Raw genomic sequence first — 71735 nt, 5'->3', positions numbered from 1 at the left:
GTGTATATTGGAAATGTCTTACATTATGTGTTTTGAGAAGCCTTATTTTAATTAGGTCTTATCTGTGTGTGTGAGTGTGTGTGTGTGTGTGTGTGTGTGTGTGTGTGTGTGTGTACTAAGACTTTAGCTCAGGGCCTGTGTGCTCATTAGCTTTTTTTTCAAGGCTAGCAATCTATCTCTAGAGCTGCAGCTCCATTTCTCTCTTTCTGCTGATTTATTGGAGATGATACTCTCACAAACTTTCCTGCCCAGACTAGCTTAGACTCATGATCCTCAGCTCTTGGCCTTCTAAGTAGCTAGTACTGCAATTCTGTATCACTAGCACCTAATATGTCTGAATATTTTGTCAGTTGGCACTAGGGCTATCCCTTCCCTTTTTCACTCAAAGCTGATCGGTACTCTACCTACCACATGAGCCACAGCTCTGCTTTTGTCTTTTTGCTGATTAATTGGAGATTAGATTCTCATGGGCTTTCTTGACTTGCCTGGTATTGAATGATGATCCTCAGATCTCAGTCTCCTGAGTAGCTAGGATTACACTTTAGCCACCAACACCTAGCTCAAGCCTGACTTTTATAATCAAAATTCAAAGAGAAATGTGAACACTGTTCATGAAGGTCTCATTGGCAGATATACAGACACTAATTGCTGAAGCTTAGTCTTTAGTTTCAAGACTATGCTTTAGTCACTAAATGACATTAAGACTTCTAGTCTTGCTACTTTCATGGTAAAATATGATTTGAATACAATTTTTATTTAGCTAAACATATGAGCTATTTTGGTCAGTATTGGGATTTAAACACAAAGCCTTGTCTATGGTTTGTTTGCTTGACTTCCAGCCAAGCTTTGTGCTGGTTATTGTAGAGAAAGAGTGCTGTGGACTTTTTGAGGTGGCTTGGAACTTCGATCCTCCAGCTTTCAGCCTCATGAGTAGTTACAATTATAGGCCATGAGGCAGCAGCACCTGGCTTCACTGTAACCTATTTTTTTTTTTTATTTTTGCTGGTCCTGGGACTTAATATCTGGGCCTGGACAGTATCCCTGAGCCTCTGTGTTCAAGGCTAGAGCTCTGCCACTTTTGCCACAGCAACACTTCTGGTTTTTTACTAGTGGTTTATTGGAAGATAAGAGTCTCACAGACTTTCCTGCCCATTCTGGCTTCCACCTACAGTCCTCAGATCTCAGCCTCCTGAGTAGCTAGGATTACAGGCGTGAGCTACCAGCGCCCAGCTCATTGCAACCTTTGATGGAGACTCAGCTGCCGCCTTGGTCACCACCGCCGCCCAGGCTCTCCTCCCAATGTGGGGGACACAGACAGGAGACCCGGGGAGTCGCGGTCTGAGCAGCCGGGACGGCGGCCCCCGTATCGCACACAAGAGGACCAGCGGAGGTTACTCTGAAGTATGACCAGAAGTGGGCCACTGAGGCCGGTTGGGGGCCAGTGGGTTCCACTGGGGGGAGGGCATCACTTCCGGTTCTGCGCAGTGGCGTGCAACCCTGCCCACGCAGCCAGAGAGAAACCAGGGGATCTCCTTTATGTCTCATTTGAAAGACTTCATCTCTGACCCCAGAAGTAGTCATCTGACACGGGTGAGCATGCGGGCGTCCACGGAGCAGTCTGCTAGCGCATAGCTTTCTTGGCCTCATCAGAAAGGGGAGGAGAGAGTCCATTCCCCAGGTGGCGCCTGTCATCCTAGTACTCAGGAGGCTGAGATCTGAGGATCTCTGCTCAAAGCCAGCCTGAGAGGGAAAGTCCGTGAGACTCTTCTCTCCAGTGAACTACTGGAGAACCGGAAGTGGCGCTGTGGCTCAAGTGGTAGAGCGCTGGCCTTGAGCTGAAGAGCTGAGGGACAGTGCCCAGGCCCAGAGTTCAAGCCCCACGACCGACAGCAACAACAAAAAAATCTCAGCAACAGTGCCCGGGCCCAGAGTGCAAGTCCCAGGAGTGGCAAAAAAAATTACTTAAAGGAAGAAATGCTGCTGCTTCTGCTTTAAGTGTGGCAGGAGGACAGCTGAATACCCCTAACCAGAGTTTTGGACAGTATGGAATTTCGGCAGGAATTTTGGTGTGCACATGTGTGATCAATAACATTTACACAGGCATTTCCTTTCACATCTGCTTTCATTGCCTGAGAACTTCCTTAAATTCAGTGTTTCTGTGTATTACCCTGAACCAGAGTGATGTTTTGACAAACACAGCCATCCCTAGCCTTTGGTTATAGATACAGTATTATATGCCATGAAATAGATAAGAAAATATAAGGGCACTAGGAAAATGAAGGATTAGGGCTACTATTTTTCTCAACTCAAGCTGATTTAAAAAAAATAAACTCTTTTTTTTTTTTTTTTGGGTCTGGTGTAGGTGCCTGAACTCTGGGCCTGGCCACTGTCCCTCAGCTCTTCAGCTCAAGGCTAACGCTCTACCACTTGAGCCACAGTGCCACTTCCGGCTTTTTTCTTTTTGCTTATGTGGTGCTGGGGAATCGAACCCAGGGCCTCAGGCATGCAAAGCAAGCACTCTACCACTGAGCCACCTTCCCAGCCCGAAAAAAATAAACTCTTATAAGTGGATGGTGTGTATTTCAGAAACTGGGATTCAGAAATCAGTTCTTTAGGAAAAATTGTAACAGTGTTTCTGAGTTTTTCCCCCTCCACCATTTGAGTTAATGCATTCTGGAAAGAGTGAGCTACAAACTAGGATTCATCAGCAAACTCAATCCCTCACCTCCAGTTCCACAAGAACCATAAGTAGATGCACAGCTATGCAGTAAGATGCTAGCCTTGTCACATCCCACATCACCTGCTAGCGCAGCAAGAGGTTAAAACCCCTAAAGAGTCAAAGACAGCTTCATCCCAATCTATCTTTACTATTCCCAACTGCATTTAATATTAAGAGGGCATTGGCTTTGGAATCCCTTGCTGGAAATATTGGTTGGCACATTGGTTTTTCCCATCTGTCCTTAATTTCTGTATTAGCTAGTATAGATTGTACGATCTTTCTGGAGTTTTTATAAAGATTAAGCCAGCAAAGATATGAAATACTCATTGTACAAAACCTGCTCAGGAGATGGTGATTCTGTGTTTTATTTATGTACTTCTTGCAGTCTGCTCCTACATCCTACTTTAGTTTTCCTCACACTGTCTAGTTCCTTTATACTCTATTTTTCCTGGCCTTTTTGCTTTTCTTTTCTTTTTAATTTTTTTTCTTTTATTTTTTTATTGTGAGAATACCGTACAGAGGGGTTACAATTACATGGGCAAGATAACAAGTACATTTCTTATCAAGCATTGTTGCCTCCTCTTTGTTTCCCCTTCCCATCCCTTCCCATACTTCCTCCGTCCCCCCACTTGATTCTCCCTCCACCCCCCACCAAAATTGTAAAGTTCGTTTTTTGACATAACCACTTGTACATCTCATTGTTGCAATGGGTCCACCTGTATCCCTAGTTAAACGATTTGTTTTTCCCCTTCCCATCTACAAATTATAGCAACATCAAATACAATGAAAGCAGAGGTTATACTGTGGGGGAGGGGCATATAAAGCAACATAGAAATCATCTTATAAATATGTTAGAAACAATTGCATGAAAAGAAAAAAAAAAAAAGGATTCTTCTCCTTCCTCTCAATGTGTAGCCCCTAGAGGGCGATATAATAAAGCGCAGGACAACTCGGCCAAAATAGGAGCCAAGGACCAAAGTACCTGTGTGAAATCAGTCATTCAAAGTTGAAGAGACCTCAGACAGCTCCTCATATTAAAGGCTGGGATACTGGACATTTCAATACATTTGGGCAGAAATTACCCTGGCATTTTGACTTGAGACCCTTTTTTACAAGAATAATTAAAATACAGTTTTTTAAAGAAGGTAATAATGTTTATCAAATCACTAGTTCCTCACTACAAATCTATACTTAAAAATACATTTTGTTTTCTCACCTATGACCCATTTCTTTAAATAAGACATGGAAGGGCAAATGAATCTCTTTTACACACAAGCTCATTTGTAGACCATTCTTTTTAATTTACTGTAAATAACATAAAATAAATCCACATATTCCTTAAAAATTTATAATCTCTAACAGCATATCAGAGGTTCATTCTAATTTTTTTTTACCTTGCAAAAAATTGAAATTTGTACTTAGATGTCTGACCTACTTCACATATCCAAACAATGACTTAATTTTAAACAACCACACATTCTAAAATATATATAGCCGGACACTGGTAGCTCATGCCTGTAATCCTAACTACTCAGGAGGCTGAGATTTGAAGATCAATGTTCAAAGCCAGACCAGGCAGGAAAGTCTGTGAAACACTTATCTCCAACTAACCACCAAAACAAACCAGAAATGGCGCTATGGCTCAAAGTGGCAGACTGCTAACCTTGAGCAAAAAAGCTCAGGGACAGCACCCAGGACCTGAGTTCCAGCCCCAGAACTGAAAAATAAAATAAAATACATACAAGTTATACAAACATGTTTATACATACTTAGGAATAAGTAGAAACAATGTAATAGTAAATATTTTCTTCTATTAAAAATACAGATTCTGAATGAAAACAAATAAAGGAAAAAAATCTCTGTGAAAAACCAAATTCAGAAAGAACATTCCATATGTATCCCTCTCCTTTCCACAGAGAGGCCTGCTGCACCTGAGCTTGAGGCCAGCCTTGTCTATTTTTTATAGTGAAACTATGTCTCAGAAAAGAAGCAAAGCCAAACAGAACACAAAAACAGATTGGGGTGGGAGAGAAACAAAAACACCTTTCATCTATTATAAGGAAAACTTGGTTAGAAACAAACCTCAGATTTCTCTGAGAAAGAAATTTCCCCGAAAAGAGGGAAAAAAGCAGGCAAGGGTGGTCACACCTGTAATACTAGCTACTCAGAAGGCTGAGATAGGAGGATCATGCTTGAAAAGCCAGCCCAGGCCAGAAAATCAATGAGACTTTTTGTCACCCGTTAACCACCAAAAAGCCAGAAGTGGAGCTGTGGCCAAAGTGGCAGAGCACTAGCCTTAAGCACAAAAGCCCAGGGACAGCATCCAGGCCCTCAGTTCAAGCCCCAGGACCAGCACCAAGACAAAAGGGAGGGAGAGAAGGCTGCAGACAACATGAAGGTCTAAATCTCAAGAGGCCCTGCTTTTCTCTCCTCTCTCAGCAGACCTTCCTTTGCTGGTGCCACCAAGGTACCTGGTACCATTGTTCCATCCTCTCAAATCCCATCCTCCTTTGTGTGTCCTCATTCCTTGTGCACGTTTTGTGGAAGCCATAGTCATGAAGTAGACCTCAGCAGCTCTAGACAGCATTTGGACCGAGAGCCATTAGGACCTATTCTAAAGACAGCAAGGCCACCATTTTATCATCTAGCATTTCTAGTCATTGAGGACACTTCCCTTGGGCAGGAATGAGATGGTGGTGTCCATTCCTGGGTGATGACATCATCACCCCTCCTGCTGTCCTGTCCCTGTGAGATCCTCCCCAGAACCTAGCCAGGGCTCTGTCCAAACTATAGCTAAATCACAGAGCTTAGCCTGCTTTGGGTATTTCACTGAAGCAAAAAAAGAACTGATGCAGACTGTTCATGGGAGACCCATAGAGGGAAACTCAAGAAGTGTCTTGGAATTCAGATTGAACTACCATCGTTTTCTGAAACACAGCAAGGATGGTATTTGGGAGCCAGCAATGGATAGATTTCTAGGGAAGTAAATGGTGTGATATGCAGAGTTGGTGCTTTCTTCCTTGTTAGGAATCGCTAGTGCTCTAGTGATTTACTTATCTCTCATTTCCTACTGCTTAAGAAACCATTAAACATAGAATTTTTGGTTTTTGAGTTTTTGAGGGGTTGGTTGGGCTGTTTTGTGGGTTTTTAGTTGTTTTGCTCTTGGTTTGTTTTGTTTCTTTGGTGCTGATCCAGGGCTTGACCTCAGGACTTGGGCACTGTCCCCGAGGTTTCAAGTCTAGCACTGTACCACTTGAGCCACAGATCTGCTTTAAGCTGTAGAGTGGTTAATTGGAGATAAGCATTTCATGGACTTTTCTAGAAGGCTGGCTGGAGCCAAGATCCTCAGACCTCAGCCTGCTGAGCAGGTAGGATTACAGGCATAAAACACAGTGCCCTGAACAATAGTCATTTTAACATCAGTAGAAATAAGATCTAATATTGACTTCAGGCATTAATCTTAGATATATTAGCACATTCACTCTATTTATTTATTTATTGTGAAAATACTATACAGAGGGGTTACAATTACATGGGCAAGATAGTGAGTACATTTCTTTTTTTTTTTTTTTTTTTTTTAAATTTTTTTTTTAATAATTTTTTTGTTTTGTTTTGTTTTTTGTTTTTTTGGGTCTGGTTGTGGGGCCTGAACTCTGGGCCTGGGCGCTGTCCCTCAGCTCTTCAGCTCAAGGCTAGCGCTCTACCACTTGAGCCACAGTGCCACTTCCGGCTTTTTTCTTTTTGCTTATGTGGTGCTGAGGAATCGAACCCAGGGCCTCAGGCATGCAAGGCAAGCGCTCTACCACTGAGCCACCTTCCCAGCCCCATGAGTACATTTCTTATCAAGCATTGTAGCCTCCTCCTTTGTTTCCCCTTCCCATCCCATCCTCCCCTCCCCCCCCCAGCCCTTCTCCCCCCAGCACATTCACTCTTATTACCATTCTAGAAATTACCTTAATGTCCTACTTCTAGATCTGGTTGTTGTAGCTAGACTCCAGAACTTTGTGAACACACAGTTAATAAACACATACTGACATAAATACAAAAGACAAATAGCCAGCTTTAATCCTCATATTAGAAATCCTCATTTAAAAAATATTTAGGGGGCTGGTAAGGTGGCTCAGTGGTCGAGCGCTTGCCTTGCATGCCTGAGGCCCTGGGTTCGATTCCTCAGCACCACATAAGCAAAAAGAAAAAAGCCAGAAGTGGTGCTGTGGCTCAAGTGTTAGAGCACTAGACTTGATCTGAAGAGCTGAGGGACAGTGCCCAGGCCCAGAGTTCAGGCCCCATGACCGGACCCAAAAAAAAAAAAAATTAGTATCCCAAATATTTTCTGACACTCAATTCTTCCTCCATGAGAACCACTACTCTTGAACTGCCCATTCATATCTATCTGATTTAACTTAATCAAAACTAAGTAGTATGCTGGGTATCATAGCACATGACTATTATCCCAGCACTCATTCAGAAGGCAGACACAGGATCTCAAGTTTAGGCCAGTGTGGGCTGCATAGCATGGCCTTGTCTCAAAAAACGAAAAGAAAAAGAAAAAAAGAAAGGTAGGGGCTAGGAAGATGGCTCTGTGGTAGAGCGCTTGCCTTGCATGCATGAGGCCCTGGGTTCGATTCCTCAACATGACATAAGCACAAAAAGCCAGAAGTGGTGCTGTGGCTCAAGTGGTAGAGGACTAGCCTTGAGCTGAATAGCTGAGAGACAGCGCCCAGACCCAGAGTTCAGGCCCTAAGACCAGCAAAAAAAAAAGGTAAAAACAAAGTATTGGGGGAGGAAAGGGGTAGTGGGACAATAATAAGGAAAGAGGTAACAATGATCAACAAGTAATGAACTCATTGCCTTACTGTAGTCCTCTGCATAGCATCTTTACAATAAAATAAAATTTAAAAAACAAAGTATTAATTTACATCACATACAAGTCGCAGAATATAAATAATGGTTTGGTACAGGTATAATACAATAGTTTAGCTATGAAGAAGAAAAGGTGCCAATGATATCCAAAAAACAAGAGGCAAAAATGTAAGGCATGTGGTCAGAGAAACCACCTCTTCCAACTGTGTTTACTAAATCAACAAAGCAGACCCACAGCACACTCATCCATTCCACGGTCAATCACAAGTCCTTCCGCTGGTTATTATTTTGTGGAAAACATTACGTACCTACAGTACTGTGAGCAATAAGTTGGGTTTCAGTGAACTGGTCCCTGAAGCTGAGCTCCCTCAGGGTTCACCTCTCCAGTGTCACCAGCCTACGTGGGGCAAGGAGAGCTGAGTGACAGTGACTGCCATGCACAGACTGTAAGAGGTACAGAGAACATGGCTGCAGCCATACATATATAGTGGGAGTCCTGAAGTTTCAACTTGTCCCTCCTGTTTGGAGGCAGGTGTTCTCCCACGCCAGTGATACCGGCAGCACATGTTGCTCTAGTTATTTTTCAGATAGGGTCTCATGCTTTTGCACAGGTTGCCCTGGACCATAAGCCTCCTACCTGTCTCACAAGTGCATGCCACCACACCCAGCTATGTTCTTCTTCTGTCAGAATTGTTTATTGCTCAAACACTGAAGGAAAGCACTCCTTCATCCCCCTCATCATTCACATGGCATGTGATATGCTGCGGCATTCTAGACTGATGCCTCATCCCTGAGTCATTCAGAAATGTTAGAACATTCAGCTTGAAAATAGATGACAGCTCACCAAAGTTCTCTCCTGTGTCTTATTTCTGATCATCACATTGTCTGCAGCAGCAAATCTATAACCCACCAGATAGCTGCCTGCAGTGATTAGCTCATATGTATTTTCCCCTGACAGTTTTTAAATGTATCTGCCCACTCCTGGTGACTTCACATTAGTAGTCATCAAAGCGCTAAACTGAGGGGCCGTTCCTTACCCTACTTGGAAGGTGAAAAAACACCACAATTTGAAAATAACTTGTTTCCTTCCTTTCTGATTTTGCATGTGAGTTGGTACTGGGGCGGGGGTTCTACCACTTGAACCATACCTCCACTTCTCATCTTTGGCTGAGTAATTGTAGATAAGACTTTTTCAGATATGTCTGCCTGGGCTGGCTTTGAACCTAGGATTGAACCTGAGCAGGTAGGATTAGAGGCCTGCCTGAGCCACCAGCACCCAATCTTCTTTTCAGATTTTAGAAGCACTGGACACACGAGTAAAGATAAAGTGACATTGGAGAAGCTCAAGGAAGAAAAACAAAGAGTCCTTCCAGTGAAGAGGTGAATCTGTTCTCCTGTTAGCCTGTGATTGGTGGCCAATCTCTGTGCTGCACACACATTGGTTTTAACCAAGTCTGTTGTCTAAATCTTCAAAATAGGATAGAGAGGAATCCCTCTGCCAGTTTTTTTCCCCCTGTATCATTCAGTGTTTTGAAGGCTAATGTTTTGAAATGTCATAATCTAGTGCAATGAAATCTTGTCCATGTGCCAGTGAATTACTTAACTTCCTTTGCTTTCACTTAAATAAGGTGTGGCTTAGCTAGTGCAATTATACTCATAGTATAATTGTAAGATCATTGTTTCATAGAAATCTTTGACGAAGGGGCTGGGAAGGTAGCTCAGTGGTAGAGCGCTTGCCTTGCATGCCTGAGGCCCTGGGTTCGATTCCTCAGCACCATAAGCAAAAAGAAAAAAGCCGGAAGTGGCACTGTAGCTCAGGTGGTAGAGCGCTAGCCTTGAGCTGAAGAGCTGAAGGAAAGTGCCCAGGCCCAGAGTTCAGGCCCTATGACCAGACCCCCCCCCCAAAAAAAAAAAAAATTTTTTTTTAAGAAAAAAAAAAAAGAAATCTTTGATGAGAAGGAAAAATTCCAGAGCCCCACCTTTTCATTTCCCATTAAATACAACTGCCACTTTTTGAGTTACATTAAGGAGGATTCATCTGTCCAGGCACTGGGGGCTCATGCCTATAATCCTAGTTACTCAGGAGGCTGAGATCAGAGGATCACAATTCAAAGCCAGTGCCGACAAAAACATCTGTGAGACTTTTATCTCCAATTATCCAGTTGAAAGCAGGAAGTAGAGCTGTGGCTCAAATGGTAGAGCTACTAGCCTTCAGCCAAAAAGCTAAGGTCCTGAATTCAAGCCCCAGTATTGGCAGGAAAAAAAAGTAGGATGTATGTATAAGTATTTCCACCTCTAGAGTAAACCAATGACAATGGACTGAAATTTAGGTTTTCCCAAGTTCACATACTGGAATTCTCAGCCCCAAGTACGTGGTCTTAGGCAGTGGGGCTTTGGGAGGTGATTCCTTCCCAAGGGCAGAGCCTTCATGAACCCGACTGGTCTCCTGATCAGGAACCCACAGAGCTGCTTCAGTGTCTTCCTGTCAGGCCTAACAAAAAGGAGCTACGGGAAAGCACACTCTTGCTAGCCACAGCCTGGCACAGGACAGCAGACCTGCCTGCACCGCAGCCAGGATGAACTGCCTTCTCCAGAGCTGCAAGAAATACATTCCTAGGGGTTTCTAGGGGTTGTTGTTTACTGTTATTTTTTAGATTTTGCTTTCTGGGTGTGTTTGTACATGCATGCACATTAATGCTAGGGCTTGATCTCAGTACCTGGGCTCTGTCCTTTGGCTTTTTCTTCTCAAAGCTGGTGCTCTAACACTTGAGACACACCTCCACAAAAGCTTTTTGCTGGTTAATTGCAATAAAAGTCTCTTGGACTAGAATCTGTCAGGCTGGCTTTGAAATGTGATTCTTTGATCTCCACCTCCTGATCAGCTAAGATTACATGAGTGAGTCACCAGCAGTCAGCTTCAATGTCTGGTTTTATAAACCCTCCAATCGTAATTGGGGCCAGGCGCTGGTGGCTCATGCCTACAATTCTAAGTACTCAGGAGGCTAAGATCTAAGCATTGCCATTCAAAGCCAGCCTAGGCAGGAAAGTTCATGAGACTCATCTCCAATTAACCACCAGAAAACCAGAAGTAGAGCTGTCGCTTGAAGTGATAGAGTGCTAGCCCTGAGCAGAAGAGCTCAGGGACAGTGCCCAGGTCCTGAGTTCAAGCCCTACAACTCCAAAAAAAAAAAAAAAAAAACAAGTAATTGGTTATAATGGACTAAAAACTATATATAGATATGCCTCATGATTCACATAGGAGTAAGGACACCAATGTAAAGGAACTTAGCAAGGCAAAGTTTGCTTCTACAAAACCATGCTCCATCCCCCCAAACCAGGAAGCAAACAAACAAACCAGACATGCTGCTTTCCTAACCCAGAAGGTCCTGCCCCTCTGTCCTATTGACTAGCCTCAGGTTCACCAGGTACAAAAAGATGTTCCTTATAATAGAACTGGACGTAACTAAAACTCAATGAGCTTGTAGCAGGAACTGTTCAGGAAAACAATTCCCAAGAGATTGACTAAAAGGAAGAGAAAGAAAGAGAGAAAGGAAGGAAGAAAGAAAGGAAGGAAGGAAAGAAAGGGAGAGAGAGAGAGAAAGAAAGAAAGGAAGGAAGGAAGGAAGGAAGGAAGGAAGGAAGGAAGCAAGGAAGGAAGGAAGGAAGGAAAAGAAGGGAGGGAGGTAGGGAAGAGAAAGGAAGGAAAGGGAAGGAGGGAAGAAAAGGAAGGATGGAGGGAAGGAGAGAAGGAAGGAAAGAAAGAAAAGAAGGGAGGAAAGAAAGAAAAGAAGGGAGGAAAGAAAAAGGAAGGAAAGGAAAGAAAGAAAGAAAAAAAGAAAGAAAGAAAGAAAAAGAAAGAAAGAAAGGAGGAAAAGGAAGGAAAGAAGGAAGGAAAGGGAAGGAAGGAAGGAAGATGGCTTTTCTCACAACTAGAACAACCTACCCTTTCGAATCTACAGTATGTGTTTGTATGCTGCCAAATCTACTTTTACTTTATTATTTGTTTCAAATTTTCTTTCCTCCTCTTGTTTTCAATCAAGACATTCTGAGTATTTCTGAAGCTGCAGGAATATGAGATAGAAGCCTGCTCTGCAGGTCAGACTGGTTTCAAGTTCCCTATGCCCCTGCCTCAGTCCCCTAGTAGCTAGGATTACAGGCATGAGCCACTGGCACCAGACACGTTCTCTCTGCCTTATGAATCACATTGTTTTAAGGGCACTGACAGTTTTATCAGCACTATCATAGATTTTACTTTCTCAAAGTCTAGGCTTTCTTTCACTCTACTGAAACCACTCCATTCTAGAAAAAACAAAAATGGTTTTATCAGATAGCAATCAGAGGATGAGGATCCCTGGCAGGCTTAAAATGTTATTATTTCTTGTTGTTTTCCATATGTGGTGACACATAAGTAAAGAATACATTGTTGGCCAGGGGCCACCAGCCCCCACCTATAATCATAGCCAGAAAAAAGCCAGAAGTTGGGCTGGGAAGGTGGCTCAGTGGTAGAGCGCTTGCCTTGCATGTATGAGGCCCTAGGTTCTATTCCTGAGCACCACATAAGCAGGAAAAAAAGCCGGAAGTGGCGCTGTGGCTCAAGTGGTAGAGCGCTAGCCTTGAGCTGAAGAACTGAGGGACAGTGCCCAGGCTCAGAGTTCAGGCCCCATGACCGGACCCAAAAAAAGAAAAAAAAAAAAACAGAAGCTAAGGTGTGGCTCAACTGGTAGACCACTAGCCTGGAGAGAAAATTCTAAAAGTACAAGGCTCTGAGTTTAAGCCTCAGTACTAGTACAGAGGGGAAAAGAAATCAGTCCTATTTGGGTGCCAATACCCCAGAAAAGCCACATGGTGGCGCTGTAGCTCAATGCCAGCTTTGCAGGAGACAAGGTGATGCTGTCCAAGTAGATCACCAGAAAAGAAAAATGAGAAAAGTTATAGTTTTCCTGAACATTTTAAAGATAACAGTATTTCTAGCTTGTTTCTCCTTTTCTTTCTTTGTTTAGTACCAGTACAGGGACTTGAACTCATGACCTCTTAGTTCTGATTAACTTTGTTGCTCTAGGCTGGCAAAATACCACTTAAGCCACACCTCTATTTATGACTTTTTGCTAGTTAATTAGAGATAAGAATATCACATATTTGTGATAATTCTCCAAAATACTCGAGGATATTTTGTTTCAAGGCCAGCCCAGACAAAGTTAGCAAGACCTGATCTGAAAAACAAGCCAGATGTAGCAGTACATATATGCAATCCCAGTTATACAGAAGGTAGACATGAGAGGATCTTACTTGATACTACCTTTGTCAAAAGCATGAGACCTTATTTTTAAAAAAGAAAGGAAAAAAGAAAGAGGCAAAGAAAAAGAAAGAAACAAAGAAAGAAAGATTAAAAGCAGGAGAGACTGGAGTTATGGCTCAAATGTTAACTAGCAAGCACAAGGTCCTAAATTCAGTCCCTATACTGCCAACCTTTCCCATCCACCACTCCCCCCCCCAAAAAAAAAAAAAGCCTTATTCTATAAGAAAAAATCATATGCTCATTCAAAGCTCTATTAGCGTACCTTTTCAACTAAAAAAACTAAGCCAAAAATAGTCTCCGCCCCTCCCACAACTCAATATCAAAGAACAACATCCTAACAAATACCTTGACTTGTTTCACTTTCTCACTTAAATACTTACTTGCCTTAGAAATTGATATTGAACAGATATTGTTCATTTTGTTTACATGAGTAAAAACTGAAAAATTCTGAATCCCTGCCTACTACCGGGGCTTGCATCTGGTGAGCATTCAGCTATGATGTTTGATATGAAATTCATGTAAGATCAACGATGTGTGTGTGTGTGTGTGTGTGTACGTGCGTGTCAGTACATGTGCTGGATCTGGGGCTTGAACTTAAGCCCTCATGCTCTTGCTTAGCTTTACCTTTCAAGGCTGGTGCTCTATCCCTGAAGCAACATCTCCACTTCCAGCTTTCTGATTGGAGATAAGAGTCTCTCAGACTTTTCTGCCCAGGGCTGGCTTTGAACTATAATCTTCAGAGCTGAGCTTCCTATCTGAATAGCTAGGATTACAGGCATGAGCCATCAACACTCCTCTAGAATTGTGATTTCAAGTTTCATTCAGGCTGTAGTGTATATGAGTGTTGAAGTTCTGTGGCTGAAAAGTATTTTAATGCACACACATACCAGTTTGTTTACATGTTCATTCATTGATTCACACTTGAGTGATTGTGAATAGTGCTGCTGTGAAGAATAAATACATCTTTCAGGTATTTGCTTTAGTATCAGTTTTCAGTTCCGTTTGGCATATACCTTCTCTGATCAGAGTATTTTGGCCCTCCGCCAAAATTTCTTTCTTTTTGGTTGGTCGAGGGGCTTGAACTCTGGGCCTGGGCGCTGTCCCTCAGCTCTTCAGCTCAAGGCTAGTGCTCTATCACTTGAGCCACAGCGCCACTTCCGGCTTTTTCTGTTTATGTGGTGCTGAGGAATTGAACCCAGGGACTCATGCATGCTAGGCAAGCACTCTACCACTGAGCCACCTTCCCAGCCCCTCCCCCAAAATTTCATATGCTGAAACCTACTCCCCAGAGCAATCCTCTAAGAAGTAGTTGGGAGGACGAGTAATTTTCAGATAATTACTGAAATTGTAGGCATTTCTCTTGGATATTTCATGGAAACTCAACAGGTGACAGAATCTAAGTCAGTCCTAGTGCTGGGGAACCCCTGCCTAGAACCCCTGCCTAGCCTAGAAAGCATGAGACCTTGAGTTCAAACCCTAGTTCTAGCTGGGTGCCCTTGGCTCACTCCCAGTTACTCAGGAGGCTGAGATCTAAGTTTCCCAGTTTAAAGCACTCCAGGTAGAAGAGTCCATAACACACACTCCTTTCTAATTAACTAGCACAAAGCTGACATAGAGCAGTGGCTCAAGGGGAAGAGCACCAGCCTTGAGGGAAAAAGCCAAGGAAGAGCATGAAGGCAAGTTCAAGTCCTATTATGGTCACACAAATACACACACACACACACACACACACACACACACACACAGAGTTCACAGTTTAGTCAAAGTATGGATGAGGTCAGTAAAGCATCTTCATAGAAGCTGTTGACCCAGTCACAAATTCCCAAGACCTTCCTCCTCTGCATATACCAGCAACCCCTAAGGTTTCTATTTGACTTTTGTTCTCTGGCCAGGATTTCTTCAAAACCACAACTCCTGTGATCTGAGATAGAACACTTGGAGCTTTAAAAGAGCAGAATGTTCAGATAGATTCTAAATTTGAACATGAACCCAGCAGTGATGTTGAGGAAATTTGGTTGCTAGCAAAGCTTGGGCTATCCAACTAAGCGAGTGAGCTCAGGCATGCAGCAATGTGTGTTCTACCCAGACCCATCCTTGTCACCATGGAGACCCGGGGGCTTCCCTAAGGCCTCTTTGCAAGGGGACTGCCACAGAAGCCCAGACTAAAACAGCCTTGACTATGTGAGATTTGCCAGAACTTCTGGGTTTCAGGTTCCAGGAGCAAAAGAAATTGTGAAAACAAGTGATTGCTTAAACTTTCCTGCACTTAACACATTGTTACAGCGTTCTCTAAAAAAATAACAATAATGTTAGCAATCAAATTCCTCAGATCTTATCTTTCAATAGAAACTATCTTTTTTTTATTGTAAATATACTATACAGAGGGTTCCAGTTACATGAGCAAGGTAATGAGTACACTTCCTATTGAGCATTGTTACCCCCTCCATTGTTTTCCCCCTACCAACCCTTCCCTCCCTCCCTTCCCCAGGTTCTTTTTTTTTTTAATTGTGATTAAGTGATTACACAATTTCCCAAATTTCACAGTATCGTGAAATAATGATGCTCATTTAAAGTCACAAGTTCATTCTAACTTTCCTGGAGCAAATTGTGTATCACAGTCTGTAACATATAACAGTGTTCACATGTTATACACCATACATGTGATCAGCAGCATGGGGATATTTAGTAGTGGTTCGACCAGATGAGTGGGAGTTCTTTGTTTTTTAAGTCCTGTTAGTTTTGTCGTATCACCTAACATTTTGGATTTAGCATCTACTTATCAGGGAGACAATGTACCGTTTGTCTCTTTGCTCTTGGCTTACCTCACTCAACATGATTCCTTCTAGCTCCATCCATTTCCCTGCAAATGCCATTATTATGTCATTTCTAACGGCTGCATAATATTCCATTGTGTATAGATACCACAATTTTTGGATCCATTCATCTGTGGTGGGGCATCTGGGTTGTTTCCATATCCTAGCTACATAGAAACTATCTTTAAAAAATATAAAAGGGCTGGGCACCAGAGGCTCATGCCTGTAATCCTAGCTACTCAGGAGGCTGAGATCTGAGCATAGAGGTTCAAAGCCAGCCAGGGCAAGAAAGTCCGTGAGACTCATCTCCAATTAACCACTAGAAAACCAGAAGTGGCACTGTGGCTCAAGTGGTAGAGCCTTAGCGTTGAGCTGAAGAGCTAAGGGACAGTGCCCAGACCCTACGACTGACAAAATATGTGTGTGTGTGTGTGTGTGTGTGTGTGTGTGTGTGTGTGTGTGTGTGCTATGTAATGTGGCTCACACCTGTAATCCTAGCTATTCAGAAAGCTAAGATCACCTGGACAGAAACTCACGTCCAATTAACCAGCAAAAAGCAGGAAGATGAGATGTGGCCCAAGTGGTAGAGTGTCAGACAGCCTTGAGTGGAAAATAAACAAACCTAAGAAAGAGACCCGAGTTTAAGCAGCCAGTGCAGGCACACACACATAAAATAGTAATGATGAACATTTTGCCAGTCTCTGAGAGAGATGCTAATTGTAAATAATAACAATTGGCCCATTATTGAGTGTAAATCATGTTAAATGCAGCCAAGGTGCCAGCGTCGCTTCCACACCTGCATGCACCCCCCTTATCTCCTTCCCTCTTCCATGAGAGAGGCAGAGGTGATGGTGATGGCTCATCACCATGAGCAGTGAAAGAGAAGAAGAGAAGGGATGAGGAGGTGGGGCTTCTAAAACCCAGGCCAGGTTTTTAGCTTTATTTTTCCTATATAAAATATAAACTCCTCAGCTGGGCATTGATGGCTCACACCTGTAATCCTAGCTACCTAGAAGGCCAAGATCGTGGTTCAAAGCCAGCCTGGGCAGGAAATTCCATGAGACTCTTATCTCCAATTAACCACCAGAAAACTGGAAGTAGTGCTTTGGCTCAAAGTGGTAGAATGCTAGCCTTGAGCAAAAGAGCTCAGTGACAGCACCCAGGCCAGAGTTCAAGCCCCAGGACCAACAATAAATTAATTAATTAATTAACAAATAAATAAAAACTCCTTTGTATATATACTGAAAGACAATTTTTAAGATTATAAATAAGTAATACTTTACTTTGGGGAGTTAAAAAAGATTACTGTGCATACAAAAAAAGAAACCAGAAATGCAAATAGGTTATTCATGAGTGAATGTACATTTATGTAAAACAGGGCCTTATATTCAACTCCCAAATACTTCAAATATATGAAGTGCAATATATATCATATTCCTGTACATATATTTTATTATAGATTACATATTTACATTTTAAATTTACATGTGAATATTTTGCATGTTATACAAATATTATATGTAACAATTATACAGTTTATATTATTTTATATTTATATATATTTAAATTTGTGTGTATGTTGGTATTGGGACTTGAATCTGGGCCTAGTACTCTCACTTAGCTTTTTTTTGTTGTTGCTCAAGGTTGGCACTCACTTGAGCCACTCCTTAACTTTTTGGTGGTTAACTAGAGATAAGTCTCTTGGATTTGTCTTTGAGGACTGGCCTCAAACCCACATCCTCAGATCCTAGCCTCAAGAGTAGCTAGAATTATAGGTATAAGCCACCAGTGCCCACGTAAGAGTCCTGATTATAGGAGCTACTCAACTCCTGCCTTCCTGTGCACAAATTACTCACTGCCAGCCTACTGCCCAGTGCTCACCTAGTTTCCACCTCCCACACCAAATTTGAGTTCCTCTCAAAAAGAATAGGATGCAGACCTATATACTCACAATATACCCCAAATGGCAGATAAGATGAACATGTGAATTAAACACCTTAGCCCTCAGTACCCATGGAGAGTGGTTTTCAGCACCTCCATGTTCACAGCTTCCTTTTGGAGACCTGATCCAGCTTCAGTTTACAGAGCTGATGACAAAACTGCTACTGATTGCCTTGGCAACATATCCATTTGCTAAAAGTGGAAATCAATTCAGAGGGTTATTTTAGATTTTCTCTCTGCCAGGCCCCTTAGACTGATTTAGGAAATATTTGGAAAGCAATTGACATTAATACCCTAGAAGTAGTAGGAAACAGCTTGATGCATGTTGTCATGTTTTTAGTAAGTCCAAGGTTAGGATTTTGTTTTCTTAATATAAATCAAAGATTTGAGAGCCATTAATGTTCTTTAATATTTTCCACTAAAGTGTTATTTCTGCCTTAAGCCTTAAGTTATATTTATTTACTCCTCTTGGAACTTTATTGGTTGCAGAGTGGTGTTCCCCGAAATTTAAAGATCGTTCTAAGGAAATCCTAACTGTAGATTTGAAAACAAAGATTAGTGTTTCAAAGCTAGAGTGTATAAATTAGGTCAAATCTCAATCCTGCTGGGCATCAGTAACTCATACTTGTAATCACGAGGCTGAGACTTAAATATCAAGATTCAAAGCCAAGTCAGGCACCAATGTCTCATGTCTGTAATCCTAGCTACTCAGGAGGCTGAGATCTGAGGCTCACAGTTCAAAGCCAGCCTAGGCAGGAAAGTCTATGAGACTCTTATCTCCAATAAACCACCAGAAAACCAGAAGTGGCACTGTGGCTCAAGTGGTAAGGGCACTAGTCTTGAGCTGAAGAGCTGAGGGATTGCACCCAGACTCAGAGTTCAAGACCCACAACCTCCTCCCTCTGCCCCCCCAAAAAAATTCAAAGCCAGCCTAGATAGTCAAATGCAAGACACTCTTATCTCCAATAAACTATCAAAAAGCTGGAAATGGAGATGTTGTTCAAGTGGTACAGCACCAGCTCTGAGCAAAAATCTAAGCGAGAGCATAAGGCTTGAGTTCAAGCCCTAGTACTAGCTCAAAAAAATAAATGGATTAAAACTAATTGAAAAGAAAATCTTTTATTTTAGGGTCCCAGCGAAAAGAACGGAACCCAAACGTCATAATTGATACTTACTGTGGTTTTGCTTTTTTTTCTTTTATCAGATTTTGTTGGTAAATGAAAGAAAAGAAATAATAGACATGTTTTCCAAAGTGAATCTAAGTACTAGACAACTTACAGAATAGCCAGATGCCAGAAAGGGATTCTTAGCATTTTGTTTCCACCTTCCAACTGGGTGATCAGAGCTCTCTTGAAAAGTTATCTCAGAACCAGGCTATGGTGGCTGTAATCCTACTGAGAAGGCTGAGATTGGTAGGAAGTCAGCCCAGGCAGGAAACTCAGTGAAACACTTAGTTCCAATTAAATACCAAAAACCTGGACATGGAGCCATGACTCAACTTTTTTTGGGGGGGAGGGGGGGGGTGGGGGGGTCCGGTCGTGGGGCCTGAACTCTGGGCCTGGGCACTGTCCCTCAGCTCTTCAGCTCAAGGCTAGCGCTCTACCACTTGAGCCACAGTGCCACTTCCGGCTTTTTTCTTTTTGTTTATGTGGTGCTGAGGAATTGAACCCAGGGCCTCAGGCATGCAAGGCAAGCGCTCTACCACTGAGCCACCTTCCCAGCCCCCATGACTCAAATTGTGATTGCCATCCTTGAATCAAAAACCTAACCAAGTGCACATAGTCTTTACTTCAAGCCCAGGACAGGCACACTTACAACAAATTTAAATGTTATCTTGGTTGGTTGGGTTTTTCCCTTATAAGACTATAAGTTGTTAGGGTCACAGTACTGAAATAAGAACATAGCGCATATGGGTTAAAGATCAGCATTGTAGAGAAAATTGGAGCAGAGATGGGAGGTAGGTGGTCACCAGAGGGACTTCTTTGTTCAGGAGGTGTGTGTCACTGCTGATCCATGTGGCAGGCTGACCTGTGACCACAGGCCTGAAGGCAGGGAGTCCACAGGAGATGTTGTGGGATGTTGGACATTTCCATGATTACTCATCACTGAATATAGAAAACTTTTTTCCCATAGAACTTGTGAGTTTGTGTGCACACACACATGCACACGCATGCCAGTACTGGAGCTTGAACTCAGGATATGAGTGATGACCCTGACTTGTTTGCTCAAGGCTAGCACTCTATCAGTTGAGCCATAGCTCCACGTCTTGCTTTTTTTTTTTCTGGTTCATTGGAGTCTCATAGGCTTTTCTGCCTGGGCTAGCCTCAAACTGAGATCACAGATCTGTAGCTAGCTAGGAGAATCCCTACTTCTATTGCACCCATTCAACAATATAGAGACTTCTTGAAAGCAGGATGTTTGCAGAGGGTAAGCCAACGCTATGTTTTGTGCCCCTTCCTCCCATGCAGTCACCCAAGTACATGTTAACAAGATTTCCTGTGATCAGTGACTGCAGCTTACCTAATAGATACATGTCGTATCATACAACATCACACTTTAAAAAAGGGAATGAGACAACACAGAGAGAGAGAGAGAGAGAGAGAGAGAGAGGGAGAGAGAGAGAGAACGAGCAAACAAAGCGAAGTTAGGCTAATTAAAATTAAAAAGAGAGCCAGCACTGGGAGCTCGCTACTGTAATCCTAACTACTCAGGAGGCTGAGATCTGAAGATCATGGTTCAAAGCTAGGCTGGCTTATCTCCAATTAACCACCAGAAAACCACAAGTGGCACTGTGGCTCAAAGTGGTAGAGCACTAGCTTTGAGAGAGAGAGAGAGAAAGCTCAGAGATAGTGCCTGGGCCCTGATTTTAAGCTCCAGGACCTGTACCAAAAAAGAAAAGAAAAAAGAAAATTTCCTTTCCACTTCCCAGTGCAGGATAGTGATGGAGTCAGAGCTGAGCTTTTAAGTCACTATCAGCAGGCACATGAAATCAGGGTGATGACTTAGATGTCCCCAGCCCCAGGGGCAGGAACTGAAATCACCTTTCAAAGCTGCAGACCTGGGGCTGCCAGAAGAGACCTTGGGAAAGAGGGGACCAGGAACAGAGCTCGTTGGTCAGAGTCTATAATCATTTGACTCCCAAGTTCAGTTTTCAATTAAATCTCTTTTGGTTTTCAGTTAAATCTCAGCACCGCTGTTGGACGTTTACATCTGGCTGCATAATGGGGCTGTGCACAAGGTATACTTCAAGTAAACACTGGTAGGACTGGAGCTGGGAGAAATTGCTTACAAGATCCACATTCCACACAACCTTTGGCCATGTGGTTTAGTTGAGAAACAGTGGTGACATGGTCATCTCTCACTTGTCCAGACCTTTAACCCTGGTTTGCTCTATACTGTCTTACTGCTGGCAGGAAACAGGAAGCCATGTACTTCCCAGAGGTGTGGAGGAAAGGTGCATTCTCAACAACTGATTTTTGTTGGTGGTGATGGTGTTCATGGAACTTGAACTCAGGGCCTGCGCGTTGTCCCTGAGCTTTTTCACTCAAGGCTAGCACGCTACCACGTGTTTTCCGGTGGTTTATTGGGAGATGAGGCTCAGGGACTTTCCTGCTGGGACTGGCTTTGAACTGCGATCCTCAGATCTCAGTCTCTTGAGCAGCTAGGATGACCTGTGACCCACCAGAGCCCAGCACCATTCAACTATTTTAAGGAAAGTGGACCTACCGACCACGTGCTCCAAGGGAAGAGCAGCTCAATGCCAAGAACGAATCTTTTCCTTTCTGCCTCTCAAGTCCAAAGAGGAAAGTCGGGGGAATGGCTCAGGTGGTAGACATTAAGGTGGAAGGCCCTTTCTGTGGAGCTTGGCTCTCGAACTTTCGGTACTGAACTGCGTGTGAAACACGAGGAGGAGTGATTAGTAGTAGTTGCGGGAGCTGCGGTGGAAGGGCAGAGGCGCCAGGGCACCGGTCCTCGCCCCGAGGCTGGGGGTGAAGCGGGCGCATCAAGGTCGGCAGGGCTATTCAACAGGATCGCCTGGAACAGTCGGCCCTGCCAGCGCCTCTCCCCGGTTCCCGGCGTGGGTGTTGTTCCCAGGCGAGGAGGACGAGCGCGAGCGCCGGGTACAGCGTGTGTCTGCGGGGAGAACAGCAGCGCTGCGGGAGGAACTGGCTTCCGGGGCTGCGTCTGTGCGGGGAGGAAGGGAGACTCCTCTCGGAGTCCCACGCCTCACCTCGCCGTCCGGGCGCGCGGTCCTCCCGCGGCTTCCCCCGACCCCGGGGCCCCTCACGGCCCGCGGACGCGGGAGGGCCGCCCGCGTGGCCCGCGGAGCCCGACAGCGCGGCGCCCCGCCCGCGGCCCTGGGGGCGGGGCCGCGCCCGCAGTGCGCCCCACGCTGCGCGCCCCGCCCGCCCCTCGCGACCTGAGTGAGCGCGCCCGCGGGCCGGAGCCGCGCCCCGCCCCCGGGGCCGGCCGTGCGCGGAGGCTCCCATCCGACCCCCACCCCCGCGCAGGGGGCGGGGCGGGCCGCCAGGGGGCGGGGCGGGGCGGGGCGTGTCCGAGCGGGCGGGGCGCGGCCCCCAGCTCCGCCGCGGCTCTGCGGGTCGGTCCTGGGCCAGGCTTCTCACTCCGTCGCCCGCCGCCGACGCCATGGCGGCCCCCGGCTCCCTGGCCGAGTGCGGCTACATCCGGACCGTCCTGGGCCAGCAGATCCTGGGCCAGCTGGACAGCTCCAGCCTGGCGCTGCCCTCCGACGCCAAGCTGAAGCTGGTGGGCAGCGCCGGCCGCAGCGGGCAGGCGGCCCGGAGCCTGCGGATCCAGGAGCAGGTGCAGCAGACCCTGGCGAGGAAGGGCCGGGGCTCCGTGGCCCGCGGTGAGTGGAACGCACCCCGTCCGGACCCGCCGCCCTCCGGGGTGCGGCCCCGGGCTTCTGCCCACCTGTTGCCGGTGCCACCTCCGGACTGGGGACCCGCACACTCGGGGAGCGGCGGTCCCGCCATGCCCCTGGCAGGGTCTTCCCAGGGCGTCGTCGGTGTGCATGCTACGTGCGCGTCTCCATGTGGAAGAACGCGAGGCAAAGGAGTTCATCCGGAGACCGGAGTGTCTGCCTGCAGCTAAGCAGAATGCTGTGCATGATCTGTGTTTTTCTTTCTTTTTAAAATCCTTACCTCCATGAATATTCTTTTGAAAGACAAAACCCCACTGCCCTTCCTATCCCCTGTAATTCAGGAGAGTGCCACTTCTCCCAGGTAGTCCAGAGCAGTCTGACCTAGGAAGTGATCCCATTGGGTAAAAGGCTCTGGCCCTGGCGCTGCCCCGCTCCTGGGAAGAGGAGGAAGGGGACTTTGGCCTGGCTGGCAGCACCCTGCGCTGTAGTGCAGGCTGCTTGTCCCCACCCACCCAGTGCCACGCATGTACGTGTGGGTGCAGGGCTTGTATCCAAAACATGAAACCCACAGTTTTAGCTGTAGGTTAGGGAGAGTTAGGAGGGGAGGATGGCAAACCAGTTGTGAAAATTAGCTGAATGTCATGCAGCCTTTTCTCCCTTGCCCAAGTGATCAGAAAGACAGCATGAAGCTTTAGTGAGGTTTTGGGATGTTCCTGTGCCAGTACTGGGGCTTGAACTCAGTCAGACCCTGAGTGCTGTCTTTCTAGCTTTTTCACTGAAAGGTGGCACTTTACCATTTAAGCCACAGATTCCACTTCCAGGTTTTTGCTGGATAATTGGATGAAAGAGGCTCATGGACTTTCCTGCACAGGCTGTCTTCAAATTGCAGTCCTCAGATCTCAGCTTCCATAGTAGCTAAGATTACAGGCTTGAGCTACCAACATGTGTTAAGTGGATTTTGTTTTAAATCGGTATTTTAAAGTGCTGTAGGTTTCTTACAGAGAAAAGGGAAGATTAAGAAACAGAAGTTTAAATTAGGTTATCAGTTTTTTTCCACACTATTGAACTATGGACATAACTTGGTCAATGACCAACTAGAGTTTAAAAAAGTATACAAATACCCAGACTGTAGACATAAACCTAAGCTTTAGAGCCTTTCTATAAAGAAACCTAAACTATCAGGCCAGCATTAATACTTACATGCTTGAAAAGTAAAAAAAAAAAAAAAAGATGATGCTTGAGGATTGTAAGCCAGTGTTAGCTGAGTGACTACATTGGGTCCAGAATCATGTTCTGTGATGTGCATTTTCAAAAAGAGAATTGGGAGCTAGGTATGTTAATTCCCATTTCACTATAAGCAGCCCAGTAACCCTCACATTTCCACCTAGATTAAGTAAATGGCAGAGCTGGTTGTTTAATTTCCAAATCTGTATTGTTTAACAAAACATGTAGTTGTTCAATGTTGTCTCAATTCACCCTGTTAGTTTCTGAGTACAATGCATTTGCTCAGTGTCATCCTTTCCACTGTTCTCCCCCATCTCTCCCAACCCCACCCCTCCCTGGTTCAGTTTTCACACATGTACTGTTGAATATTATCACTTATTCACCCATCCTTCCTCCGCCAGTTGTCTGCCCCTTCCTGTGACCTCCCCTGTAACACATGTTTCAGTTTTCTGGTACTCATTTTGTTAAACTTTTAGTTGTTCAAAGGAGCTACACCATTGGAATCATCCATTGAGTATACTACCATCCTTTAGTCAATTCCTTTGTGTATGTGCAGATGACCTTGTGCATGCCGAACCTGACCTTTTCAACTGCTCATCAGTTATATCATTAACGGTTTTGATTGTTAGTATGAAGTAGGAATTGTTAGAATGTGGAGTCCGTTTGTGGCTTCCCTCCAGTTTTCTTTAATTACAATTTGAAAGGCTAAGGAGATATAGACTGCAAATATCTGCCAAGGTACATGATTAAAAATAACAGCCTGGTGCTGGTGGCTCACTCCTGTAACCCTAGCTACTCAAGAGGCTGAGGCCTAAAGATCACAGTTCAGAGCCAGCCCAGGCAGGAAAGTCCAAGAGACTGCTATCTCCAGTTAATCACCAGAAAACCAGAAGTGGCAATGTGGCTCAAAGTGGTAGAGCACTAGCCTTGAGTGAAACAGCTCAGGGTCAGCGCCCAGGCTAAGTTGCTAGGAGTGAGGCCCACCTGTGAGCAGCAGAGCCATGACAGCCTGAAGCCTGGAGACCCACAGGTCCAGGGTTAAGCTGAAACTAAACTGGGGCACAAATTAAACATGCTCACCCAGGAAGAGACTCTTACCCCAATTAGCCAGCAAAAGACAGAAGTGGAAGTTGGGTCAAGTGATAGAGTTCCAAGCTTGAGTGAAAAAGCTAAGAGACCATATCCAGGTTCTGAGTTCTAGTCCCAGTCCCAACACCACCACCCCTACCCCCCAAAAAACTCACAAAGGACAGACTGGTTGTCTTACGGGAAATAATCCTAAGCAAGCCACAAGAACAGCTAAGTCATGGAATCTAGACATGTAAATTTCTTGAAGCTATAAGGAATATGGAAAACTTTCTGAAGTAATTGGTACTCTGTGTGTGTGTGAATGTGTGTGTGTGTGAGAGAGAGAGAGAGAGAAAGAAACTCAGTCATGTGATCACAGTCTCCCAGACTTTCCTGCCCAGGCTGGCTTTGAACAAATAATTGGTATTTCTAACTCTCAAAAAATCAATAGAATTGGTCTTAAAGTGGTCAGTAAAGACAGATCCTTCTTGAAAAATCCCAAGAATAATCCATAGTTCAGAGAATTGTTGGGGGAGAACAAAGGTGTGCCATCTTAGGACTTGTGCTAATGCTGGGGGTAGTTCTTCCAACTAAGGAACAAAGCCTCTGAAAGCCTTAGATTTCAACAACAGCTTCCCTGTAAGCTGCCATTCCCTTGCAGCCTACACGGGAAGAAAACTCAAGCATGAGGAAGAAGAAATCCAGAATGCGTGCATGCAAGCCGGGCTTCTGAGATTCCAGAAGGAATTTAACATTTCACACGCCATGCAGTGATTATCAGGGTTGTTCATAAATGTTCTTTAATTGAAGCTTCTTTGAAAAGGTCTGGAGTTTCATGGTTGTACTTTGTTGTTGTTGTTGCTGCTGCTGGTGCTGCATACCTGTCTCTGAAGTTGCAAGAGACAAAGCAGTTGTTGAAAGCGACAGGGTCTCGGGTATCAACAGAAGACCTTCTGGGCTGGAATGACCCAGTGTTCAACTGCTGTTAGGCAGCCACAGACCCCTAGAGAAGCCCCAGTTGCTGGCCTACCAGAAAGGGTGAATTAGCTGTGGCTAATCTAAAAAAATTAGAGTGACATGAATATAGCTAAGGTGTAGATAAAAACTTACAAAAGAGTCTTTAACCTTCTTTTCGTGGTCTTCATAAATACGTGGGTGTTTTTATAAATCACCCATTGAGTTTTGGTAGTAATTTGTTATGCTGAGCATTTTAAGGTTGGCTGTTACTCTGGTGAGGGAAGGTATGGCATTGTGTTGGATGCCAGTTGTTAGGAGGAGGAGAAAGGAGGAAACAGGCCGGACTCAATCTTCCCCAGAGGAGGACTGTTTATTGAGATAGAGCATCGAGGGGCACAGCCTTCCCTCAGGCTTGGAGACTGTGCAAAGAAGTGGGACAGGAGTTGGGTTTTATTTTTGAGGACTAAGTAAGGAGGTAGAGGTTAATGAGAGGTCTAGAGAGGTGGGGGGCTTTTGGTTGGGTCACAATGGAATGTTTGCAGCCAGGCTTAGGTGGATCGCCCTCCTGTATCAGGCACTCTGCACATATCTTGGGTGGCTGGCCTGTTGTCTGTATGCACCTGGGAAAACAGGGTTGGGGTCAGCCCTTCACCAGTGGCTCAGATCTGTCATTCTAGCTACTCGAGGTGCTGAGATCTAGAGGATCCTGATTCAAAGCCAGCTAACGCAGACTCATCTCCAATTAGCAGCAAAAAGCTGGAAGTAGAACTGTGGCTCAAGTGGTACACCATCTATGAGCAAAAAAGTTAAATGGCAATGTCCAAGCCCTGAGTTCAAGTCTCTATACTGGAACAAGGAAAGGAAAAGAAAGAAAAAGTTGAAAGTCATAGCAAAGAGAGAATTAAAAATAGCCCATATCTTTTATATTACACCTTAAAAGTATCTCTTTATTTCTTACAATCCCCCCAAGTGTGCTTAAATGGGAAGCATTTGTTTTTTAAATTATGGTATATAATGCTTAGAACACAATGGAGAATATATCCTAATGCAATTTAAAACTTGTTTGGAAATCTACTCTTAAAAATAATGCATCTTTTGTCCTTATATTATCTGTGATGAAAATGCTTTGAGTATTTGTGATCAGAGAATTCTGATTCATTCAGGGGGCTGGGAAGGTGGTTCAGTGGTAGAGTGCTTGCCTTGTATGCATGAGGCCCTGGGTTCAGTTCCTCAGCACCACATAAGCAGAAAAAAAAAGCCAGAAGTGGCGCTGTGGCTCCAGTGGTAGAGCGCTAGCCTTGAGCTGAAGAGCTGAGGGACAGTACCCGGGCCCAGAGTTCAAGCCCCAGGACTGACCAAAAAAAGAAAAAAAAAATAATTCAAAAGCAGTTAAAGGTGCTCTGGGAAAACAAAAAATTATACACTGTTCAACTTCTGGATGAATTCCCTACCACAAAAGGAATTCCAGGAATTTAGAAAGTAGGAGGGATTGGGAAAGGGAAAGAAAAGTGAGTAGGTGGGTGACCTGGCCCTGGAGCTGTTTGGAATGTGAGGGTCAGTGTGCCTGAATGTAATGTACTTCTCTTCATTACTGTTTGGTGCTGGGGCTTGAACTCAGAGTGTAGGTGCTGTTCTTGAGCTTTGGTGTGCAAGGCTAGTGCCCTACCAAAGGAGCCACAGCCCTGCTTCCAACTTTTTGGTGGTTAACTGGAGAAGAGTACCACGCCTGGAATCCTAGCTACTCAGGAGGCTGAGATCTAAGGATCATAGTTCAAAGCCAACCTGGGGAAGGAAAGTCTGTTAAGACTCTTATCTCCAATTAACTACCAGAAAACCAGAATTGGCACTGTGACTCAAAGTGGTAGAATGCTAGCTAGCCTTGAGCGAAAAAGTTCAGAGACAGAGTTGAGGCCCTGAGTTCAAGCCCCACAACCACCACCACTAACAAAAGAGTATCATGAACTTTTCTGCCCGGGCAGGCTTTGAATTATGATGCCTGGGTCTCAATCTCCTGAGTAGCTGGGATTACAGGCGTGGTAAGAAATCACAAAGATCTATGGTAACAGAATTTGCTTATGCAAATATATTGTTCTGTATGCAATGGTTAAGATATGGGAAATTGCTGGACGCTGGTGGCTCACGCCTGTAATCCTAGTTACTCAGGAGGCTGAGATCTGAGGATCGAGGTTCAAAGCCAGCTCGGGCAGGAGAGACCATGAGATTCCTATCTCCAATAAACCACCAGAAAACTGGAAGTGGCGCTGTAGCTCAAGTGGTAGAGCACTCGCCTTGAGCTGAAGAGCTGAGGGACAGCGCCCAGGCCCAGAGTTCAAGCCCCAGGACGGACAAAAAAAAAAAAAAGATATGGGAAATTACTATAAAGAGAAGACCTTTGGCTTGGGCTGTTTAAGAGATTCTGTAGTATCCCCCACACCCTAGGTGAGGGGTTCCACAGTGAGATTGAATGAGATATTCTACATAATTGCTGTGTAGTAGCTCATCCTCAAAATAAAACTGCAGGGCTGGGAATGTGACCTAGTGGTAGGGTGCTTGTCTAGCATGCATGAAGCCCCAGATTTGATTCCTCAGTTCCACATACACAGAAAAAGGGAAGTGGTGCTGTGGCTCTAGTGGTAGAGCACTAGCCTTGAGCTGAAGAGCTCAGGGACAGCACCCAGGCCCAGAGTTCAAGCCCTATGGCTGACAAAACAAAAAAAGCATAGTTCTTCCCCTCCCCCCCAAGTATTAAAATAAGGTTATATACACTTGCGTTAATTTTATTTTTGGACAGTTTGACATTGGTTTTACTCTAAAATTAAATTTCTGGTCTGATTGATAAAAAAATTATTGTTTTAATTTTTTGTATTCTGAGGGCACAGACTTATTATTGACAACATTACCCACCAGCACCTGGAAAACATTCAATCTATTTAAGTGAACTTCCTGCTTTTCCTGACTTACTACACTAAGAATAATAGACTAGAAGAGCCTCTTATGATAGAAATATTTTTTAAAACATTGATTACACATCTATTACATAGTACCATTTTACATAATGGTTATTGGACATAATAACTTTGCAGTGTGTGTGTATGTGTGTGTGTAAAACAGGGATTTGAACTCAGCCTTGTGCTCAACTACTTTGATTTTCTGACTCTCAGGAAGCTTTCTACCACTTGAATAAGGTTTCTAGCCATGACTCTTAACAAGTGAGAGGAAATCATTATAGATCACCAAAAGATTCAACACAAACACAAATCATATAGATAAACGTCATATAGAAAGAGAATGGCTCCAAAGCTGGTGGCTCACGCCTAGAATCCTAGCTCTTTTGGAGGCTGAGATCTGAGAATCACAGTTCCAAGCCAACCTAGGCAGAAAAGTCCTTGGAACTCTTATGCCCAGTTAACCAGCTTGAAGCCAGAAATGGAGCTGTGGCTTTAATGGTAGAGCAGAATATGCCAAGCAAAACAGCAGGCCCTGAGTTCAGGCCTTTGTACCTTCACTAAAGAAATGACTAAGTGAGAGAATGAATAAGTGAATGAGTAAGTCATTTAAATGCAGAATCAACCTTTTCAAAATGAACATGGCTAGTGTGGGTAATTAATTCAAGGAGAGTGTGCCTGCATTCCCCAGGAAACAAGCTCTCTTCCTCTCCACATGCCCAGGACAGAGTATGGCAAGTGTGTGACACTGTCCCCACTTGGGGACAGATGCATGTGTGTGCCTCCCATCGTCATGCTTGGCTCCATTGTCCCCACCCACAGAAACCCCTGTCAGCTTGGAGGGTGACATGAAATCCCAATTTGTGTAACTAGGGTATTCTGAATGTCCAGATGATATGACTAATTCACTTGTCAAGAGTCCTACAGGACTCAGCTAGAAGTGCTCCTCTAAAAGTTGAAAATTGACTTGGGAGATAAGATAACCTCTTCCTACTGGAATCTGGCCCTGTTCATCTGTCCACACATAGCTACTAGAATGAACTTTGTAGAATCTCACTACATTTTTCCCCAGCTGGCATTGCTCGGGGTTCTTGCTGTTATCTGTAGGAGGCAAATCCCTGTTCAGCATGGCATGGCGCTTTGCCTGCAGCTTTTCAAACTTCACCTCCACCTCCCTGGCCTCCCTCCCCACCAAACGCACACAGGCAATTTCTCTAAGGGTTGCCTCCTTCGTCCAGCACCCTCCTCCTCTTTGTCTGGTTAACTCATACATGTCCCAGTTGCAGACCCCTAAAAGAGGCCTTCCCCACCGGCTTCCATCATATATTGTCAGGAGAGATTTTGTGTGTGTGTGTGTAGCAGTGCTGAGGTTTGAACTCTGGACCTGGATGTTGTCCCTAACCTTTTTTGCTCAAGGCTAGTTAGCATTGCACCACTTGAGCTACAACTCTGTGTCCAGCTTTGTGTGTGTGTGGGGGGGAGGGGAGTTAATTAGACATAAGAGTTTCATGGACTTTTCTGCCTGGGCTGGCTTTGAACCATAATCCTTAAATCTCAACCTCCTGAGCAGCTAGGATTGCAGACATGACTGGTGCTTAAATTTGGGGCATCACACTGTAACTTGGCTTTTTCAGCTCAAGTCTGGAACCCTATCGCTTGAATCATACTTGCCCTTTTGGCTTTTTGCTTGTTAATAGGAGATAAGAGTATCTTGTATTTGTTTGTCCAGGCTGGCTTTGAAATGGATCCTCAGATCTCAGTGTACTGAGTAGCTGGAATAACAAGCATACACCACCAATAATACCTTGCTCAGAAGGTGTTTGAACCCGGTTGAGTCATTGAAAATTGCAAAGGTTGTGAAAATACATTTGGCAGGTTAGGTGAAGTGAGTGAAGGAATAGCAATTAGAGTGGTGTGGAATGTTAACCACATTGCCATTGCTAACTAATCTCTTCACATCTTCAGATTCTTTGCACGCGTGCGCACACACACACACACACACACACACACACACACACACATGCCACACGGCTCTGGTGGCTCACACCTGTAATCTGTAAGACAATTATCTCCACTAAACTGCCAGAAAAGCTAAATGAGGCACTGTGGCTCAAGCAGTAGAGTGCTAGCCTTGAGAAAAAGCAGGGACAGCGCCCAGGCCTTGAGTTCAAGCCCCAGGACTGGTACCCACAAAAGTGTTTTTAAACCCAAACAAACAAAAAAGCCGTATTGGGGTTTTAACTCAGGTTGTTGCACCTCTCTTAATTTTTTGAGGGGAGGATCCAGGGTGATAATTTACCATTTTAGCTCTGTCTTCCAGCTTTTGTTTTGTCTTACAAGAGTATTCAGACCAGGTAAGACAGAAGGTTGCTGTTTCCTGTGAGCACTATACCTCTGCAACCCTCTGAACCAACACCCTCATCATCCTCCCCACCCGCCCAGTCTTCCCCCTCCCCACCCTCCTCCCATTCCTTGCCATTCCTCCCCATCCTTCACCATCTTCCCCTCTCTCATTGTCCTCCCCCCTCAGAGACCTCCCCCCTTCTCCCCACCATCCTCCCACCCCCTTCCATTCCTCTCACCCTTCGCTGTCCTCCCCTCCTCCTCATCCTTCCCAGTCCCCGCTGTCCTCCCTCCCTCTCCCCATCCTCCCCTCACTGCCCTCCCCACCCCCACAATTGCTTGCACCAAAGAAGAAAGGTAAAGTTGCCCTCAGCTCCCAACTTCTCCCTTCAAGTGGACTCCATCAAAGGTCTGTGGTATCATTACATGAAAAGGTTTAGGTGTTTCATGAGTCATTATTAATTGAAATAATCCCTAGTAATCATCACCTCCGGAGACATGGAAAAAGCACATTGTGCCCTGTGAAGGGGACTGGGTGAAAGCACAGTAATGTCACCACCATCCTGAAAGGAGGGGCATCAGCCAAGAAAACAAAAACAGAAAATGTCCAATGCAGCAGGACTGATAAACTTAGCAGAGTAAAAGCTCTGAGTTAATCAAACACAGCATACATTAAACATGCTTTAAATCTTAGAACATGGTTGTAATTCTAATATACTGATCCCAAACACATACCTGCTTACTCTATTAATCTGCATTATTTGTTGTTTGAGATTCATTCTTTAACAAAGAAATCTATGTGTCATCAAGCAGGTGAAGTATCAGAAATTGCATCTTTTCTTTTTTCTGTATTCTGCAGGAAAGCCCAGGGTTTAAAATCCAATCATGAAGCCAGGCCTTGGAGTCTCCTGCCTGTAATCCTAGCTAGTCAGGAGGATGTGCTCTGAGGATCTTGGTTCAAAGCCAACCCTGGTGGACAAATTGAAGAGAGTCTTATTTCTAACCAGCAAAAGACAAAAATAAGGGAAAGGGAGATGGGAGGGAAAAACAGAAAATGAGGGAAGAGGTGACACTGTTCAAAAAGAAATGTATTCATTTCCTGACTTACGTAACTGTAACCCTCTCTCTCTATCACCTTAACAATAACAATGAAAAGCATATATGTAAAAGAAAAGACAGAAGTGAAGCTGTGACTCAAATGGTAGAGCACCAGTAGAAAAGACAAACAAAGGGGCAAGGCCCTGAGTTCAAGCAGTGTGTGAGCACACCACACACACACACGCGCACACACACACACACACACGCACGCACGCACACACGCGCGCGCGCACACACACACACACACACACACACACGTGCACAAATAGAATCATGGGCTTTGGGATGTAGTTGAATTATAGCACTTCCTAAAGGCTCTCAATCCTCAGCTGTGAAAAAAAATGAAAATTGTATTTTTTCTCTGATGCCAGCTACATTCAAGTTATTTTAGAAACCATTAAACCTGTCTCAGTTCATTTATCTGAAAACAGAAGGAGAAATTAGCTTCCTTATAAACTTCCTTAAGATAGCAGTAAAGAACTGTTACAGAGCTTTTTGAATGGCTCAGGAGAGGCACCATAAGACAGAATGATTGGTTTGGGTTCTGGTATGAAAAGCATGCTAATAATATGACAAGGTTTTGGTAAATGACAATTTGGGATCCCCAGCTTGCCGTCCAGCAGTGGGAAGGAGAATCCAGTGCAACCCTCTGCAATTAGAGGCAAGTCCATTAAGTTGCCATGGTTGTAAGTGAAGGTGGTGACAGCTGGCTCAGCAGAAATGATTTCAGCTCCTTTAAGACTGAAATGTAAGGAACTCATAGAGTTTGCCTTAAAATAGTAATGTTCAATTTGAGTTAAATATTCTACTTCTGCCAGGCATTGGTGGCTCATGTCTGTCATTTTAACTACTCAGGAGGCTGAGAGCTGAAGTTTGAAACCAGCCTGGGTAGAAAACTTTGTGAAATTATTTTTTTCAGTCGGTCATGGGGCTTGAACTCTGAGCCTGGGCGCTGTCCCTCAGCTCTTCAGCTAGTGCTCTACTACCTGAACGACTGTGCCACTTCTGGTTTTCTGAATGGTTTATTTATTATTTTTTTAATATTATTATTAAGAGTTTAACAAACTTTCCTGCCCAGGATGGCTTTGAACCATGATCATCAGATCTCAGCCTCCTGAGTAGCTAGGATTATAGGCGTGAGCCACTGGTGCCCAGCAAATTTGTGCAATTCTTATCCCCAATCAACTATCAAAAAGCCAGAAGCAAGCTGTAGCTCCAGTGTTAGAGTGATAGGCTTGAGTGAAACATATGAGGGCCTAAATTCAAGCAAGAATATGAGCACAAATAAACAAACATTTTACTTCAACAATCCCAGTTCTGAAACTCACTGATTAAGTAGCTATTGGATGAAAAGGTTTTGTGAATTTTCCTGGCTAGGTGTGGGTCCAGCAATGTATAGGAGGCTAAGGCAGCCTTCCACTCAGCTGGGATGAGAGGTGCTACATCCGCTGGTGCCCAGCCTATCTCCTTTTAAATGAAAACTATTGCAAAGATTTTGAAAAATGTAAGTAAATGACCGGTTTTGGGGTGGTATTTCGATGTAACTTAGGACAGACAACGTGGTGGGTGGTGACTAGACTAAAGGAGATACGCACCCTTTTCCGAGCTTCGGATTTCTGGAAGCCTTCATGCTGTATGAAGGTTGCAGCTGCAGAAATCCTGGCCAGGGTTGTGTGGTCGGCATCGAGCATGCTCACTGCCCGCTCCAGTCTCATCTCCAAGTCAGCATTCCTAGATAGGCAGTCACAGGATCAGTGGGCTTCTGAATCTGGCCTTCTGGCCAACCAACCTGATCTAACAGATGTGACTCAGCAATACTGAGAAGCATCTAGAACATTTGCACCCTGGTTTTTCATCAGTCAAAGAAAACAGCGATCAGAAGTTATGGAGACTTAGCTGGGCACTGGTGGCTCAGGTCTATAATTCTAGGTACTCAGGAGACTGAGCTCCAAGGATCTTTTTTCCAAGCCAGGCTGGAAAATCCAGGAGACTCTAATCTAATTAACCAGCAATAAGCTGGATGTGGCAGTTTGGGTCAAGTGAGAGAGTGCCAGCTTTGAGTACAAAAGCCAAGCAAGAACACAAAGTTGAGTTCAAGCCCCAGCATTAGCACCAAGGAAAAGTTCATGAGGTACATTGTATGCATGTAAGGAAATGTCATGTGATTCCCCCTTTTCTACAACTAATAAATGCAAATTTATTTAATATCTAAAAATCTTTTAACCAGGCATTGGTAGCACCAGTCATCCCAGCTGAGTGGGAGGCTGGGAGCCAAAGCTCAGCATTCTCTGGTGCTGGCTTGGACAGAAAAGCCCATGAGACTCCTATCTCCAAAGTAACTAGCAAAAAGTAGGACTGTAGTCATGGGCCATGTAGTCTAAGAGCACTAGTACACAATTATAAAGCCCCAAGTTCAAATCCCAATACTAATAAAAAATAATATAACACATTTCAAAATAAAAAGGAAATAAAGTCATTATGCAAAGTATTTCCTGAAGTTCAGAAACTAAGAAAATAAGTCACTACACAAGCCTTGGCCTATCTTCTCATCCTCCCCCGAGGCAATTGGTGAGAGTCTGTGTATTTCCCAGTTTTTCCTGAGTTAGAGTTCCCCTTTAGTTTTCTCTATTTGGGGGAATGGGGTGCTGTTATGGGGCTTGAACGGAGCACTTAGGTGCTATTCCTGAACCTTTTATTCTCAAGGCTAGCACTCTACCATCTGAGCGACAGCTCCGCATCTGACTTTTTGGTGGTGAATTACAGATGAGTCTCATGGCCTTCCCAGCCCAGGCTGGCTTTGAATCATGATACACAGATCTCAGCTTCCTTACTAGTTAGGATTACAAACCTGAGCTACTGGGGCTTGGCTTCTGTTTTTAAAATTGCATTTAAATATAACCATGTTTTGTAATTTCTTTCATTAAACTATTTCATTACTATGCTGCAGTCATTGTTTAATGTCTAGCTTTATACATCTTTGATACTTCTACTAATGTTCCTATAGGACAGACCTCTAGAAATGGCACCTATAAGTCATTGTATATAAAAAGTGATATATTTGGAGCAAGGAGGAAATCACAGTTCAAAAAAGTGTTCAGAGCCAGGAGACACTAGCTCTCTGTTATAATCTGAGCTATTCATATCTGAGAATCGTGGTTCAGAGTTAGGCCAAGTAGACAAAGGCAAGAGACTCTTATGTCCCACTGACCAGCAAAAAGCTGGAAGTAGAACTGAGTCTTCAGTGGTAGAGCTCTGGACTTGAGCAAAAAAGCCAAGCAAATATGAGCGGCTCTGAGTTCAAGGCCCATTAACCGCCCAGAAAGAAAATATGACCTCAAAGTGAAAGATGACTTAATAATTAAAATTATATTCACACTTGAAATGGATTTTCTTGTTTAAAAAATCTAGCCAGGTGCTGGTGGCTCTCACCTGTAATCCTAGCTATTCAGGAGGGACAGCACCCATGCCCTGAGTTCAAGCCCTAAGACTGAACAACAACAACAAAAAAATCTAAGAATTATGTTGTTATCCTCTACAAACATTAACAAAGTCTGGCTAGTACTAGCATCATGCTATTGTTTTTGAATTTATGAATGACAGTTATAATTTGGACATAAAACAATAGTTTAGATCATCATACTTTTAAAACCAACAACCACTTGTCAGTCATTATTTTATTTGTTTTTAGGACTTAAAGCCATCTATCCCTGTATCATTTATAAATTCTATCTTTATTGGTCCTGTAATCACCTACTACTTTTTTTTAATGAGTGGGATGGGTAGGGGGGACCAGTCCTGAGCCTTGAACTCAGGGCCTGCCTGCTGTCCCTGAACTATCTATTTTGCTCAAGGCTAGTGATTATAGCCTAGATACAGCAAAACCTTGTCTAAAACAAAAAAAAAAAAAGGAAAAAAGAAAGGAAGGAAAGAAGGAAGAAGAAAGAATGGTGGGAAGAGAAAGAAATAGTGATTTTTTTTGGAGTGGGGGCAGGGCTAGTCCTGGGGTTTGAACTCTGGGCCTGGGTGCTCTCCCCAAGCTCCTTTTTCTCAAGACTAGTGCTCTACTATTTGAACAACAGCGCCACTTTTGGCTTTTTCTGTGATTAATTGGAGATAAAAGTCTCCTGGACTTTCCTGCCCAGGCTGGCTTTGAATGGCAATCTTCAGATCTCAGGCTCCTGAGTGGCTAGGGTTACTGGTGTGAGCTTCCAGTACCCAGCTAATGGTGATAGTTTGATGGTAACACTAGGAAGTGCCACGTGTTAAGAAACTAGTCTCCATGTGGCTGCTAACCTTACACAATTCCCATGAATGATGTGGGAATTGTATGAGTAAGAAAATGTCTAGCTGTCTGTTCATTCAAACTCTGTCTTAACACGTGGGTCCTCGGCAGCCATCAGCTTTCCTCCCCTTTGTTATCATGTATGGTTCCTCATTTTTATCATGATAGATAATGTAGTTACTATTTGTGTACGTGAGCCTGTCTCTACTGCAAATTAGTTTCTGATGGTTACCATATGTGCTTAGGTTCAAAATATTGGCACACGTGGCCACTTCCCTTCCTGAAAGGTTAGAGCAATTTACTGAGAGATTCAATCTCAGGGGAGGGAGAGGAGAGGAGAGGAGTGACACTTCACGAAGAAGGTGGCATTTGAGCTGCCTGGTGCAGGGCAAGGAGGGCTTTGCCTGAAGAGAGAGTGGAGAAACAAGCAGACCAGGAAGGCTGTGACCACAAGGCTCCTGTGCCACACACAGCCTTTGCTTCGTGTACCACCTGAAGTCCTCTTCACTCACTTATTAAAAAGTGGGCAGAGGAAAGCTGTCACCAAAAGAGAAAGTTATAAACCAGGTGCCTATCGCTCATGCCAGTAATCCTAGCTATTCCAGAAGCTGAGATCTCAGGCTAAATCGCGGTTGGAAGCTATCCCAGGCTAGAAAATTCCTGGGTCTCTTCTCTCTAATTCACCAGCAAACAAGCTAGAAATGGAGCTGCTCAAGTTCCAGTACAGGCATAAAACAATCACATAAGTACTTAGTAAAAGTTGGCAGGGAAGGCATCAGCAGAAATAGAAAGTTATAAAACAGGTGCCTATAGCTCATACCTGTAATCCCTGCTAATCAGGAGGTTGACATGTGAAGATCATGGTTCAAAGCCAGCCTGCTCAGGAAAGTCTGTGAGACTCTTTATCTCCAATTAACCACCAAAAAGCCAGAGTGAAGCATGCAGCTCAAGTGGTAGAGGAAAAAGCCATGTAAAAGTGCAAGACTCGGGCTGGGAAGTTGGCTCAGTGGTAGAGTGCTTGCCTCGCATGCATGAGGCCCTGGGTTCGAATCCTCAGCACCATATAGGCAGAAAAAAGCTGGAAGTGCCGTTGTGGCTCAAGTGGTAAAGCACTAGCCTTGAGCTAAAGAGCTGAGGGACAGCGCCCAGGCCCAGAGTTCAGGCCCCACGACCAACCACAAAAAAAAAAAAAAAGTGCAAGACTCTGAGTTCAAGCCCCAGTACACACACACACACACACACACACACACACACACACACACCCGTAAATCTTGGAAATGTGCATCTACTTGTGCAGGTCTACCAGCTCCGTGGCATACCCAAGCTGCTGCAGCTGCTGAAGGTTCAGAATGAAGATGTTCAGCGAGCCGTGTGTGGGGCCTTGAGGAACTTGGTGTTTGAGGACAATGACAAGGTGGAGGTGGCTGAACTCAACGGGGTTCCCCAGCTGCTGCAGGTGCTGAAGCAAACGGGAGACTTGGAGACCAAGAAGCAAGTAACAGGTAGTGCACACTGACACAGAACCCCAGCAGATGGGTGAGGTTCTGTGTTTTCCTGAGGTTGTGTGTTTTCCTTACGTTTCCTGGAGCAGATGATTGATAGGCTCATTGGTATCCAAGAGATAGCTTTAAGGAATGTTATTCCATGCTGGCCTACAGCCCTGCATCTACCATGTCTGAACTTCTTTTTTTTTCCTGAACGGAAAAATATTCTGAAGTTTTTGCTTAACTTTTTTGGTGATGGAGGTCAGTTTTGGTGTGTATGTGTGTGTACGTGTATGTGTGCATGCCTGTGTGTGTGTATGTGTGTGTCTCCACACCCCCACTTCTAGCTTTTTGGTGGCTAATTGGAGATAACAGTTTCATAGGCTTGCCTGCTCTGGCTGGCTTTGAACCATGATTCTCAGATCTCAGCCTCCCATGCAGCTAGGATTGTAGGTGTGAGCCACTGGTGCCCAGCTGCTTGATGTTTTAAATTAGAAATTCTCTCTTCTTTGACTAAATGTCTCTAAAATAACTTCTTGGCAAGATTTTTCACCTGAAAAGTCTATGAAATTCACTTCGGAGCCAGCTTTGTAGTTTAAGAATGTGTAGGGTTCAGAGGCTCTGGTAGCTAGGACATCCAAATGCAAAACAACAAGCACCAAACCCAGCAGGGCTTTAGTGACTCAGACCTATAATCTTAGCTACACTGCAGGATGAGATCTGGAAGATCATGGTTCGAAGTTAGCCCATGCAGAAATGTCCAAGAGACTCTTATCTCCAATTAACCAGCAAAGGGCCGGAAATGAAGATGTGGCTCAAGTAGTAAAGCATCAGCTTGTAGTAGACAAGAGTAAGTAAGAGCTCACAAAAAGTGAACCTACTTGTTTGTATATATGAGTAAGTTCTGCATCATTGTATTCACTAGGTGAGAATGTAAACTCTGACCTTTCAGTGCCAGCTTAAGGGGCAAACTCCTCTCACCCCAATGAAAACTTTGATGATTAAAGACCCCTTCCACCCACTCACACCCCCAGATGGTTTTCCCTATTGAGGGAGTATGGTTGGTTCTATTATTTTAATTGACGTGATATCAGTGCACCTTCAACTTGTTAAATAGTGAGCATGTTCTGGCATGCCTTGGGGTACAAGAGACATATCCGGGTAAGAATGGAGCAGGGGCAGGGGCACTGAGGACTCACGCCTGTAATCCTAGCTGCTCAGGAAGCTGAGATCCTAGGATCAGGGATTGAAGCCCCACTGGGCAGGAAAGTCTGTGAAACTCTTATCTCTAATTAACCAGCAAAAAGCCAGAAGTGCAGCTGTGGCTCAAGTGGCAGAATGCCAGCCTGGAACAGAAAATATCAGGGCAACACCTAGGTCCTGAATTCAAGCCCCAGATGGGCACAAGTGCCCTCTCTTCTCTCTCTCTCTTCCTCTCTCCCCCTCTCTCCTCCTCTCTCTCCATGTTTCTCTCTGTCTCTGTCTCTCTCTCTCTCTCATACATACACAAATGGAACAAGGGGCTTTGTGCATAAGGCACAAGGTAAGTCAGGGGTGGTAATCTGTGAGTTTTGAAAATGTGTATTTACCTCTTACCTGTTTTCATCTAATTGGATTGTTACTTTAATACCAAACATACCTTGCCATAAAATATTCATTGTGCATACACAAACACTTTTTCCCAGTCCTGTGGCTTGTGTGTGTGTGTGTGTGTGTGTGTGTGTATGTGTGTGTGTGTGTTGTGTTGTGTTTTTTCCCCCAAGGCTGTGACTCAAACTTATCTAATGCTTGTATTTATTCATTGGCTGGCACTCTTCAACTGGAGCCAGGCTTCCTATCCCATATATTGTTCTATTCTGTATTCAAAATGGGCCACCAATATCCTGAATTTGTAGACAACTTGGAACAAAGGATCTTTGCAATAGTCTCATATCCTAAAATTTATGACAAGGAGTTTATACATGCTAGAGAGATCAAAAAACAAGTTCCACTGAGACCACTTTAAAAAAAACAAGGCTAGAGGGGCTGGGAAGGTGGCTCAGTGGTAGAGCGCTTGCCTTGCATGCCTGAGGCCCTGGGTTTGATTCCTCAGTACCACATAAACAAAAAGAATAAAGCTGGAAGTGGCGCTGTGGCTCAAGTGGTAGAGCGCTAGCCTTGAGCTGAAGAGCTGAGGGACAGCGCCCAGGCCCAGAGTTCAGGCCCCACAACCGGACCCCCCCCCCCAAAAAAAAAAACAATAAAAAACAAGGCTAGAAAGATCCAATGCCTGCTCCCCCCTCCTTTTTTTCTTTTTTTTTTTTGTGCCAGTCCTGGGCCTTCAACTCAATGCCTGGGCACTGTCTGTCAGTTGTTTTGCATAAAGTTAATGATTGGCCATTTAAGCCATGGCTCCACAGTGGCTTTTTTGATTGTTAATTGGAGGTATGAGTCTCAAGGACTTATCTGCCCAGGCTGATTTTAAACTGCAATCTTTAGACCTCAGCCTCCTGAGTAGCTAGGATTCCAGACATGAGCCACCAGTGCCCAGCTCATTTGCCCTTTCTTTTTTTTTAATGCTAGTACTGGGACTTGAACTTGGTCTTGCTCTCTCCCTTAGCTCAAGGGAGTGCACTACCTCTTGAGCCACATCTTCGCAATACCAGCTTTTTGCTGGTTAATTGGGAGAGAAAAGTCTCACAAACTTGTCTTTCTAGACTGCTCAGAACCTTTATCTTATTATATATACATAGCTACATATATACATCTTATTATATGTACATACATATGAGTGAATCTCAAATGGGATTGAGAATGAAGCATCTCTAGTCAGAGGTTTCTTGGTGCCTAATTGAAGGCCAGGAAGATGTGGTTAGTTTTTTGAGGCCGGAGCACACTGTGTACCAGAAGCTGTGGTTGAATTTGCAGTCCTTCTGCTTCAGCCTCCTGAAGTCTTGGGAGTATAGGCAGGAGCCATCACATCCAGCTACATTTCCCCACCACACACTGACCCCAGGGTCTCAGGAGAGCTCAGAAAGTGCTCTTCTACTTCAACTAAGCCCCTTGCCCTGGTAGTTGAGGTACAGACACACACCACCTTGTGTGGATATTTTAAAATATATATTCAGGGGGCTGGGAAGGTGGCTCAGTGGTAAAATGCTTGCCTTGCATGCATGAGGCCCTGGGTTCGATTCCTTAGCACCATATAAACAGAAAAAGCTGCAAGTGGCACTGTGGCTCAAGTGGTAGAGTGCTAGCCTTGAGCTGAAGAGCTAAGGGACAGTGCCCAGGCCCAGAGTTCAAACCCTATGACTGACAAAAAATATTCAATATACCTATGATCATATAAAAATAATATTTATTGAAATGAGCTTCAGGAAATGGACTTTAGGTTATTGTCTTCATTTTTTTTCTGTTTGTTTATCTGTCTTTGGGAGGGCACAGAAATGGAAGGAATAACGGTGAGCAAATGAAGCAGTAGCACTCACTAGACACTATGTTGTAAATGAACTGTACAACTTGTTGGTAGTACAGGAGGGAAAAATTGGGAGAGAACGAGGGAAGGGGTTTCATTGTCCAAAAAGAAATGTACTCTTGGCTGGGCACTGGTGGCTCATGCCTGTAATTCTAGCTGCTAAGGAGGGTGAGATATGAGGATTGTGGTTCAAAGCCAGCCTGGACAGGAAAGTGGGCAGGAAAGTCCATGAGACTCTTATCTCCAATTAACCACCAGAAAACTAGAAGTGGCACCGTGGCTCAAGTGGTAGACCTCTCTCCTTGAGCTGAAGAATGCAAGGCTGACAGCTCCCAGGCCCATAGTTTAAGCCCTACTTCCAACAAAAAACCAAAACCCAAACCAGACTTGATGCTGTGGCTCAAAGTGGTAGAGCATTGGCTGGAGCAGAAATGCTCATGTACAGAGGCCCTGAGTTCAAGCCCTACAACTGACCAAAACAAACAAACAAACAAAAAACTAAAGAAATGTACTCTTTACCTGACTTATATAACTGTAACCCCTCTATACATCATCTTTATAATGAAAAAATTTAAAAATCTAATAAAACATTCAGTATGTACTATCTGGGAAATGAACCATGTATCTTATGGGCAGGGATAAGATGGGGAATCTGGGCAGAAAGCAAAGTAAGAATGACATTGTCCAAAAAAGAAATGTAGTCATTATCTGACTTATGAAATGGTAACGCTGAATAATAAGGAAATTATAAAAAAAAATAATGAAATTATATGAAAAAAATAACAAAAATGGGTAGGGACAGGAGGAAGAAACTGGGGAAAAGTGGAAGAATGAGCAATATTGTCAAAAAAGGACATGTACTCATCTGATATATGAAATGGTATAATACTTGTTATACCATAGTATACCATGTTATTGTTATACCTCTGTATAACACCTTAATAATAACAATAAAATTATGTTAAAATTTTTCAAAGATGGGCCTCATTGCTATAATCCTAGCTACTCTGTAGGCTTGAAATCTGAAAATCTTAGTTCAAGGCCAGCCCTAGTAGGATAGTCTATGAGTATCTTATCTCTAATAAACTACTAAACACAACCCAAAACCTTGGGCTGGGGATGTGGCTTAATGGCAGAGTTCTTGCCTAGAAGCCCTAGATTCGATTATTCTGTACTACATAAACAGAAAAACTCAGAGTGGTGCTGTGGCTTAAGTGATAAGAGTGCTAGCCTTGAGCAAAAGAAGCTCAAGGACAGTATCCAAGCCCAGAGTTCAAGCCCGAGGACTAGCAAAACAAAAACAAACCAAAACAACAACAACAAAAAACCTGAAGTTTAGCTGTGGCTCAAGTGTTAGAGCTCTAGCATTGAACAAAAGAAGCTTAGGGATGGTGCCCGGCCCTGAGTTCAAGTCCCAGAACCAATACCAAAATAATAATAAATTAATTAATTAAAAGAACAAAAATTCCCACCCAACATTGGTGGCTCAAGCTTATAATCCTGAGGATTATAATAGCTACTGTAGTAGCAGGGATTCTCAGGAGGCTGAGATCTGATGATCAAGGTTCACAGCCACCCTGTGAACAAAAATCCAAGAGAATCTGATCTCCAATTAACCAACAAAAAGCTGGAAGTAAAGGTGTGGTTCAAGTGGTATAGTGCCAGTCTTGAACAATAAAGCCAACAGAGAGTGCAAGGCTCTGAGTTTAAGCCCAGGACTTGAAGTAGAGGCATACGCACAAAAGAAAATTTACAGATTCCTGTGATCCATTCTAAGATGGATTTGGGATGCAACCCAAGACTGTAATTCTGCTTTATTACCAGTCCATTGGAAATTTGCTGGTGTAGCAATAATTTCAGGTTGATGTTGTGGTGAGGGATGAACTGAGTTTTGTCCCCTCTATATCCTATCTTCCCATGCCTGGTAATAAAGCTGGATCTAGAGCTATGTGGGCTTGTTGTTTTTTTCAAAGTCAACCAGAATTGTCTTCTTTTAGAAAAGTCCACTTGTTTTTGGCTTACCTCCCATCTTTACAAGAAATTTGCTTTCTTGCCTGGTGGATCACACCTGAGCTACACCGGAGGATCTGAGGATTGAAGTCTGAAACTAGCTGAAGCAGAAAATTCTGTATAACTCTGATCTCCACAAACCAGCCAAAAGCTAGAAGTGAGGGTATGGCTCAAGTGGTAGGGCACCAGCCTTCAGTGGAAAAATCCTAAGAGAGAGCATGAGGCCTTGAGTTCAAGTTCTAGTACTGGCACCAAACCAAAAAAACATTGCATTAAAGGAAAATTCTACTCCTTCTGTTTAAATTAATCCTGGCTGGTTTTTATTGTAAAGTGTACTTTTCCTTTGAATGCCTGTTTGGCCCTTCTTATAAAAAAGGAAATGCCCTGTCTTTATGTTTCACTTTTTTTTTTTTTTTGTCGGTCGTGGGGCTTGAACTCTGGGCCTGGGTGCTGTCCCTCAGCACTTCAGCTCAAGGCGAGCGCTCTACCACTTGAGCTACAGTGCCACTTCCGGTTTTCTGGTGTTTATTGGAGATAGGAGTCTCAAGGTCTCTCCTGCCCGGGCTGGCTTTGAACCGCGATCCTCAGATCTCAGCTTCCTGAGTAGCTAGGATTACAGGCGTGAGCCACCAGCGCCCGGCTATGTTTCACATTTTTAAGCTTTGGCAGGCAGACACTATTAATTTGTTTGTTTATTTAAGAACTTAGAAAGCTTTCTCTCTGGGCTGGGAAGGTGGCTCAGTGGTAGAGCGCTTGCCTTGCATGCATGAGGCCCTGGGTTTGATTCCTCAGCACCACATAAGCAAAAAGAAAAAAAAGCCAGAAGTGGTGCTGTGGCTCAAGTGGTAGAGCTCTAGCCTAGAGCTGAAGAGCTGAGGGCCAGCGCTCAGGCCTAGAGCTCAGGCCCCACGACTGGACCCAGAAAAGAAAGAAAGAAAGAAAGAAAGCTTTCTCTCCCAGCTCCCTCTCTTTTCTATCTTTCTTTTGTAGCTTAATAACCCAGACTCAACTTCAGATGTGCCTTTGATTGGACTCAATTGGCTTCTGAGGTTTAATGCTCTCTCTTTCTCTTCCAAACCCTCTTAAGATGGGGCAGGAGGGATGAGATCAATGTATTGCAAAACCCATGGCTCAGAGACCCTGCTCAGGACTCACCCCAGACACAGGAGAAGACTTTTCTTCTCATCAGGGAAAGACTTTTGCAAGCCAGAAATCCATTCCTAGTTGGACAGCTGACCCACTGTCTCCATGGTTAATGGAAACTTTGTGTGGGCTGCAGTGAAAATTGGGTTAAATGTTTCCAAGTGTAGCCAAAGCACACTCTTGAACCCTGAAACGTGATCTGGGCACTGGTGGCTCAAGCCTGTCATCCTAGGACCATCCTAGGAGGCCAAGATTGAAGGATGGAGGTACGAAGCCCGATGGGCAGGAAAGTCTGAGACTCATATCTCCAATGAACTAGAAAAGAAAAAATCCCAAAGTGGAACTGTGGCTCAAGTGGTAGACTATCAGCTTTGAGCAAAAAAGCTCAGGGGCAGCACTCAGACCCTGAGGTCAAGCCCCAGGACTGGCACATAACAAAGCCCCCCCCCCCCCAAAAAAAAGACAAGGGCTGGGAATGTGGCACAGTGGTAGAGTGCTCACCTAGCATGCATGAAACCCAAGGTTTGATTCCTCAGTACCACATACACAGAAAAAGCAAGACAGTGCCCAGGCCCTGAGTTCAAGTCACAGGACTGGCAAAAAAAAAAAAAAAAAACAAAGTAAATACAAAAGCAGATAATGCAAACATTAGTCTAAGGTGCGTTAGTACAAATGTAACTAGTAAGCTTTTAACTGTATTAACTATAATGGCCATCATGAAAATTAAGAGAGCCAGTACTGATATCTCACACCTATCCTGTAATCTACTCAAGAGGCTGAAATCTGAGGATACAGTTAACCAGCAGAAAGCTAAAAGGGGAAGTGTGACTCAAATAATAGACGAGCCATGAGCAAAAAGCTAAGCAAGAGCTCAGAGGTCCCAAGTATCAGCACAAAAAGAAAAGAAAAAGAAAAAAGGAAAGTAGGAACTCCCTCTGGTGAGGAAGATTCTGTTTCTCTCCCTTTCCCATTCTAATGAAGCCAAAGACCACCAAAGCCCAGGACACAGGCTATCATGAGCACCAGAGGAGATGACACAAGCAGAAGATGACACAAGCAGAAGAAGGCTCCTTTTTCTTTTTCTGTTAGTCATAGTACCTGAACTCTGGGCCTGGGCGCTATCCCTGAGATCTTCAGCTCAAGGCTAGCACTCTACCACTTGAGTCACAGTGCCAGGTGGAGCTTTTTCTGCTTATGTGGTGCTGAGGTATCGAACCCAGGGCCTCATGCATGCAAGGCAAGTATTCTACCTTCCTAGCCCTGTTTGTTGGTTTTTTGGGTGCTGGTACTGGAGCTTGAGCTCAGGGCATTGTGCTCTAACTTGGCTTTGTCACTCAAGACTGGTGCTGTATCAGTTGAGCCACAGCTCTACTTCCTGCTTTTTGCTGATTAATTGGAGATAAGAGTCTCTCAAAAATGGCCTCTATACTGTAGTCAACCACATCATGTATGTAAACACATGCCAAGCTGCTGGCAGTTACTCACGCCTGTAATCCTAGCTACTCAGGAGGCTGAAATCTGAGGATCTCAGTTCAAAGCCAGTCCAGCTAGGAAAGGCCAGGAGACTCTTATCTCCAATTAACCACCAGAAAACCGGAAGTAGCACTGTGGCTCAAGTGGTAGAGGGCTAACCTTGAGTGAAATAAGTTCAGAGACAGTGCCCAGGCCTGGAATTCAAGCCCCACAACCAACAAAAATAAACAAGTGTATGCCTTTATGTGTGTTTACCTGGGAAGATGTATTTGGGGTTTAAGATCTATATATGAGAAAACATGCATCCTTGTCTTCAGGGGCTTGAATTACTTTGTTCATCATTCCTCCATTTTCCCGCAAGTGACATAATTTCTTCCTAATGGATACATGAAATTCCTTTGTGTGTGTGTGTGTGTGTGTGTGTGTGTTGTTTTTCTATACATATTATATTTCATTTTACATATACATAAATATAATACATATCTAACATATACGATATATATCATATATAACAACATATATATGATTACATAACATATATATATTATATGATCTATCTATCTATCTATCTGTTGTTGTTTTTGTTCAGGTACTGGGGCTTGAACTCAAGGCCTAGGCACTGTCCCTGAGCTTTTTTGCTCTAGACTAGCACTCTACCACGTGAGCCACATCTCCCCTTCCAGCTTTTTGGGTGTTAATTGGAGATAGGCGTCTCAGCAAAATTCCTTCCTGGGCTGACTTCCAACAGCAATCCTCAGATCTCAGCCTCCTGAGTAACTAGTTAGGATTTCTGGTGTGAGCTACTGGTGCCCAGCTACTATGGGGTTTTTGTTGTTTGTTTTGGTTTGGTTTCCATTCATTTATTGTGGGGCATTTGGCTTGGCTATTGTAATCTGGGCTACAGTGAACAGTGGGCAGGTGCTTTTGTTTGTCCTGACAAACCCTGCACAGCTTCCTGTCATGAAGGGTGTGTGTTTAATTGTTTTTAGGGAGCAGCTCCCATTGTCATGTATTCAGCAAGCAACATGCTCTTTCTCCTCACCCCCATGCCCTTCACCCCCACAGCCTTCTGGCTCCAGCAGATGCCTTCAGTCCTGGAGCAGATGCCTTCAGTGGACTTCATAGCTCCATGGGGCCCCACCCTGCACCACTCTCATGCTAGCTCCACTTTCCTAGGTTTGCTGTGGAATTTGTCCTCCAATGACAAACTCAAGAATCTCATGATAACAGAAGCCTTGCTCACTCTAACCGAGAATACCATCATCCCCTTCTCCGGGTGGCCTGAAGGAGATTACCCCAAATCAAATGGCCTGCTGGATTTTGATATATTCTACAATGTCACTGGATACTTAAGGTAAAGCCATCCCATCTCCCCTAACCCCTGGAAGTCCATGAGAAGTCTGCCTTTCAGTCTTTCCTCTAACCATTATAAGATAATGTTTTTCAAGAATTTGAGTTGGGCCTTTTTTGACAAAAGACATGATTACCACTACAGTATTTTATCTGCCTTACAGTTATTTCCTCTGAAACATAACTTTTCTTGCCACAACTGTCTTTTAAGTTTTTCTGAAATATATTACAAATCTCATTGTGCTATTATTAAAACCATATGATATTTACGAAGATATTTCAAAACTGACCTTCAAACTCCATTTTGCTGTTTTATTCTATGTATAATAAATTCTTGTTTCAGGGGCTGGGAAGATGACTCTGTGGTTGGATGCTTGCCTTGCATGCATCAGGCCCTGGGTTCGATTCCTTAGCACCACATAAGCAGAAAAGGCCAGAAGTGGCATTGTGGCTCAAGTGGTAGAGCGCTAGCCTTGAGCTGAAGAGCTTAGGGATAGCACTCAGGCCTCGAGTTCAAACTTCACAACGAACATAAATAAATAAAATAAAAAAATAATTCTTGTTTCAATAATAATAAAGTTTTTTTTTAATTTTTTTGGGGGGTCTGGTCGTGGGACCTGAACTCTGGGCCTGGGCGCTATCCCTCAGCTCTTCAGCTCAAGGCTAGCACTCTACCACTTGAGCCACAGTGCCACTTCCGGCTTTTTTCTTTTTGCTTATGTGGTGCTGAGGAATCGAACCCAGGGCCTCAGGCATGCAAGGCAAGCACTCTACCACTGAGCCACCTTCCCAGCCCTAAAAAGATATTTTTTAATGCCATTGAATTTTCTACTATTCACCAAAATGCAAATACAGTACACATCAGTTACTACTCTATATAAATCATTCTTTCTGTGTGTGTGTGTGTGTGTGTGTGTGTGTGTGTGTGTGTGTGTGTGAGTGCACACATTCTAGTACTGGGTCTTGAACTGAGGGCACTCTGTTTTCCATTCAGGGCTGGTGTTCTACCACTTGTGCCAGACCTCCACTTCCAGCTTTTTGCTGGATAATTGATTTTAAGATTGTCATGGACTCAATCTACCCAGGATCCTCAGATCTCAATCTCCTGAGTAGCTTGGTGTGAGCCACTGGAAACTTGCTAATGATATTTCCTTTTTTTTAAATCTCTGATTTTATTGATGTTAGTTTCTTCCTTCCTTCTTTTGGTCAAATTTGCTAGAAGTTATCCATTTGATTTTGTTTTTAAAGACGAGCTTTTTGTTTCATTGATTCTTTGTATATTGATTCTTTGTTCAGTCTCTATTTTATTAACATCTGCCCAAATCTTTCTTTCAGTCTGTTAACTCTTGGTTTGGCTTGTTAATACTTTTCTAGAAGTTTGGGGTGCATAATTAGATCATTTGTTTGGGAACTCTATTATGTTTTGGCGTTTTTGTGTGTTTTGTTTTGTTTTGTTTTTTGGTCCTGGGGCTTGAACTGAGGGCCTGAGCACTGTCTCTGAGCTTCTTCTGCTTAAGACAAATACTCTACCAGTTGAGCCACAGCTCCACTTCCAGACTTTTCTGAGTAGTTTATTGGAAATGACAGTCTCAGGGACTTTCCTGCCCAGGTTGGCCTCAAACCATGATCTTCAGATCTCAGCCTCCTGACTAGCTAGGATTACAGGCGTGAGCCATCAGCACCAGCTTGCTTTTGCTTTTTGATGTAGATATTCATAACTGCCTTTGCTGTGTCCTAAAGGTTCTGGGCCATTGTGTTTTTGTTTTCATTCGATTTCCAGAAACTTTTTTATTTCTCCTTTAGGTCTTCAATGATGGCTGCTTAAAGTCAGATGTCTAAAGGATGGCTTCTCCTTCCTGCTTTGGGGAGTCACTTGCTAGTAATCTACTCATCCAGTAGGGTTTAGTCTTTCAGCAATTTTACTATTTTTGGTTTTCTTTTATAGGTAAGATTCCTTTAAGTGTTGTTGTAGGAGTCAGAAATTTCTTTAGCTTTTGTTTATCATGGAAGTTTTTTTTTTCTCCTCAATTGTGAAGTATAGGTTCACTGGGTATATTAATCTAAATTGAGAATTATGATCTTCAGGGCTTAGATTATGTCTGTCCTTTTCCTCCTTGAATATAGAATTTGCTACTATCTAGAAGTAAAGTTCTGTTTCAAATGGTAGAGTGCCAGCCTTGAGGAGAAAAGGCTAATAAGCAAGACTATGAGGCCCAGAGTTCAAGCACAAGTACACACACACACACACACACACACACACACACACACACACACACACACACACAAATTGCTATTATACTAATGGGCTTACCATTGTATATCTTTTCTTGTCTTCTCCTTTGTAGCTTTCAATATTCTTTCTTTTGTATATTTAGTGCTTTAACTATACTATATCTAAAGGTGTTTCTCTGATCTTGCCTGTTTGGTGTTCTGCAAACCTCCTCTGCATGGGTTGCCCTCTCTTCAAGGCTTGGGAACTTTTCTGCTAATTTATTGGATAGACTTGCCATACCTTTAATCTTCTCCCTCGGTGCCCATGAATTATTGTTTAGTGTTTTGATGAAATCCAACAAGTATTATAATCTTGTAAATTACATTCATAATTTATAGTGTGTTTTCAATGTTTTCTCCTTTTTAAAAATTTTCTTTTTTCATTTTTATTGTAAAGGTGATGTACAAAGGAGTTACAGTTATATAACTCAGGTAATTAGTTCCTTCCTTCCTTCTTTCCTTTCTTCCTCTCTCTCTTTCTTCCTCTCTTTCTTTCTGTCTGTCTTTCTCTCTCTCTTTCTTTCTTCCTTTGTTCCTTCTTTCTTTCTTCTTTCTTACTTTCTGCCAGTCCTGGAGCTTGAACTCAGAGCCCGGGCACTGTCACTGAACTTCTTTTTTTCAAGGCTGGCACTCTACCTCTTGAGCCATGGTGCCATTTCCAGTATTTTCTGTTTATATGATACTGAGGAATCAAACCCAGGGCTTCATGCATGCTAGGAAAGCACTCTACCACTAAGCCATATTCCCAGCCCTCAGTTTGATTTTTTTCCTCCAAGATTTCTATATCTTCATTAAATTCCTCTTTCATATCCTCATTGTTTTCTTTTCTAATCCAATATTCTTTTTTGGTTTTGTGTTGTTGGTGGTGATGGTCATGTGGCTTGAACTCTGGGCCTGGGCACTATCCTTCAATTCTTCAGCTCAAGGAGAGCGCTCTAATACTTGAGCCACAGTGCAACTTCCAGTTTTCTGAGTGGTTTATTAGCCATAGGAGTCTCATGGAGACTCCTACCCAGGCTGGCTTTGAACAGTGATCCTCAGCTCTCAGCCTCCTGAGTAGCTAGGATTGCAGGCATGGGTCACCAACATCCAGTGAAATATTCTTTCTTGTTGTTATAAAAGAGAGATGTACAGAGAGTTTACAGTTTTATGAGTGAAGTTATGAATGTATTTCTTTAAGGACAGTGTCATCCCTTCTTTCACTCTTGCATTGTTTTCTTTATTTCATCAGTGGATTGCTTGAATTCTCTTTGAGCTCAATTTTTTGTGTCTTCTTGCAATTTATTCAGGTTTACATATCGCTTCTCATTTCATTAGTCATTTTTATCATTGTATCAAGCCCATTGTTTGAACTTTCTTCTTTACTATGACTTCAGTCATTTATGGTGAAGTTGTTGGCTCTGTGTGTGTGTGTGTGTGTGTGTGTGTGTGTGTGTGTGTGTGTGTGTGTGTGTGTTGGTCATGGCCTCACATTCTTGTTTAGCTTTCTCAGACTCACTCTTGCACACTTGCTTATTATCTCAAGGCTAGCATTCTACCGCTTGAGCCACACTTCTGCTTCCAACATTTTGCTAAACGATTGGGATAAGAATCTCTTGGAGTGTGGCTGGGAAGGTGGCTCAGTGGTAGAGCGCTTGCCTTGCATGCGTGAGGCCCTGGGTTTGATTCCTCAGCACCACATAAGCAAAAAGAAAAAAGCCAGAAGTGGCGCTGTGGCTCAAGTGGTAGAGTGCTAGCCTTGAGCTGAAGAGCTGAGGGACAGTGCCCAAGCCCAGAGTTCAGGCCCCACGACTGGACCCAAAAAAAAAAAAAAAAAGAATCTCTTGGAGGGGCTGGGTAGGTGGCTCATTGGTAGAGCACTTGCCTTGCATGCCTGAGGCCCTGGGTTCGATTCCTCAGCACCACATAAGCAAAAATTAAAAAAAAAGAATCTCTTGGAGGAAGTGGCACTGTAGCTCAAGCGGTAGAGTGCTTGCCTTGAGCTGAAGAGTTGGACAGCACCCAAGCCCAGAGTTCAAGCCCCATGACCGACAAAAAAAAAAAAAAAAGAACCTCTTGAAGTTTCGGTCGAGGGGCCTGGCTTCATACCACCATCCTCACCTCTCAGCCTCCTGAATAGGATTACAGATGTCAGTCCCCAGCCCCCAACTCATAGTTCATAGGAATTTGTTACCTGTAAAGAATGCATTTGGTTTTCATAAAGATTCCCTTCAGTCTGGAGTTTGTCTTTGCTGATGTGGCTATGTACACTATGTAATTCTTCCTATCCATGAACATGGGAAATCTCGCCATCATCTAGTATCTTTAATTTCTTTCTTCTGTGTTTGCTGGATTTATAGAAGTCTTTAGTATGTTTGATTATAAAAAATGCCTAAATTTATATTTCCTTGAGGCTGTTGTGAATGCAGTTCTTTTCCTGATTTCTTTCTCAGCCTGTTTACTTTAAGTCTGGAATTTCTACCAAAGATGTGTTATTTCTCCTTTAGTCCTCTAAATCATTCTTTTATCCTTCTGCCCTGGTCTTTTTTCTTCTCTTAAAGGACAGGAGATAGAAGAAACTCAAAGGTAAGAAATTAAAATTCCCTTCAGCAGGTACTTCAGTAGATAAGTCCTAGTCCTTGGGGAATAGAGTCAGCTCCATCTGACTAGAGAATAGAAAAAAATGCTTGCCCCAAGAGCAGTGAGATTCAGAGTTTTGGAAAACACTTCAGGCCAAACACAAATGTGTCTAGGCAACCTGAGCTAACAGCCTCACTCTTTCATTGAAGAAATTAAGCCCCACAGCCTATCCTTCCATTATAAACCATTTATCTTTGTGAAGTTGAGATCGGGAGTTAGTCCAGTGGGTCTGGACCACAGTTAGGCCTTGATTCCTGCTCTTGTCCAACCCCTTCATTATCCATTGTGTGCTTACTAAATGCCTACTATTGGCCAAATACTGTTTAATTTCTGCAGTTTCAAAGGAGATTGAGATCTGTCATTGCCCTGGAGGGATTCCGGTTTTAGTAGAAGAGACCTTACCTGGAGAGGTAATGACTGCATTTGATGAGACATGTAAAAGAAGTTGGCGTCTCAGGGCTGCCAGACTGTCATTGCTTGAGGAACTGGAAAACTTCTGGAGAAAGTCACCTGGAAGAGCTTAAATTGGAAGTGAGATTTTATAAACTTGTGTTTTATGGCACCAGAAGTCTTTTTCCAAAAATTTCAAGATTATCTTCATAGTCAAAACTACTTCTTAAAAAACAAAACCAAAGAAAAAGTCAGTGAGTGGCTAGGAATGGGGCTTAGTGGTAGAGTGTTTGCCTAGCATGCATGAAACCCTGGGTTCAATCCTCAGTACCACATACACAGAAAAAGCCAGAAGGACTGCTGTGGCTCAAGCAATAGAGTTCTAGCCTTTAGGAAAATAGGTACAGGGACAGTGTCCAGACCAAGAGTTCAAGCCCCAGGATTGGCAAAAAGAAGAATTATAGATTATTGTATTCTGGGTGCTAGGGATCAAGCCCAGCTTTTTTAACACTGAGCTACACCCCAAGTGTCAAATATCTAAAAACAAGGATTATTATTAAGAATTGAGTTCAGTTGATGAAAGACAACTGAGAACTGTCACTGGTCTGCACTTGCCAGTCTGTGCCCAGCCGGCACTGATGGCACATCCCTGGGATCCTAACTGCTCAAGAGGCTGAGATCTGAGAATCACAACCACCGTTTGAAGTCAGTCTGAGCAGACACATCCAAGAAAACCCTATATCCATTTAACCAGCAAAAAGCTGGAAGTGGAGGTGTGTCTCAAGTGGTACTGCTGTCTGCCATCCAGCCCCACCATGAGCCTGCAGTCTGGAGTGAAGAGTCCTGCCTCCCTTTCTTCTACAAGCCAGCAGCAGAGGATGCATTCGAGATCATTACTATCTAAAGATTGGACTACTGTCCTCCAAAAGATACTTTGGGGCATGAGAGTTTCATTATAATGGGGTGGAGGGAAAAAAGGGTACCTGTAAGCCAGACAGAGCAGAGGCTGCTGGGAGGTGACTGGGATCTAGGGACATCTAAGAGTCTATGGGGTCCAGGAAGGGGACCCAGGCAAAAGTTAGTGCAAGAACTAACTCCTTTACAAAGAAAGCTGGCAGCAACGCCATCACTTCATATTACTATTTGATGATGGTGATGGTAAATATGTTATGGAATAATTTCATAATATGATAATATCTGAATTTCAATACATGGTATTACCTTCATTTTGAGATAAAATCTTGATATTGCAATATTGTATATGTTCGTTTCAGGTTATATGTTGGCATATTCAGGGTACAGTCAAAATGTTCTGAAATCTGCTTCAGCAATGGTAAACTTTCTTGTTTGAATATTAAAATGCCATGATGGGAATATTGAGATGAGAAAATAAGACAGATTGTTGAAAACAAGAGAAGGGGTCTTAATGCTCAATGTTTGGGGAAAAGGAAATATGAGTGTACCAATTGGAGATGTGCTGGAATTACAAAACAACAAATGGGGTACAGAACTGTCCTCCTCACAAAATATTGTTATAGAACATCTATAGAATATCATGTAAATCAATATTTTTCACTGAAATGTACTGCTTCATGTGTTTTTAAAATAAACTATTAAATTTTATTTCTCCTGTTATCTTTTCCATTTCCTGATTTAAGCTATAAGAAAACTGAAGGTTACATGCAGAACATGTTTTGTGACTTACGATGTCTTTTTGTTTGGACAGCTCTGGTCTTGCCTGTTGCTTCATGACACCAAAAGTTATCTATATAAATTGGTTAATAGGCTCCTGAGAGAGTTTGATGTAAATTACAACAGAATGAAACTGATCAGGATTATCAGGATTATTTGTTTTAGCCCTTTTCAAGCTCTCAATTGAACAGTCACAGCAGCATGTTGAATTTGTTTAAAAGGACCCTGCCCCTATAATTTTTTCATTTAGTGAAGCCTTTGAGAGTTAATTGCTGAATTCTTTTTATGCTTTTTTATTGTAAAAACTGTGTACAGAGGGGTTACTGTTACATGAGTAAGGTAATGAGTGGAGATTCAACATATGCACCCTTAATAGCAGTGCTGAGTGAGTTGATAGTCCCTGAACCAAGGGGAAATGAAACTGTGCCCAAAGTTATTACAATATCTGGCTGTGCATTGTTATTGTTATACTTTTTTAGTGATGCTGCCTATAACCTAACTGGTTCCCATATGTTGCCTTCAATCAGTTCTTGCCCTAGCAATTGCTCTGTTTTTGGGGTGTGTACCACTGGCATCTTTGTTACAAGTTAAGTGTATTGTGAGTGTGATACATACTGGAAGGGTGAAGCTTGTGATATTCCAGTGGCAGCAGCCCAGATCATGGCCAGAGAAAAGTGTGTGTCTGCAATGATCATTGGCAAGGTCCCCATTGCTCTTTGAATGTTCCTTCCACAGAGTCCTACTGGATTTGGCTGAACGTTAAACCTTTCAGCCCTTCTGTAGCTAGGGCTTCACATAAAGCAGGTTTGCATGGGAAACTTTTGTGGGTAATTGGTTGATATACCTTAACTATGTTTTTTTTTTTCCAAATGGACTTGAATTGCAATTTAGAAAGGAGCATAGGTAATATCAGAGCTCTAGCAAGGGATTCTCTCCAGAGACAGGGACACCGTCTGGCCTTGTAAGAAAATGTCTTTAATGTGTGGAGGCAGAATTGAAACAAATGATAGCAATATCACAGATAAATTACGGGCTTTCAACATATGCAAGTCAGTCTTAGAGGACAACTCCCATTGTTCTTGGACCTGGTCAGCATTTGCTATGGAGAGACTTTCGTTACCTATATGGAGCTGGACCAGAGAGATGTAACGATCCTAATACCTGGATATTCTGCAATGTATGTGTCTACGAGCAGCAGGCAGGAATATCATATATCATCCAACACCTAGCTTTGTCCAGAAATGAAAGGAACTAGTATAGCAGGTGGATGCAGCCACATGAGTGTGTAGGATGAAATACCAAATTCCATTTATGTTCATAGGGGTTATAAAGCATTAGCAGGCCATGGGGATGGATTGACAGATGATCTTGATATGTATGAAGTTACCACTAAGACTCAGACTAATTTGAAAGAAAGTGTGAAAACAAGGGTTATACCGTGGGGGAGGGACATACAAAGCAACAAAACAATCACCTTATAAATATGTTAGAAACAATAGCAAGGAAGAAAAAACCACTTGTGTCCTTATCTTGGGGTTCATTTCACCTAACATCACCTTATCTGACCTTTTCCGCATGTCTTAGACATATACTAGTTATTGCAAATAAGGGAAACCATGGGACCTATGTTTCTTTGGGCCTGGCTTACTTCACTTAATATAATTGTTGGTATAATTTGGGGAGGGGAAGGGAAAAAATTGTTTAAATAGGGATACAGGTGGACCCATTGCAACAATGAGATGTACAAAATGCTACGTAGAAAAACGAACTTTACAACTTTGGTGGGGAGAGGAGGGGGGAGTGTAGTCGTGGAAATGGGAAGGCAGGGCAGGAATGGTAGGGGAAAATCAAATGTACTCATTACCTTGCTCATGTAATTGTAACCCCTCTGTACAGTATTTTCACAATAAAAAAACTTATTTTAAAAAAGTGTGTTTTCCAGATACCTTCATTAACTGTTCTTATCAATGGAGCTATGCTTATCTTTAGAGGACATATGCATAATGACACTTGAGTAATGGTGCAAAATGCTTTTCTGCCCATAGCTTGTGATGACAGCAAAATGTTACTGTAATTAAATCTTCGGAGATGTTAACAGATTTTGGACACTCTGCCATAGCCACTAATGAGTCCACATTTACCTTTGGTGGATTTTTCTAGTGTATTCCCTAATGATATCCTTGTATACAAACCTCCAAATTGCAAAGTTTCAGAGATGAAGAACTTTGTAAAATGTTGGGCCATGGATAAAAAGTATTTTGGAATAATAATACTCACTGTGAATCTTGGGAATCTGGAAATAATATTTTTAGAGGCAAATGCTCTCCTAAAACAGCTGCTTCTGATGACAGATGTAATAGATAAGCAGAGTGTGCCAGCTGTGCTGCCAATACAAAGGGAGCCAATAATGTGATGGCAAGAAACCCATTTCAGCAAGCAGTAACTGCAGTGTGCCTGTCAGAAAAAGAGACCAATTGTCCTGTGAGCAGATTTGTAACAAACTCACAAGCTGTAAAAGCCATTTACTAAACTTGAATTGCCAGTGGGTTCAGTGAGGAGAGCAATGAGAGGCTTGGCCAGCTCATCTTTGTTGCTATAATCTCAGTGGGAATCTTGCTTCATTAACAACTTGAAAGGAGGCAGACTTTGTACTGATAAACAACAGAAATATACACAACAGAAAGTATCACCTTGGGTTGGGCTGGGCTACATCAATATATCCCACTGGGTATGGGAAGATATATCCCCTATAACAAATGGCTGGAGAACTAAAGGATTTTGGGTCCTGTGCTTGTTTAGAAAGGGCTGCTGAGGTAGGCTTAAGAGCAATTCTTACACATCTATGTCTATGAAAGGCCTGTCAATAGTCCAAACCAAAATGTAAGGCAATGTCAAGATCCATGGTCTACATCATCTTCCAATTATCCAAGCAATTGTACAAACTAGTATATATACAGCAGCAATACAAAGCCATGTGCTGACCATAATGCCTATGTAATCTCTTTTCCATATGGGCAATGTCTAGAGTGGCAAACTGTCACCCACTCTCCTCAAAATTGTTCTGCATTAAGAACCGGTGGACAGGGCTGCAAAGGTGGCTCAGTGGTAGAGTGCTTGCCTTGCATGCATGAGGCCCTGGGTTCAATTCGTCAGCACCGCATAAGCAGAAAAAGCTGCAAGTGGTACTGTGGCTCAAGTGGTAGAGCAGTAGCCTTGAGCTGAAGAGCTGAGGTACAGTGCCCATGCCTAGAGTTCAGGCCCCATGACTGGCAGAAAAAAAAAAAACCTGTGGACATTGTTTAGAACCCTATGCATTTATCCTAGTGATGCAGGAAGAAGACACTGCATTGAATGGTCTTGGCAAGGACTAATGAGGTTTGTTGAATGCTCAATGAAAAAATTCTTTTTTTTGGGGGGGGGCGGAGGGTATCTGGTCGCGGGGCCTGAACTCTGGGCCTGGGCACTGTCCCTCAGCTCTTCAGCTCAAGGCTAGTGCTCTACCACTTGAGCTACAGTGCCACTTCCAGCTTTTTTAGTTTTGCTTGTGTAGTGCTGAGGAATCGGACCCAAGGCCTCATGCATGCAAGGCAAGCGCTCTACCACTGAGCCACCTTCCCAGCCCAGAGAAAATTCTTGACATCAATCTTTGCCCCAAAGTAAAGAACTATGAGTGGTCCCTTATCTAATGTCAAGCTTGCCAGTGTAATGGACATAGTACTTCTATCAATAATAGTGTGTTTGAACAGTGTAAAATATCTCCCCACAGGAAAACAATATCAAGATGACATGCTAGGTTATTATGGAGGTCCAACTGGTGGTGGACACTGTATAGCTTGTACATGTAGTGGCCATACAATGATTTCTCATGAGCACACAGCAGAATGTTTCTGTAAGGCTGGGAATGAGGCATAGTGGTAGAGTACTTGCCTAGCATGCATGAAGCCCTGGCTTTGATTCCTCAGTACCATGTACATAATTAAGGCCAGAAGTGGTGCTGTGGTTCAAGGGGTAGAGTTTTAGCCTTGAGTAAAAAGCAGCTCAGGAACACTGCTCAGGCCCTGAGTTCAAGCCCCAGGACTGGCAAAAAAAAAAATGTTTCTGTACATCTCGAGGAATAAAAGGTGATCTATGCTAATTATGGGACTTTAAAATTATTAGGTTGGCAATCCACTTAGAGGAACAAGTTACTTCGGCCTTTTGATGGACTATCAGTTTACCTTATTGTAGGAAGATGATTGCCACCACACTGCCACAAATTTCATAGCAAATCCAGAAGAAGCCTGCCAAAATGTGGATATTTCAGTGAACACATCAAACAGCTTTAATCTCAACATCCCAAGATCAATGCGTTCAGCAGGTAGAACAATACATGGGGAAGAGACTCGTAGAGCTTCCAAGACTAATCAAAAGGATTACAGAAATAGATTTTCCTATGAAAAATTTAACTTAGATGCAACCCTAATATTACATTCTATGTGTATGTCAGCAACTTTTGTCTATTAAGATACAGACTGCAAAAATTCTCACAACACAAGACAATCCTAGATCTTGTGTCTTTTTTTTTTTTTTGTCACTTTTCAGTTGTGTTTTATCTTTATTACTTACGGCGCCTGTGGTATAGAAGATCAAGCAAATTTGTTGTGTTCTCCATCGAAAGTGTCCATGGGGCTGGGAAGGTAGCTCAGCGGTAGAGTGCATGCCTTGCAAGCATGAGGCCCTGGGTTCGATTCCTCAGCACCACATAAACAGAAAAAGCCAGAAGTGGCGCTGCGGCTCCAGTGGTAGAGCACTAGCCTTGAGCTGAAGAGCTGAGGGACAGAGCCCAGACCCAGAGTTCAGGCCCCATGACCGGCAAAAAAAAAAAAAAAAAAAAAGAAAGAGGTGTCCATGATATTATTTAAAGGAGCTGCTCTAATAGCCAACTGTGCCTTTGCTTCTGGTGATATAGAACCTGAAGTAGGAGCTAAACAAACAGGCTTTCTGCCAGGGCCATTAGAGGGGGCTCCCAGACCAATAGCCATTAACCATATGCTGGAAAGGGTGCTGCTGTTCTGACTGTGTTTCTTTTTCTACCATGAGGATCATGTGGTGTCCCCCAGGCCTTGCTGCTGCCATTGTGGCCTGATGGATATGTCACGACACAAGGCTTCAGAGAATCAAGAAAAAGACTTTTCACAACCAAAATCAAAAGTATCTGTCTGCCAGTCAAGGAACTCTTTATCAGAGAATGGAAACCACTCCTACAGACTCTGTCCTGATTTATTTTGCAAATGGCTTGCATTGAAGCAGTTCTGTGGTCTAGGCATTCTCTAACCATGCATGAACCTAAATATACAAAGGATGTTGGTGAGTTTTTTTTTTTTTTAAATTTTATTTTATTTTATTTGAGAACATACTGTACAGAGGGGTTACAATTACATGGGCAGGATAATGCATACATTTCTTACCAAGCATTGCAGCCTCCTCCTTTGTTTACGCTTCACCTCCCTTCCCAGCCTCCCCCCTCCCCCCCCACCTAATTATACCCCCCCTCCCCCCCCCCCCCCGACATTGTAAAGCTGGTTTTGACATGACATTTTGTACTTCTCATTGTTGCAACAGGTCCACCTGAATACTTAAACGACTTGTTTGTCCCCATCTCCTCCACATGTTATACTGACATCAAATATAGTGAAAGCGAGGGTTACACTGTGGGGGAGGGACATACAAAGCAACAAAGAAATAATCTTATAAATGCGTTAGAAACACATGCATGAAAGAAACAAAAACCTTAAAATACATATTTGAGGGTTCGTTTTCCTAACATCACATTATCTGACTTTTTCCGCTTGATTCATACCTATACTAGATATTGCAAATAAGGGAAACCATGGGACCTATGTTTCTTTGGGCCTGGCTTACTTCACTTAATATAATTTTTTCCAAGCCTTTCCATTCCTAACAAATGGGGAAATGTCATTCTTTCTGATGGAGGCATAGAATTCCATTGTGTATATATACCACATTTTCTTGATCCATTCATCTACTGAGGGGCATCTGGGTTGGTTCCATATCTTAGCTATGGTAAATAATGCTGCAACAAACATAGTTGTGCTGGTAGCTTTAGTGTGGACTTTTTTGTAAACATTAGGGTAAATGCCCAAAAGTGGGATTGCTGGGTCATAGGGGAGTTCTATGTGAAGTCTTTTGAGGAACCTCCATACTGCTTTCCAAAGTGGTTGAACAAGTTTACATTCCCACCACCAATGAAGTAAGGTTCCTTTCTGTCCACATCCCCTCCAGCATCTGTTGTTGTTAGAGTTCTTGATTTTTGCTGTTCTAACTGGAGTGAGGTGATATCTCAATGTTGTTTTGATTTGCATTTCTTTTATGGCTAGGGATGTTGAACATTTCTTCATGTGTCTATTGGCCATCCTTCTTTCTTCTTCAGAGAAGCTTCTCTTTAAGTCTTTCGCCCACTTACTTATTGGACAGTTGTTTCTTTGAGGATTTGTTGTTGGGTGGTTTAATTTTTTGAGTTCCAAGTATACTTTAGATATGAGACCCTTGTCCGTTGTATGGCTAGTAAAGATCTTCTCCCAATCCGTGGGCTTTCTATTGATCTTGCTAGCTATGTCATTTGCCCTGCAGAAGCTCTGCAACCTTATGCAATCCCATTTGTCCAACCTTTCTTTGATTTGTTGTGTTTCCGGGTCTCTATTCAGAAAATTTCGGCCTGAGCCAAGGAGACCCAGGGTTTCTCCTATTCCATCCTGTAAGGTTTTCAGATTGTCTGCTTTGAGTTCAAGGTCTTTGATCCATTTGGAGTTGATTCTGGTGCAGGGTGATATATAAGGATCTAGCTTTAGTTTTCTACATGTAGTTAACCAGTTTTGCCAGCACCATTTACTGAAGAGGCTGTCTGTCTTCCATTCTATTGTTTTAGCTCCCTTATCGAAGATTAGATGGCTATAGGTCTGTAGGTTCATTTCTGGGTTTTCAATTCTATTCCATTGGTCCTGAGGTCTGTTCTTATGCCAATACCAAGCTGTTTTGATTACTACGGCTTTATAGTAGAGTTTGAAATTTGGTATTGATATTCCTCCAGCAGTGTTCTTTCCGTTGAGGAGCGTTTTTGCTATTCGGGGTCTTTTATTGTTCCATATGAATTTTTGGATTGCCTCTTCTATTTCCTTGAAGAATGAGGGTGGAATTTTGATAGGTATTGCGTTGAATTTGTAGATAGCCTTGGGAAGTATTGCCATTTTCACGATGTTAATCTTTCCAATCCAGGAGCATGGGAGGTTTTGCCATTTTTTAAGTTCTGTGTTGATTTCCTTTTTCAAGATTTTAAAGTTTTCATCATAGAGGTCCTTCACTTCTTTAGTTAAGTTAATTCCTAGGTATTTTATTTTTTGTGGGGCTATTACAAATGGAGTTGCTTTCCTAATTTCAGCCACACTTTTCTCATTGTTGGCATACAGAAAAGCCATTGATTTTGGGGGGTTAATTTTATAACCTGCTACTTTGCAAAGTTTTGAATCAGCTTGAGTAATTTGGGAGTGGAGTCTATGGGCTTCTTTAAATACAAGATCATGTCATCTGCAAAGAGGGAGAGTTTTATTTCTTCTTTCCCTATTTGGATCCCCTTTATGTCTGCATCTTGTCTTATTGCTGTAGCTAGGCATTCTAATACTAGATTGAAGAGAAGTGGAGAGAGTGGGCATCCTTGTCTTGTTCCTGAGTTAAGGGGAAATGGCTTTAGTTTTTCACCATTGAGTATAATGCTGGCTGTAGGTTTGTCATATACAGCCTTTATTGTATTGAGGAATGTTCCATGGATTCCTAATTTTTCCAAAACCTTCATCATGAAGGGGTGTTGGATCTTGTCGAATGCTTTTTCTGCATCTATTGAGATAACCATGTGGTTCTTATTCTTGCTCCTGTTGATGTGATGAATAATTTTAATTGATTTGCGTATATTGAACCAGCTTTGCATCCCTGAAATGAATCCTGTTTGATCGTGGTGTATGATTTTTTGGATGAATTGTTGAAGTCAGTTGGCCAAAATTTTGTTGAGAAGTTTTGCATCAATGTTCCTCAAAGAAATGGGTCTATAGTTCTCTTTCTTTGATGAGTCCCTGCCTGGTTTTGGGATGAGGGTTATGATGGCTTCATAGAATGTGTTCGGTAGTGAGCTTTCTCTTTCAATTTCATTGAAGAGTTGGAGGAGAATTGGTGTGAGCTCTGCTTTGAAGGCCTTGTAAAATTCCGCTGTTAAACCATCTGGTCCTGGACTTTTCTTAGCTGGGAGGTCTCTTATTGCTGTTTCTATTTCAATGCTTGATATGGGCCTGTTCAGATAGTTTAACTCATCTTGGTTTAGTTTTGGCATGTCAGTATTTGCTAGGAAGAGGTCCATTTCTGTCAAGTTCTCAAACTTATTAGCATAAGTTTTGAGAAGTATTCCCTTATAATGTTCTGAATCTTGGTTGTTTCCGTGGTGATGTTTCCATTCTCATCTCTGAGTTTATTAATTTGGGTGTGTTCTCTTCTTTTTCTGATAAGATTTGATTTGCATTTCTTTTATGGCTAGAGAGTTTGAGTATTTTTCATGTGTCTATTGGCCATTCTAATTTCTTCTTCAGAGAAGTTCTCCTTAAGTCTTTAGCCCACTTATTATTCGGGCAGTTGTTTCTTTGAGGATTGTTGTTGGGGATTTAATTTTTTGAGTTCCAAGTATATTTTAGATATGAGACCCTTGTCCATTGTATGGCTAGTGAAGATCTTCTCCCAATCCATGGGCTTTCTATTGATCTTGCTAGCTATGTCCTTTGCCATGCAGAAGCTCTGCAGCTTCATTCAATCTTATTTGTCCAACCTTTCTATGATTTGTTGTGTTTCTGGGTCTCTATTAAGAAAATTTCAGTCTGTGCCAAGGAGACCTAAGGTTTCTCCTATTCCTTCCTGCAAAGTTTTCAGGGTGTCTGCTTTGACTCCCAGGTCTTTGATCCATTTGGAGTTGATTCTGGTGCAGGGTGATATATAAGGATCTAATTTTAGTTTTCTACAGGTGAATAGCCAATTTTGCCAGCAACATTTAATAAAGAGGCTGTCTTTCTTCCATTCTATTTTTTTTTTAGCTCACTTATCAAAAATCAGGTGACTATAGGTATGTGGGTTCATTTCTGGGTTTTCAATTCTATTCCATTGGTCCTCAGGTCTGTTGTGGTGCCAGTACCAAGCTGTTTTGATTACTATGGCTTTGTGATAGAGTTTGAATTTGCTATTGATAGTCCTCCAGCACTGTTCTTTCTGTTAAGGATTGTTTTTTCTATTCAGGGTATTTTATTGTTCCATATGAATTTTTGGATTGCTTCTTCTATTTCCTTGAAGAATGACGTTGGACTACTGATAGGTATTGCATTGAATTTGTAGATAGCCTTTGGAAGTGTTGCCATTTTCACAATGTTAATCCTTCCAAACCAGGAGCATGGGAGGTTTTCCAAGAGAAGAAAAGGTGAAAAGAATGAGAAAGAAAGAAAAAAAAGATCAAATGTTCAGTAGAGCTAAACAAAAAAAACAAAATAAAAAATTTTTAGAAAGAAAAAAAAAAGAAAAATGCACACACACATATACCCCTAAAATAAAAATTATAAGAGGAAGAAAAAAAAGTTACTAGAAAACAATTTTTTTAAAAAAAGGAAAAAATTAAAAATTAGAATTTCTAAGTTTTAGCAAAAAAATTTATAAAAGGTACAAAAAAAAAAGTTCTTTTTTTTGGGAGGGGTGGTATGATCCTGTATCTCCCTTGTGTTCGTAACCAGCCTCTTGTTGGTGTCTCTCATCTGCTTGTGGTGTTTGATTTTCCTGTGGCTTGGTTGGTTTCTTGTCAGTTCATCTGAGTAGACAGAAAAATACTGTGCTTTAACCAGGATTTTGTGATCCTCCTCCCAGGCTAGTTCAATGGGAGGGAGATCTGCTATGAGTATGGCAAAAGAGGGAGATGGCTGTTTCCTCTAGTTTGGAGATGCTGTGATGAGGCTAGGTTCTGGGTAAAATTGAGGCCTTTCAGCAAACAGTAGCTTTTCCCTGAGGGGGCAAGCTTGTGAGAAACTCACAGAGCCCAGCCTGGAGCCATTCTCAGGGTTTATGTTTACCGAATTTCAATTGATTATCAAGACTGCTAAAGGGAGGGGCAGCCTCTGGTTCTGTTTACCCAGTGAAGAAAGCCACTCCTGGGGCTGGCAGTGGAGCTGGGTGAATTTTCCCTGGGTGGAGCTGAGTCTGGCAGGTCAGTTAGGTTCTTGTGACCTGCTAAATGACTCTAGGTTTCTTCCAAGGCCTGAGTTGGAGCTAGCAGCTCAGCCGGGCCTTTGTCAGTATCAAAGATGGAGATCTCCGGTAATGGGTTGGGGAGGGGTGGGCTTCCCTCCTCTGCTCCCTGAGAAGGAGTGAGGACGTCAGGCTTCTACTCATGTCGAGTCTTGGTTCCTGGGTTGTCTCTGGTCTTCGAACTGCAGGATGAAGATGTCTGCACCTTGTCGGTTCTTGTTGGTGTTGAGTAGAATCCGCTCACCCTCTGCATCTGGCTCCTTGGTCCCAGACTCTCTGTGTTGCAGGTACGGTGGCTATAGCCGCCGCCGCTGCAGTCACAGCACAGTTGCTGGCAAGTGCTCAGATCTGTCTCCTTGCCTGGATTTTTCCTCTCTGGCCTAACTCTACTGCGATGGCACACTTGGTGTGATTCTCTGGCTTAGGACTGTTCATTGGAACACTGAAACTGCTTTCTATGCGAGAGCTTGTTTAGCCTCCAGCTTCTCAGCCATCTTCCCAGAACTCTGGCTGTGCATTGTTATTGTTACACTTTTTTAGTGAGGCTGCCTATAAGCTAACTGGTTCCCATATGTTGTCTTCAATCAGTTCTTGCCCTAGCAATTGCTCTGTTTTTGGGGTGTGTACCACTGGCATCTTTGTTACAAGTTAAGTGTATTGTGAGTGTGATACATACTGGAAGGGTGAAGCTTGTGATATTCCAGTGGCAGCAGCCCAGATCATGGCCAGAGAAAAGTGTGTGTCTGCAATGATCATTGGCAAGGTCCCCATTGCTCTTTGCATGTTCCTTCCACAGAGTCCTACTGGATTTGGCTGAACGTTAAACCTTTCAGCCCTTCTGTAGCTAGGGCTTCACAGAAAGCAGGTTTGCATGGGAAACTTATGTAGGTTATTGGTTTATATACCTTAACTATGGTTCTTTTCAAATGGACTTGAATTGCAATTTAGAAAGGAGCATATGTAATATCAGAGCTCTAGCAAGGGATTCTCTCCAGAGACAGGGACACCGTCTGGCCTTGTAGGAAAATGTCTTTAATGTGTGGAGGCAGAATTGAAACAAATGATGGCAATATCACAGATAAATTATGGGCTTTTAACATATGCAAGTCAGTCTTGGAGGACAACTCCCATTGTTCTTGGACCTGGTCAGCAGTTTGCTATGGAGAGACTTTCAGTACATATATGGAGCTGGACCGGAGAGATGTAATGATCCTAATACCTGGATATTCTGCAATGTATGTGTCTACGAGCAGCAGGCAGGAATATCATATATCATCCAACACCTAGCTTTGTCCAGAAATGAAAGGAACTAGTATACCAGGTGGATGCAGCCACATGAGTGTGTAGGATGAAATACCAAATTCCATTTATGTTCATGGGGGCTGTAAAGCATTACCAGCCCATGGGGATGGATTGACAGATGATCTTGATATGTATGAAGTTACCACTAAGACTCAGACTAATTTGAAAGAAAGTGTGAAAACAGGGGTTATACCATGGGGGAGGGACATACAAAGCAACAAAACAATCACCTTATAAATATGTTAGAAACAATAGCAAGGAAGAAAAAAACACTTGTGTCCTTATCTTGTGGTTCATTTCACCTAACATCACCTTATCAGACCTTTTCCAAATGTCTCAGACGTATACTAGTTATTGCAAATAAGGGAAACCATGGGACCTATGTTTCTTTGGGCCTGGCTTACTTCACTTAATATAATTGTTGGTATAATTTAGGGAGGGAAAGGAAAAAAAACAAATTGTTTAAATAGGGATACAGGTGGACCCATTGCAACAATGAAATGTCAAAATGCTATGTTGAAAAATGGACTTTACAGCTTTGGTGGGGAGAGGAGGGGGGAGTGTAGTTGTGGAAATGGGAAGGCAGGGCAGGAATGGTAGGGGAAAACCAAACGTACTCATTACCTTGCTCATGTAATTGTAACCCCTCTGTACAGTATTTTCACAATAAAAAAAATTTTAAAAAAAGTGTGTTTTCCAGATACCTTCATTAACTGTTCTTATCAATGGAGCTATGCTTATCTTTAGAGGACATATCCATAATGACACTTGAGTAATGGTGCAAAATGTTTTTCTGACCATAGCTTGTGATGACAGCAAAACGTTACTGTAATTAAATCTTCAGAGACATTAACAGATTTTGGACACTCTGCCATAGCCATTAATGAGTCCACATTTACATTTGGTAGATTTTTCTAGTGTATTCCCTAATGATATCCTTGTATACAAACCTCCAAATTGCAAAGTTTCAGAGATGAAGAACTTTGTAAAAATGTTGGGCCATGGATAAAAAGGGTTTTGAATAATAATACTCACTGTGAATCTTGGGAATCTGGAAATAATATTTTTAGAGGCAAATGCTCTCCTAAAACAGCTGCTTCTGATGACAGATGTAATAGATAAGCAGAGTGTGCCAGCTGTGCTGCCAATACAAAGGGAGCTAATAATGTGATGACAAGAAACCCATTTCAGCAAGCAGTAACTGCAGTGTGCCTGTCAGAAAAAGAGACCAATTGTCCTGTGAGCAGACTTGTAACAAACTCACAAGCTGTAAAAGCCATTTACTAAACTTGAATTGCCAGTGGGTTTAGTGAGGAGAGCAATGACAGGCTTGGCCAGCTCATCTTTGTTGCTATAATCTCAGTGGGAATCTTGCTTCATTAACAACTTGAAAGGAGGTGGACTTTGTACTGGATAAGCAACAGAAATATACACAACTTTCTGTATCACCTTGGGTTGGGCTGGGCTACATCAATATATCCCACTGGGTATGTGAAGATACATTCCCTATAACAAATGGCTGGAGAACTAAAGGATTCTGGGTTCTGGGCTTGTTTAGAAAGGGCTGCTGAGGTAGGCTTAAGAGCAATTCTTACACATCTATGTCTGTGATAGACCTGTCATTAGTCCAAACCAAAATGTAAGGCAATGTCAAGATCCATGGTCTATGTCATCTTCCAATTATCCAAGCAACTGTACAAACTAGTATATATACAGCAGCAATACAAAGCCATGTGCTGACCATAATGCCTATGTAATGTTTTTTCCATATGGGCAATGTCTGGAGTGGCAAACTGTCACCCACTCTCCTCAAAATTGTTCTGCATTAAGAACCTGTGAACAGGGCTGGGAAGGTGGCTCAGTGGCAGAGTGCTTGCCTTGCATGCATGAGGCCCTGTGTTCAATTCCTCAGCACTGCATAAGCAGAAAAGGATGGAAGTGGTACTGTGGCTCAAGTGGTAGAGCTCTAGCCTTGAGCTGAAGAGGTGAGGGACAGTGCCCAGGCCCAGAGTTCAAGCCCCAGGACTGGCAAAAAAAACTGTTTCTGTACATCCAGAGGAATAAAAGGTGATCTGTGCTAATTATGGGACACTAAAATCATTATGTTGGCAATCCACTTAGAAGAACAAGTTACTGCAGCCTTTTGATGGACTATCAGTTTACCTTCAGCTTATTGTAGGAAGATGATTGCCACCACCTGACACAAATTTCATAGCAAATCCAGAAGAAGCATGCCAAAATGTGGATATTTCAGTGAACACGTCAAACAACTTTAATCTCAACATCCCAAGATCAGTGGGTTCAGCAGGTAGAACAATACCTGGGGAAGAGACTCTTAGAGTTTACAAGACTAATAGAAAGGATTACAGAAATAGATTTTCCTATGAAAAATTTAACTTAGAAGCAACCCTAATATTACATACTATGTGTATGTCAGCAATTTTCCTTGGCCTATTAAGATACAGACTGCAAAAATTCTCACAACATAAGACAATCCTAGATCTTGTGTCATTTTTGTCACCTTCCAGTTGTGTTTTATCTTTATTACTTATGGCACCTATGGTATTAGAAGATCAAGCAAATTTGTCGTGTTCTCCATAGAAAGAGGTGTCCATGATATTATTTAAAGGAGCTGCTCTAATAGCCAACTGTCCCTTTGCTTCTGGTGATGTAGAACCTGAAGTAGGAGCTAAACAAACAGACTTTCTGCCAGGGCCATTAGAGGGGGTTCCCAGACCAATAGCCATTAACCATATGCTGGAAAGGGTGCTGCTGTTCTCACTGTGTTTCTTTTTCTACCATGAGGATCATGTGGTGTCCCCCAGGCCTTGCTGTTGCCAGTGGCCTGATGGATATGTCACAACACAAGGCTTCAGAGAATCAAGAAAAGACTTTTCACAGCCAAAATCAAAAGTATCTGTCTGCCAGTCAAAGAACTCTTATCAGAGAATGGAAGCCACTCCTACAGACTCTGTCCTGATTTATTTTGCAAATGGCTTGCATTGAAGCAGTTCTGTGGTCTAGGCATTCTCTAACCATGCAGAATCTAAATACAGTTCCCTCCAATTGGGCAATGTCCCAAGTGGCCAAAGAATGTTGATGAGTTTTTTTTTATTGCTATTTTTTTTTTTTTTTGTCGGTCATGGGGCCTGAAGTCTGAACCTGGGTGCTGTCCCTCAGCTCTTCAGTTCAAGGCTAGCACTCTACCACTTGCACCAAAGTGCCGCTGCCCTTTTTTTCTGCTAATGTGGTGCTGAGGAATTGAACGCAGGGCCTCATGCACGCAAGGCAAACACTCTACCACTGAGCCACCTTCCCAGCCCCCAATGTTGGTGAGTTTTTATTGGGGTAACATTACTGATGGTCACAGGTGACAAAGTCAGGTTGTCTTTTTACTTTAATTACTCTGGGAAAAGAGGTACATTGTTTCTTATTGCAGAAGAAAAATAATGTAATTCCTAAAATTCAACTATTCAAATAATTCAACTAAGTGTATCTCAGGGCTTTACAGAAAAGCATTTAATAATGCTGAAATGATGAAAACTGCACAGTTGTTGCCTCATTAGTAAATGTAAGTCACCTGTATATGAATAGGCAAGTGTGCATCCTTGAGTTCAAACCCTAGTACTGCCAAAAGGAAAAGTTGATATTTAATTCTCCTTTATATTTTTTTCTTTTTGCTTATGTGGTGCTGAGGAATCGAATCCAAGGCCTCAAGCATGCAAGGCAAGCGCTCTACCACTGAGCCACCTTCCCAGCCCCTTTACTTCTCCTTTATATAGCAAATTATTTCCCCACATCCGACCAAAGATAGACATTTCTCTTACTATCAACTACTGTGAAATAGGACCTTGCTTTTTTTTTTGGTTGTTTTTTTTTGGGGGTCCGGTCGTGGGGCCTGAACTCTGGGCCTGGGCGCTGTCCCTCAGCTCTTCAGCTCAAGGGTAGCATTCTACCATTTGAGCCACAGCACCACTTCCGGCTTTTTTCTTTTTGCTTATGTGGTGCTGAGGAATCGAACCCAGGGCCTCAGGCATGCAAGGCAAGCGCTCTACCATTGAGCCACCTTCCCAACCCTTAGGATCTTTCTTTCTTACTCCCTTTCTTATTACCCTCCTAAGGTAATATCATAATGAAATACTAATATCCAATCTGTTTAGGCTGACTCAAAAATGATTAAGATAAAGCGGGGCACTGGGACGCATCCTGTAATCCTAATTACTCAGGAGGCTGAGATCTGAGGATCCAAGCTCAAAGCCAGCCTGGGCAGGTAAGTCCATGAGACTCTTACCTCCAATGAACTCCCAAAGAGGTGGATGTGGAGCTGTGACTCAAGTAGTAGAGAGCTGGCATAGAACAAGAAAGGTCAGGGATGGCATTCATGCCCTGACCTCACTGCCTAGCACCTGCACAACACCACCAAAATGAGTTAACTGAAAACCATTCCTTCTTTTTTTCATTTTCATGGATATCCTGTAATCTGATCAGAAGATAGAGGCAATTAGCCTTTGTGGTCCTTCGAAGAGTCGCCTCCTTTGGTTTCACTGTGGTGAGTGACTAATGTCTCCCGTCCCTGTGGGTTTTAGATCTATACAGTTCAGTCTATGAGCAAGTTCACATGCTCACGTGGGCAGCGCGTGTAAAATCACTTCAGTCCCCTTCCTATGTGACAGATGGACACAGGCGCCATTTTACCACATCTATTGTTAGATACATTCATGGCGCTCCCACCCCAAGACATTGTCTCAACACGCTTCCTACTTCCTTTCAATGAGCACAATCTCTGAGCCTGTGGAGTTTCATTCTGTAGCTGAAGGTGTATGGGCTGGGCTTCTCTACTGTGCAGAGAGCGGGCCTGTCTGTTTCGGAGGTAATGAAAGCCGGGTTCCTTTCTGCCGTGGGGATGTGTGTGGGGATGTGTGCGTCCCTCCAAAGGCGCCAGCGGCCTGAGGCCCTCGAGGAGCGGGGGGCGGGGCTTCCGGCATGACTGACAGGCGAGGTCGGCTTTCCGGTCTGGCTTTGTGCTCTGCTGGCCTGGAGAGAAGCCTGCACGTGGGAGCCTCCGGGGCCTGACGCTCGGGAAACGCGGGCAGGAATTGGCCGCTGCGGCCGCCGTCGTCAGGTCACCCAGCGCGTGCGACATAGGTGCCATGTTGGACCCCGGCGGCTGCGGAGACTCAGCTGCCGCCTTGGTCACCGCCGCTGCCGGGCTCTCCTCTCAGTGTGGAGGACACAGACAAGGAGACGCGGGGAGCCTGGCCTGAAGGGGGAGGACCACACAGGAGGACCCAAGGAAGACTACTCTGAAGGGTGAGTGAAGTGGCCCGTGGAGGCCTGGGCTTGTCAGCTCCGCTTGGGTAGTGAACACGCCCGAACTTCCGGTCCTGCGCAGTGCACACATCCCTGCCCATCGGACCAGATAGTAACAGCGCAGTGGTCATTGATGTCTAGTTTGAAAGGTGGCATTTTCTAAGAAATGAGAGCCCAGCAACTAAAGCTCAAGGCTTTAGTGGGCATCAGATCTGCCCGCCTGCTCCAAGCAGAACTGGAATGCTGCTACTGGGAATGGAGGCAGTAGAGCTGGACAGGTATGGACAAAATTTAAGTGAAATTCAGGGGACTGTCATGGGTCACATTAAGTGGGCTTTGGGAATTGGGGGAAGAGTTAAATTCGGAAAAGAGGTGTAGGAGAAGAGGTGTAGGGGGCCTGATGCAACTAGGACAGGGATTCTTGTGTCCCACCGGGAAAGTGTATAGCATCCAGGAAATAGACACTTAGCAGGTTTTTGTAAACAGGAA

General features: G+C 43.2%; 1 protein-coding gene and 2 pseudogenes across 1 annotated transcript; all 3 read left to right on the top strand.

The window, feature by feature from the left end:
• The first annotated feature begins 22250 nt into the window (after positions 1-22250).
• Positions 22251-52883, top strand: LOC122106348 (plakophilin-2-like). Its single transcript, XM_042677721.1, has 3 exons — positions 22251-22502; positions 47175-47352; positions 52575-52883. The coding sequence occupies exons 1-3, from the start codon at positions 22280-22282 to the stop codon at positions 52588-52590; spliced, it is 417 nt and encodes a 138-aa protein (XP_042533655.1). The 5' UTR covers positions 22251-22279; the 3' UTR covers positions 52591-52883.
• A 1779-nt stretch (positions 52884-54662) lies between these two features.
• On the top strand, positions 54663-59375 carry LOC122106211 (annotated as a pseudogene).
• Positions 59376-59635: 260 nt separating this feature from the next.
• LOC122106210 lies at positions 59636-66115 on the top strand (annotated as a pseudogene).
• Positions 66116-71735: the final 5620 nt, after the last annotated feature.

The sequence above is a fragment of the Dipodomys spectabilis genome, unplaced genomic scaffold (genome assembly GCF_019054845.1).
Source record: "Dipodomys spectabilis isolate Male_0828 unplaced genomic scaffold, ASM1905484v1 ptg000039l, whole genome shotgun sequence".
In the NCBI taxonomy this organism is placed as follows: Eukaryota; Metazoa; Chordata; class Mammalia; order Rodentia; family Heteromyidae; genus Dipodomys; species Dipodomys spectabilis.
Note: the sequence above shows the minus strand (reverse complement) of the source record. Positions and strands in the feature narration are given on the sequence as shown.

Excerpts from the sequence above, each read along its gene's own strand:
- LOC122106348 (XM_042677721.1), top strand. The coding sequence starts at position 22,280 with ATGGCGGCCCCCGGCTCCCTGGCCGAGTGCGGCTACATCCGGACCGTC. Across the intron at positions 22,503-47,174 it reads CCGGGGCTCCGTGGCCCGCG|GTTTGCTGTGGAATTTGTCC; the intron begins GTGAGTGGAACG and ends CCACTTTCCTAG.